The sequence below is a fragment of the Aotus nancymaae genome, unplaced genomic scaffold, assembly GCF_030222135.1.
Source record: "Aotus nancymaae isolate 86718 unplaced genomic scaffold, 86718_ANA_hifiasm-v0.15.2.pri h1tg000046l, whole genome shotgun sequence".
Classification (NCBI taxonomy): Eukaryota; Metazoa; Chordata; class Mammalia; order Primates; family Aotidae; genus Aotus; species Aotus nancymaae.
The window spans coordinates 15821261-15893349 of NW_026988460.1; positions in this window are offsets into that span (position 1 = coordinate 15821261).

Here is a 72089-nt window from a genome sequence, read left to right on the forward strand (position 1 = left end):
AGGCTTTCTAGGATTATGAATTAAAGAAGTGACTCCTGAGGGATAGATCCTAAAAGGTACCTCCATACCAGTTTACTCAGTAAGTACAAATTCAAATTGAGAGAGTATGACTGATACACACAGACTATAACATAGTGGTTTGGAGGATAAACTTTAAATTCAGATAGACCTGGGTTCATATCAAGCTATGAACCAACTCAGAATGTATTTGACATGTGTGAACAAATAAATATTTTCTTATCTATAAAAGGGGAACATTAATTTTGCATCCTCCCTCATAGGAGTTTTGAGCAAATTAAATGTGATTTGTCACATAAAGCACTTAACACTATGCCTGGCATGAAATAAACTTTAATATATATAAATTATTTATGATTATCATTAACATTTCATTTTTGATCTTAATATTTTAATAAGATGGATCTTCATTAAACCATGGATCATTATTACAGTGATTAGTTATACTTTGGTAGAAATTTAAAGTTCATTGATTAATGGTTAGATTTATTGACAAATACACATTTAACACTTGTTATAGTCGAAAACTTTACTCAGGAATGTTTCTTAAGGACAACTTGAATCTTTTCTCCCAGGTGACCATCCTCAGGCATTGGGCTCAAATAAACTCTATACTTAGTCATTAAAAAAATAAACTTTTCTCATGTAAAATACAAGGTTAAAGTCTTTAAAAGTATTTTTCAGTTTTAAACATTCTGTGCTTTATTCTGTGATTTTCATTTTTACATAAATCTCCACCTTTGCATTTCTATTGGATTACAAAAAGTACAAGAATTTAAAATAGTTTAATTTTCTTCAAAGATGAAGAAGACCTTATAAAGATTTTATTTCTAATGTTCTATAGATGAATCTATTGAAGGTAGTATGCCACCTTTCCATATTGTAAATGTTTCCATTATGATAATAGAACTATGATACAGGTGCTAAAATCAGTTTATGCCTACCCACATCTTAGGCATACAGCCAAGCCATAACTTCGTCTCAAAGGCAGGTTTCTGCCTGTCAGGGAAGCTCTGTTGATGCCTTCAAATCACTCTCATTTTCCTCTGCCAGCCACATGCAGCTTGGAGGTGGAGTTTAGGTGGAGGAGGTGGAGTTTATTTAGGTGGAGGAGGTGGAAATTCATGGGGAAATGTCTTGCGCTAATGAAGCCTATGGGTCCCTCTTATGAAAAATGCAGGGCTGTCTTCTGCTCCTGCTCCTAAAATAGTAGAACCACAATGGTGGACAGGAAAAAACAGAATGCCTGGAGTTTTCCAGTGATTTGTAACATGCATTTATGTGGGGAATTACTTTTCTTAGAACAACTGTGCACCTAGAGCAAACAATCCCTAAAAGGAACTGGATTCAGGTTATCTACTGAGTAGAAAAAATCAAGACACCTGAGAAACAGAATGAGACAATATACTACATGGAAAGCATTCCATATAGCCTGATATAAATTTCTCTCTCTCTCTTTCTCTGTTCTTGTGTGTGTGTGTGCGTGTGTGTGTGTTTCTATGAATATATAGGAATACTTCCTTGTGTACCAGTCCATTCATTTGTACTGGAATTCTAGTATTTAAGAAAGCCATTTGTTTGATTCAAAATCTGCCATCCTATAAAGTTCACCCACGGATTCTTGTTTTGACTTCTTAAGCAGCCTAGAGTGTCTATTCACCCTTAATTATGATAGTTTGTAAACTTTTAGAAGAAAATTCTTGTATGTTTTCCGAATTCGCTTTTATTGCAAGTTTCTCAAAACCTTCCACTGTTAAAAATTTATATTTTATATAATTTTGAGTAAATGCACAGTTATATTATTCCTTTTCTGAGTATAACCCATATTCTCCTGAGGGGTGGTTACAGACACGGCTCCTAATAGAGTAATAGTAATAGTAGTAGTAGAAATCGTAATAACTGACTCAGTCACTGGGAAGAGCACTTTCGTGTATTAGCTGCTTCTTTCTTCATAGTGACCTTCTGAGAGAGGTGTACATTATCCTCATTTTTCTCTTTATGTGTTAGGAAACTGAAGCTCAGGATGGTTATAAAATTCTTCCAAAAATTACACAAAGTAGCCTAAGCCAGTTATGAAACCAGTTTGGTCTGGCGCCAAAGCTTAGACTTTTAAACACTCTGCTATCTTTTCCTGTCTGATCATCCTCCCTGAAGAAGGGGGTGCTAGCAATGCCAGAAACGGAAGAGCATTACCTCAAGATCTGAAGAATGCATTTTCTTGGTGAAAGTCACAGGAACAGGATGAACTGTGAAAGAAAAAACTAATCCCATAACTGGACAACACTAGCTTTCCAAACAGGCTGGATTTTAGTCTCCTGAGTGGGTATAGGTGGCTCTGCATTTTTGTTGGTTTGAGGATGGTTCTGTTCTCTCTCTATCCTTAGTAAAGGTGGTTTGCAAATTAAATGTAAAGGTCGTTTCTGCTAAGGTAATAGATTAATGGTATTTTAGTTCATTTGGTTGTTTAGATTTTCCATGACTTAGATCTAAGGATGAATAAAAGTACTCCAGGGAGCACTGAGAAACAACGGCCCCTCAAATTTCCATGTGTGTGAGTACACACGTTCACGCGTGCACACACACCCACACACCCACACACATCCCCCAAGGGAAACAATTCTTTCTGTTTTTCTGATTTTTAGAGTACTCCTTATCAATCTGTTCAAAAACTCTTTATTAATCTTTTTAAATTTTCAACCTGTTGCAGACAGATGCCCCTGTAAAATATAATAAACATAACATAATAGAACAATGAAATTAAAGATGATACGTAAAATACAAGCCTACGCTTTGTATTGTTATGACAAGGGACATAAAATTACTCTGTCAAATTGCTACGGAAGTTTCTAAACACGCCCGGTTTCTGTCCTTAACTTGTCATGAAGCAGCACTGCTTCGCGGTGCACACTTGCTGTGGCGCCTCCTCAGAAGATTTTATTCCAGAAAATAACATGTGAACACATTTGTGTATAAGATAAGGTTATAAAAATAGCTTGGTTTTAAATATGTTGCATATTTCTAAGTCCTGTGAAAAAGGACCTGGGGAAAATGGAAAAAGGATGCAAGAAAGGGGAGAAATTGAGCCCCAACTAGGGAGTAGTGAGTGAGACTTTGTTCCCTGCTACCGTATCTTTTTGTTCTTGTTCTCTTTTATTTCTTTTTCTTTTCCACCCCTCACACCCCTGGATCTATTTGTTGTTATTGTTGTTGTTGTTGTTGAGACAGGGTCTCATTCTGTCACCCAGGCTGGAGTGCAGTGGCACAATCTCGGCCCACTGCAGCGTCAGCTTCCTGTGCTCAACGAATCCTCCCACCTCAGCCTCTCAAGTAGCTGGGATTATAAGCATGCACCACCACACTCGGCTAATCTTTGCATTTTTTATAGAGATGGGGTCTCATTATATTGCCCAGGTTGGTCTCAAACTCCAGAGCTCAAAGGACCCGCCCACCTCAGCCTCCCAAAGTGCTGGGATTACAGATGTGAGCCACCGTGCCCAGCTTTTCTTTTTCTTTTTCTTTTTTCTCATCTCTATTCCTTCTTTCCTAGTCATAATCTTTCTCTTGACTACTCACTTTCTCTCACACTATAACACTCTTTTTTTTCTCTCAGTTTTCTTTCCCCTTTTCTTCTAAGTATGAATTATTTCAAGTATTTCATTTGGAAAATATCAGGATAAATACAAGGAAACACTTATAAACTTACCTTGGTTTTACAAATATTGGTTTGGTATAAATCTTTCATATTTTTGGAGGAAACAGAATATTTTGAATACAGAGAAAAGTAGTTAAGTCCTATTCATACACCTCCTGGGAATTACTGTGCTGAAGTTGCGTTGCTTCCTCCTTGCCTAGGTTTTGCTTTTATTCCACAAGAGCCTCTCAAAGACCTATATGTACTACTGGTTTATTATGTTTGAAAATTATTCAAAATAGTGCATGGTTTATATACCATCATTAAGTTTTTAAATTTAGTAAACTGTTTATGAATCATCCAAGTTGATGCAGATAGACAGTTCTTTATGGTAGTTGCTGTATGGTCTTCTATTGGGTAACATGACACAATTTGGGTATTCGGATAGTCTTTCTTCTTAGATGGTAATTTGGGTTTCAAAATGTTTACTGCTATAAATATTGTTCCAACAGTATATTTGCATATATCTTTACATGTATTTTTAGAAGAGTGCTTCTGACATAGCAAAGAATGAAAATGAATTTTGCCAAGATATTCTCTAAAGTGTTTGTTTTTGTACAAACTATATGATCGCTACTCCTTCATCTTACCCAACCCTTGATGTTGTCAGTTTCCTTAAAGTTTTTCTAATCTAGTGGGAGAGAAATAATACCTTTTAAAATCTGTGTGTCGCAAATGACTACTGTTATTAATATTCTGCATGTATTTGTTGGCCAAACAAGATTCTTCCTCTGGGAATTGCTCATTCATTGTTTGCTCACATCTCTATTGGATTTCTAGTCTTTTAAAAATAATTTGGAGAAGTTCTTTAACCTCAGCAAAGATTAATCAGTTCCCTTTGATATGGGTGGCAAATATATTCTCTAAGGCAGTTCTTTTTTGAGGGCTTGGTAAAGACTGTCCTTTGTTCCACAGAGAAATATTTAATTTCTGTAGTTAAACTTACTATCTTTTCCTTTATATTTGTGCTTTCTATGGCTGCTTTAGAAAATTTTTCCTTATGGTAATACCATAAGCATATTTTTCAATATTTTGTCTTAAAAACATTTCAATGTCTAATCCACCTGGAATTACTTTTTGCATCTTTCCTTCTCCATCTATTGTCTTGTCATCCATTACTGTTCTGTAACACTGCATTTTATTTCTTCTCTCTTATTTGTTAGTGAATAGCCTTCAAAACCTTCTATTAACATATTAAGACATTTGTTAAATAATCAGGTTGTGCCATGTTTGCATATATTTTTAAGAACTTCCTAAAATCATGGGTTTTTTTTTGTTCCTACTTCAAATATGTTAGTGTTCTTTTTTATATTTATAGTGCTGGCTTCTTCTTGGCATTGCCAGGCCTGGCCTTCCCTGCACAGAGTAGAAATATGAGAAATAGAATGCAAAGTTTTTATTGAAGCAATTTCTCCTTGCTTTTCTGACATTAGATGAGAATATATAGATAGTATTTCTCTATGGGCAGATGAAGAAATGAATGCCTAATTTTACACTTATTGCTCTCTTTCTAATTACTGTGAACTTTAAGATAACTTGCCTGGTTTGATTCTCCAACAATCCCTTGACACAATTATCACTAATCTTATTGTTTCACACAGATACTTCAAGTCCCAATTCCATGCACTAGTTGTTAACTCTTCCTTTTTGTCCCACTCAAGAAAGCAAAGCCATTAAATGAGAAAAGTACAAAACACAATGCATTTAACTGAAAATGAATTAGAAAAGACATATCTGCCCTACTTACCATTGATAAAATCTTTAACATATGGGACAATGCACAGTACTTAAAATCTAAATTCAAAAGAAGCTCATTCCCCTCAACTTGTACATGAATATTCCAAAGACTGATTTTAGAATATGTAAGCAACACAAATTGCTCTAATCTTTAGAAGTTGGTTAATAGAAACAAATTTCTGATGAACCAATAATCTGGTAAATGATTACTCAGTACACTTATTATGTGAGATAATCTTTGGAGAATTGTCATTCTATTAATTGGTATTTTCACAACTGACCTTGGCTAATTACTTCCAATACATTGATTATTTGATGTATTGCTCATGTTTCCTCTCCATGAGAATAGTATACTCCAGTTTATCCCAATCTCCACAAAATCGACTGTACTCAATTGTCTTACCTCCCTCTTCCCCACCAGCACTTGAGCTTGCAATCCTTGATGCACACTATTTTAGATACAGTTGACCAATTTTGATTTTTAAAATGTACTTTGTTATTTTTCAAGAACTTAATGCATCATTATAATTTCAAAGAGTTTTACAGGTCAAAAACAGAGATCCTACCTACTCTGTTAATCCCATTTTACAGTATAACTAGTTCAGAACTTAATGACACTATTTCTCTCTATATGGAAGTTACTTTACTCTTTCATTAAATGACCCTAAGGTACTCTTGTTTTTTTAAAGAAAACATATTTTATTGTTGAATAACATTGACTTTGTGGTCAAATAAACCCAGGGATTTTGTTTATCTGTTTTCTTAACATAATTTGTTCCCAAACTATGATATATCCTTTATCCTGCACTTATTAGTGATTTTGATGTTCTAAGATAAACTTTGTTTTATTCTACTTCCCTCTAACTTAAATCACTTAAGATTACATCAGTTTACTTAAACTTATGTGTGATTCAGGAGAACACAGTATTTACAATCCATAATGAATAAAATATTTTATTCATGTGTTGAAAAAATATTAAAACATTAGAATTTTAAAGAATCTCTTTGTAGCAATTGTTAATGAGAGTTAGCTCATGATTTGGCCTCTGTCTGTTATTGGTGTATAGAAATGCTTGTGATTTTTGCTCATTGTTTTTGTATCCTGAGACTTTGCTGAAGTTGCTTATCATCTTAAGGATATTTTGGGCTAAGACAATGGGGTCTTCTAAATATACAGTCATGTCATCTGCAAGTAGAGACAATTTGACTTCCTCTTTTCCTAATTGAATACCCTTTATTTCTTTTTCTTGCCTGACTTCTCTGGCTGGAACTTCTGATACTATGTTGAATAGGAATGCTGAGAGAGGGCACCCTTGTCTGGTGCCAGTTTTCAAAGGGAATGCTTCCAGTTTTGCCCATTCAGTATGATATTGACTTTGGGTTTGTCATAAATAGCTTTTATTATTTTGAGATACATTCCATTGATATGTAGTTTACTGAGAGTTTTTAGCATAAAAGGCTGTTGAATTTTGTTGAAGGCAAATTCTCTGCATCTATTGAGATGATCATGTAGTTTTTGTTTTTGGTTCTGTTTATGCGATGGATTACATTTGTAGATTTGCATATGTTGAACCAGCCTTGCATTCCCAGGATGAAGCCTACTTGATCATGATGGATAAGCTTTCTGATGTGCTGTTGCATTTGGTTTGTCAGTATTTTGTTGAAGATTTTTGCATTGATGTTCATCATGGATATTGGCCTGAGGTTTTCTTTTCCAGTTGTGTCTCTGCCAGGTGTTGGTATCAGGATGATGTTGGTCTCATAAGATGAGTTAGGGAGGATTCCCTCTTTTTGTGTTTTTGAAAGAGTTTCAGAAGGAATGATACCAGCTCCTGTTTGTATGTCTGGTAGAATTTGGCTGTGAACCCATCTGGACCTGGACATTTTTTGATTGGTAGGCTATTAATTGCTGCCTCAACTTCAGACCTTGTTACTGTCTATTCAAGGTTTCAACCTCTTCCTGGGTTAGACTTTGGAGGGTGTAAGTGTCCAGGAATTTTCCCATTTCTTCTAGATTTACTGGTTTATGTGCATAGAGTTGTTTTTAGTAATCTCTGATGGTAGTTTGTTTTTCTGTGGAATCGGTGGTGATATCCCCTTTATCGTTTTTTATTGCATCTATTTGATTCTTCTCTCTTTTCTTTTTTATTAGTCTGGCTAGCGGTCTGTCTATTTTGTTGATCTTTTCAAAAAACCAGCTCCTGGATTTACTGATTTTTCGAAGGTTTTTTTGTATCTCTATCTCCTTGAGTTCTGCTCTGGTCTTAGTTTCTTTTTTCTGCGAGCTTTTGAATTTGTTTGATCTTGGTCCTCTAGCTCTTTCAATTTTGAAGATAGGGTGTCGATTTTAGACCTTTCCTCACTTCTCATATGGGCCTTTCTATGCTTGATGTGTTAAGAAGGTAAATTCCATAGGCATTTTCAAATTGTAAAAATGATCATATTGTTTTTTGAACCATTTCTAAGGAGGCTTATCAGCTGAAGCATTCTCCACTATGTATTGCTTCTCAGGCCTTCAACAGTGAGTCAATTACCTTGGAAATGAAGCTGGCAAGAGGAGTCTGCAAATGGCAGGACACCAGTACTAGACTACACATTAGTGCACAAACTTGAGTATCTTGTTCCTTAGAGTGTGGTCCATGGACCACCAGCATGTCATCACCTGGGAGATTTGAGAAGGGCATCATCTCATACCCCATCCCAGGCCTCCTGGGTCCAAATCTGTGTTTCTAACAAGATCCCTAGTTGAGTCACGTACATGTAAAACACTGAGAAGCTTTGTACCTTGTCCCTGCCTCCTGAGATTCTGCACCAACCATTCTGTCATAGGGCTCAGGAATCAACAGTTTTAATAAAGCGCATTGTCTTCAAATCACGCTTTGAAGGGGTCTGTTCTTAATTCATTCTTTCTACTTTTGCACTGTGGACATTTCCTCTGGGAAAAGCTGGAAGACTAGAAACTTAAAGTGTTTATGTTCTCTGCTCAGCTCCTCTCTAAGCCTAGACTACTTCAGTAGTACCTCTGTGTGCATTATCCATGCACTTTAATATCTGGCCTTGAAAACAACAGTGACTTAGACTTGCTTATGTTTGTGTGTGCATACACATACATTCACTTTGGCTTTAGTTTGTAAATTTTCTGGGTACCTAGAAAGAATATACTAGAGTAATTGAAGCAGGATTTTTTTTTTTTTTTTGGAGAAAACTCTGTCAAATAAATAGACACATTTCTTTAAATGTTGAAACCTCCCCCCAGAGTCTGTGAGTGCCAGTAGAAGCAAAGCCTGTCTCTGCAAAGTAAATTGAATGTGTTTAATCAAATTACTCCAGGGAGATTCACCAGCAGTAGAATGCAGTGGGAGGTGACCTTATGTCAGGGTTCCAGTTTGCTTGCTAATGTTTTCTTTCTGTGTTATTTTTTTAAGATGAGTGGTAAAAGCCAATTGATTTTGGACTATCTATGCCAATCTTCATCCCATCTATGGAGAGCCCTGCCAAGTTTGAAAGGCTAAAAGGAGTAGATTCAGAATTAAAGGAGAAGAAGAAAATGTGCAGAAGGATAAGTTTACTTGTTGAGATAAATGTTTTATTTAATCCTTTAGAGAGATAGATGTACATGAAGGAACATGCTCCAAAAAATATGCATATGAACCAAGTGCTTACAGAAATGCAATTATAATAGTAAAATACCAAAGGTGGTAGGATGCTTGGATGTCATATGGTTCATATTCTGTTCATAGATGTGATAACTGAGTCCCAGAGGGAAGCGATCTCACTAAAAATATCTAGGAATTAAGAAAGAGCACTAGAAATTGAATCCTTATTTTGTGAGTTTCTTTTAAAACCTCGGGGATCATCCTGTCTCCTTTCTCTCCCCCATGACTGTTTTAATCTATTGATAAGTTCTGCCATTTGTATTTTCAAACCTCCTCATGGCTCCCACAGTCTACCTTGAGATCACCTAAGTTCAAGCCACTGTCCTTGATTCTCTTCCCTCCACTATCCAGTCACACTGGCTGCCTTTCAGTTTCTCTAACCTGCCAGACTGTTTCTCACAACAGGGCCTTTGCACAGGCGATTTCCTCTGTTTCATTTTCCATTGGCAACAACATATCTGCCGGTTCCCTCTTATGGTTCAGTTTAAATGTCTTCTCCACAGAACTAGTCTTAAACATTTTACATGTGTCTTTATTATTAATCCTAGCAAAACATGCTTAATATTATCACTGCATTTATTACAATCTATTATCCAGAATTTTCAGTGTTCCCTGCTACAATAGATCGTAATATATCAATTAGGATGACCATTTAATTTCCCGTGTAAACTCAGATACTTTTGGGAATGAAGGGAGTGCTATTAATAAACTATGCCAGCACAGTGGACTTGAGGCGAAACAAGGTAGAGGTTAGGAAAGAAGTGTTTGTTCATTTGTGAATTTTTTGAGGCAAGAAGAGACACAATAACTGCAGCAGAGTTTAAAACTTTACCAAGAAGAAAAAATGCTCCAAGCCTGACTGCTACACAGAAATGTTTTAGTTTTACTTTAGGACTGAAGGGCATTAAAGAAGAAAAGGACACTTAACAATAATATGTTGGTGTATATTTTCGAACAAGATAGGAGAAGGATTTTAAATGTCCACAAAATAAAGAAATGATAAATGATGGATGTGCTAATAACACAGATTTGATCCCTACACATTGTATACATGCATTGGAATATCACTGTATATCACATAAATATGGACAATTATGTGTCAGCTACAAATAAAAGGCATTTATTTATAAAATAATAAATATAAAATAAAAATAAATGGTTATGCTTAGTCTCCTTCTCCACAGAGGTGTGAACTCTAGCCTGTATGATTCTCTGCTAAAGAAATGTTTCACTTCCTCCTCTGTTCACGTCTGCTAATTCAGAGCTCTATTTCTATCTGCTTTTATTCAATATCTGCAAGCCAGCTCTCTAAGCCTATTCTTTTATGTGAACTTTTATAATTTGCCAAAGTAGCTTGAACTTTTATAATTTGCCAAACTTTTATAATTTGCAAAAGTCTAGGATATCCAGGTTATCAAGTGGTGTATGAATCATGTTTTTGTTATTGCTTTGGTCGAAAAATTGTATTGATTTTGAGTGATCTTCTCTGATTTTTATTGGTCATATAAGCTCTGCTATTTTCATGTTCAATTTTGTACAAAAAATAATTTTCAGAAAGACATATTGGTCTGTAGCAGAAACATCTAAATCATTTATAAATACATAATACCTGTCAAGTGATTTTGACCACGTTTGCTTGTTTACTGTTTCTTTCCCCGATGAGAGACACCTGGGAAAAGGTGCCTTCTCAAAGGCCCTACCCTGGGAAAATATGCCTTCTCATCAGAAAGAAAACAGTAAACAAGCATATCACCAGCAATCCCAGCACTTAGCACAGCAGAATACATGGTAGACTTGCTATAAATTTTGCTATCTTAATTGAATTCTTGGGAGTTTAAGGTATGTTAACATATCATATTTTTAAGTTCTTAGAATTTGGAGCTCATATACTCCATTGGCTTTCAAATATTTTTGGTCACAGCTCATAGGAGAAAATATATTTTGTTCATCATATATAAACAAATATTTTTGGTCACAGCTCATAGTAGAAAATATATTTTATTCATATATAAACACACAACACACACACACACACACACACACATGAACACACACACATACGTTCATATACATGTACATAACTGACATTCTTTATGTGAAATTCTTTAAGCCAGAAATTTACCTTCACTATATATGAGTGGTCTCAAGGTGAGAGGAGATGAACTTTCATTAGCTATGTTGAGTACAAAGTTACAGTTGGATGTCCTAATTGACATTTCTAGCAGGCAACTGATGAAGCATTTGAATTGGGACAATATGCATTATAGTCTAATCTGTAAGAATTGATGAGATCTCAGCGGGTGAGAGCAGAGAAAGGAAAGAGCAAAGGCATGAGAAGTGAAACTTGAGAAATACTTGTGTCTAGGAGTGGAGGTAGAAAGAGGAGCCACCAAGGATCCCCAGAGGCATCATCAAGAGGTAGAAGAAAGCAAGGCAATGTGGCCTGCAGAGAAACATTTTAGAGAAAAGGAGAAATTGGCAATATCAAGTATTTATTAATTCAACACTTCAAAGCAGGGCATCTTTTTTGTTCATGGTTCAATCACTGGAAGGATATGTCCAGCACATAGTACATACACTCTCTCTTGTCTCTGCCAGACTGTCTCTTTCTCATATATACACTTTAATATTTCTATATTTTTTAATGAAAGAAAAAATTGAATGCCTCTTTGAATTTGACACCAGACTAGATACATAGGAAGTAGAAGTGAATAAGAAATGTTGCTGCCTTTAAGGTCTTCTCAATCAAGTGGAAAATGAAAATGTCAAGGAGGGTGTGCATATATTAAGCTATGGTCTCTCAGCTCCAAATTCACGCTTCTGTCCTCTGCTTTATGATGCCTGGGCTGGAAGTTTGAAAACCACTTTTCTGCCTTTCCATCTGGCTCCCTGTTAGGCCATGACTATTGGGGGTTCCAGAGGAAGAGACAAGGCTGGAAGAGAAGAAAGGACATTCTCCTTTTCTGCTTCTTGTTGCCTTCCAGCAGGATTCATATCTGCTCCCTGCTCCTAACATGCTGTTATCAGCATTGCCCCAGCCTTGCTTCTCCACCCAGCAGGGGTAAATAAGTTCATTCCTACAGTAGCTCAGGGATCGAGCTCATACCGTTTTTAATAATTGCAGACTCACCCTTATTGTGCATCTTTCAGAGATATCAGCATTAGTCAGTGTCCCATCCTCAGGGATTTGGAACATCCCCATAGACTCAAACTCTGAGCTCAGCTCAGAGAACCAGCACAAGCTGAATGGTGTTGTCCCCTGAGAAGTCTGAGTTTCAACTCGAGTTTCAGAACTCTGCTCCAAGCTACTAACTTTTAAAATTTCCAACCTCTTTTTTTGTTGTTTCCTCAGCTCTATAGGTCATAGCCATTTCCTATAGTTGCAGCCTTCACAATATTTTAATGCTCTCTTTTTGCCTTTTCAGTTACCTAAACAAATGCATCCTTAAATTATCTCCACTAACTGCAGTGCTGTCTGTGTTTTGATTGGGCCTTGACAAACGAAAAAAATTGGTAACAGGAGCGATCCTGCAAAATAGATACTTGCAGATGGGTCAAAAGACAGGTTCCTGGAAAGACAGGAAGTAAGATGTTTCCAAATTCAAATCAAATTTATCCAAAAAAAATGTGCAGTGAGTTTTGAATTTCTTGATATGTCTCTTTAAATTATGTGTCTGCAAGTAAACCGACAGCCCACAGAGTGAGAGAAAGTCTTTGCCATCTATAGATCTGACAAAAGACTAATATCCAGAATCTACAGAGACTCAAATAAATTAGCAAGAAAAAAGCAAAATATCCCATCAAAAAGTAGGCTAAGGACATGAATAGACAATTCGCAAAAGATGACATAAAAACAACAAACATATGAATACATCTCAGTATCACTAGTGATCAGAGAAATGCAAATCAAAACCACAATGCAATACCACCTTACTCCCGCAAGAATGGTCATAATCAAAAAAACAAATAAAAATAGATGTTGATGGGATGCAGTGAATAGGGAACATTTTTACACTGCTGGTGGGAATATAAACTAGTACTACCTCTATTGGAAACCAGTGTGGAGATTTCTTAAAGAACTAAAAGTAGAACTATTATTTGATACTACTGAATATTTACCCAGAGGGAAAGAAGTCATTATATGAACAAGATATGTGCACACACATGTTTATAACAGCACAATTAACAATTGCAAAAATATAGAACCAGATCAAATGTCCATCAATCAAAGTGGATTAAAAAAATGTGGCATATATGTATACATAGGCGTGTGTGAGTGTGTGTGTGTGTGTGTGTATAGGAGTGTATATATACACTTAGGAGATCTAAACTGATGTGTGTGTGTGCTTATGTGTGTGTGTATATACAGCAGGAAAGCATTGTCTATGAGCCTGAAAGGAGTTCCTCATCAGACTCTGAGTCCGCCTTGATCTTGGACTTTTCAGTCTCCAGAACTCTAAGAAATACATTTTTGTTGATTTTAGGAATATGTATATATATACATATGTATGCATATATATATGTATGTATATATGTGCGTGCACACACACACGCGTGCGCGCGCACACACGCGTGCGCGCGCGCACACACACACACACACCATGGAATACTGCTCAGCCATAAAAATAAACAAAATAATGGCTCCCAGTGACCTAGATGGAATTGGAGACCATTATTCTAAGTGAAGTAACTCAGGAATGGTAAACCAAACATCAGATGTTCTCACTTATAAGTGGGAGATAAACCATGAGGATGCAAAGGCATAAGAATGATACAATGGACTGTGGGGACTTGTAGGGAAGAGTTGGGAAGGCAGTGAGGGATAAAAGACTACAAATTGGGTACAATGTATATGACTTGAGTGATGGGTGCACCAAAATCTCAGAAATCACCACTAACGAACATATTCATGTAACCAAATACCAGCTATTCCCCAAAAACCTATGGAAATAAAAAATTTGAGAAAATTACAACTTAGAATGATAAAGAAAATAGCCACCCATAAAAAGTAAACTTTAAAAAATTAAAAATAAATCAAGTGTTTGCAACAGTAGTGTTAACATTGAGTGTTGGAGAGGCTATCCTGAAGAACAAATTAATTCTAAAGCAATCAAAGTGACATGAGTGTATTATTAGCAATAAGTAAAACCTATCAGGTGACCTTTGACTAATTAATACATGATACCATTTTCACTGCCTAAGCAGAATGTAATTATTGAGTTTAATTAGAATGTAACAATTTTTCTATGTAATATTATTTATAGTACTATTTTCAGCATCATTATTTGCAGAATCATTATTTTAGAGCAAGAATTGTGTAATTATTTACACTATTGCACTAGTGTGTGACATGAAATAATCTGACATAGGTAGTAATTAGTGATTGCCCTAAGAAGGTGAAATTGAAATGTATTCCTTTGTCTAAATATCCAGTGAACCCAAATCTCTTCTTACCATGTCTCTCAGTGAAAATTTCCGACTCCTCAATTATACATAAATGGAATGTCTTATTGTGTGAATTTTGCCCATATGTTTTCAGCTATTCATCAAATTTTTGCTCTATCTGTGCATGACATTCTATTCTGGCTTTAATTATACATACCCAGTAAACATGATTGGCGTATTTAGCTGCTTTTGTATTTTGTCTATGAGAAAGAAAATAGTAATATTTCATTGGTATTAGATTACACAGGCAAATATTAGAGAATGGATTTTATAGTCAGAATTTGCTTTCTGTCTTGCTCATACCATGAATGACTATATGACCTTGGGTATATAATTTAACCTCCCGTTCTCAGTGTTACTATTATTATTATTATTTTGAGACAGAGTCTCCCTCTGTTGCCTAGTTATGTTTTGTCTACAAAAAAAGACACCGATCAATTAAAATAAAATAATGAGAAAAATATATAGCATTAGAACACCCATCAAAGGAAAATTGAAGTGGCTATGTTAATATCAGACTAAGCAGACTTAGGATTTAAAATGTTTCCAGGAATTAAGAAGAATAATGATAAAGTGTCATTTCCTAAAGAAAATATAGCAAACTCAAGTGAGCATGCACTTAAAAGCAGAGCTTCAGCATACATGAAGCAGAAATTAATAAAACCTAAAAAGAAAAATAGATAAATCTATAGTTATTATTGAAGAGTTCAAGACTGTTTTTTAAGAAGTTAATAGAGGCCGGGCGCGGTGGCTCAAGCCTGTAATCCCAGCACTTTGGGAGGCCGAGGCGGGTGGATCACGAGGTCAAGAGATCGAGACCATCCTGGTCAACATGGTGAAACCCCGTCTCTACTAATACAAAAAACTAGCTGGGCATGGTGGCGCGTGCCTGTAATCCCAGCTACTCAGGAGGCTGAGGCAGGAGAATTGCCTGAACCCAGGAGGCGGAGGTTGCGGTGAGCCGAGATCGCGCCATTGCACTCCAGCATGGGTAACGAGCGAAACTCCGTCTCAAAAAAAAAAAAAAGAAGTTAATAGAACAAGTTGACTTTTAAAACATTTTGTACTTCATTTTGGATAGTTAATATTCTTGTGCTTTCTGAAAACTGAGAATGGTACCTAATTAAATTTAAGATATCTTGTATAGCAAAAGCAACTATCAGTGGCATAAACACACAACCTACTGAGGGATAGAAAATATTTGTAAACTGCACATCTGATAGAAGCCTAGTATTCAGAATCTACAAGGAAGTTAAACAAGTCATCAAGCAAAACCCCTAAGTAATCCCATTAAGAAATGGGCAAAGAATGTGAAAAGACGCTTCTCAAAAGAAGACATACAAGTGGCCAACAAGCATATAAAAAAATGCTCATCATCACTAATCATCAGAGAAATGCAAATAAAAAACACAACGAGATACTGTCTTACAACATTCATAATGGCTTTTGTCTAAAAGTAAACAATAATGGGTGTTGGCAGGGCTATGGAGAAAAACAAATGCATATCACTGTTGCTGGGAATGCAAATTAGTTCATCCACTGTGGAGAGCAGTTTGGAGATATTTCAAAGAGCTGAGAGTTGACCTACCATTCAACCCAGCAATCTCATTACTGGCTACATACCCAAAGGAATATAAGTCATTCCATAAAAAGGACATATCCATGCTTATGTTCATCGCAGTACTATTCACAATAGCAACGACATGGAATTAACCCAGGTGTCCATCAGTGGTGGATTAGATGATAATGAAAATGTGGTTCAGATACACCATGGAATACTAGGCAGCCATAAAGATGAATGAAGTTATGTCCTTTGCAGCAACATAGATGCAGCTGCAGGCCACTATCCTAGGTGAAGTAACAGAAACACAAAACAAATACCATATGTCCTTACTTATAAATGAGAGCTAAACATTGGGTACAAATGATATAAAGACGCAAACAGTAGATACTGGGGAGGGAAGGAGTAGGGCAAAGGTTGAAAAACTGCCTATTGGGTTCTGTGCTCACTTCTTGGATGAGGGGTCAATCATACTCCCAACATCAGGCAATATGCCTTTATAACAAACCTGGACATGAATCCCTGCCACCAAGAAATGGGGGAATCCTTGGTCTTTAGTCATCTTGGAAAAAAGATTTCATCCAAGAGACAATTTAGCCAAAAAGAATTTATTGAAGGAAACGAGAGAGCAGAAAGCTTATTTAGAGAGACAGTACACTCTGAATGATGAGGCAGAACAGGCTACTGAAACAGAGTAAGTCAGCATTGGGTTTTCATGATGGCAGATTTTTCTTCAAGTTTACAACTCTTGTCTTAAGTCTTCAACTTCTTTTTATCTAGTTTTCCCACTTCTGCCTTAACTCCCCTCCGGTTTTCATTTAGTTCCCACCCCAAGCTTGTGGGACCCTCCCTTACTATTAGTTGGTACACATGCATGGTTCCGGCATTAGATATGAATTCTACCTAATGGCTGCATTGCTCATTACCACCACCCCAGGATGGTTGTATAGAGGTCAAATCTATACTTATTGCATCTGTGTATCTCTTAGGACTTTCTCCTTCATCCTCTTCCTTCTTTATTAGCATGCAGCTAGCTACATTCTGACAGGTTAACTGCAGAGTGAGTGATTACTGGGCATCTTAAGGGGTGTTCCTTCCTACACAGGTATTTCCTTCCTACATAGGTGTTTCCTCGGCTCTCTGCTCATATCTAGCATGCATGTTTCTGGTGATCTCTGCAGTGTGAGATTTTCCAGATCCCCTTTTCCTCGGTGGCTCATGTGTATCCATCCAGTCTGCCTACTCTAACACCCCCAGAATTTAAAACAAAAGTTGAAAAGGAAAAAAAGAATTAACTTACAAATTACAAAACAATTGTTTTTAGAAAATAAATGCTATCACCCTTGAAAATGTGAAACTAAAAATGACAAAAACTGAAGATGAAAGGAGAAAAGGAGAAACTGTGGGGCACTATCCAGCTGAATTTACCATTATCCCCTCATTTATGTCCCATGTTTCATTCATACTGAATTCTCTGAATGGCCTGTTTGCACATGCATTGATTGGAATGCACTCTCTCAATAGTCTTCATTCTCTTCAGAATCAAATAAAGACAGTGCCCATCCAAACACTAACAAATGAGAAAATATGTAGACAACAGATTTCAACTGTACCAGGACCGTTAATCATGATTAAATGCTTCATTGTGAGATAGAGAATCAAGGTATTTTAACCTAAAGCCATTCAATATTTACAAAACTTCCCTTGTTCAGATTCCTTGCCAAGTGCAGTACTTTTAAAGTTTTTCCCCAAGTTATTTGATACTTCTCACTTCAAATTTGAGTCTACTTCTTCTGCGAATGTGGGCTGGACCTCGTGGCTAGTCAATGAAGTATTTTGGAAGTGATGCTAAGTGACTGCCCAGGATAGGTCATAGGATGTGACTTCCAAAGTCGATTCTTCATGGAAAGACCCAGAGTCACAAAAGTCTTCAAAGTATATACCAACATACCTAGGTGTGATGGTTAATATTGAGTGTCAACTTCACTAGATTGAAGGATGTAAAGTATGGTTCCCGGCTGTGTCTGTGAGGGTGTTGCCAAAGGTGATTAACATTTCAGTCAGTGGACTGGCAAAAGTAGACCCACTCTCAATCTGGGTGGGCACAATCTTATCAGCTGCCAGTGTAGCCATAATAAAAGCAGGCAGAAGAACACGAAAAGTCTAGACTGGTTTAGTCTTACAGCTTACAACTCTCTCCCATGCTAGATGCTTTCTGCCCTCAAACATTGGAGTCCAAGTTCTTCAGCTCTGGGACTCAGATTGGCTTGCAGATGGCCTGTTGTGGGATCTCATCTTGTGATTGCATGAGTCAATACTCCTTAATAAACTCCCCTTTATATATACAACTATCCTATTCTGTGTCTCTAGAGAACCCTGACTAATACACTTGGTGATATTGTGGGTCTTGCTCCAGACTACTGCAATGAAATAAATTACTGTAATCAAGCGACTCATGAATTTTTTGGTTTCCCAGTGAATAAAGTTATATTTACACTATATCACAGTCTATTAAGAGTGCAATAGTAATGTGTCTAAAACAACAATGTACATACCCTAATTGAAAACACGTTATTGCCAAAAATGCTAACTATAATCTAAAAAATTACTGTTTTCAGTTTTACTTGAATTCTTACTACACAGTAAGAATATTGAAGACTTGAACAATACTATCAACTAGCTGTACCCAATTAATATTTATAGAATAGTTCACTTAACTACAAGATAATTCACGTTTTTAAAAATCAGCTTTTCTGAGTTTCACTTTGATGTTAGTAGAGTCATCCAGCTTTCTTAAGCTTACTATTCAAATGGTTTAACTTTTTTTATCCTTTGACTTTCAGCCATCTAGTTCTTTATATTTAAAGTACAATTATTTTAGACAGCACATAGCTCTCACTTTTGAATATAATCTTACGATATTCACCTCTTTGAAGGTGTGTGTATCTTATTTGTATTTAATATAATTAATATTATGTTTGGCATTTGCCTTTTTTTCTCTTTGTTTTCTGTTTGTCCCATTTGTTTTTAGTTCATCTTTCTCTTTTCCTTCTTTTTTTTGGGTTAACTATTTTTAAGTATTCATCCTTTTATCAGCATTTTAGCTCTAGATGTTTGTATATTGTTAGAAGTTTCTTCCATGATTACAATATAAATCTAACATTTTACAGTTCACTTAAATGTGATATATATAGTATACACTTAAATGTAATACACAGTATGAGTGACTACATAGGTTCTACCATTTTATATATATATATATGGAGATGGATCTTATGGGAGAACCGACATTGAGCTAACTTTTTTCACACCCAAGTTTTCTTTTGAGAAACCAGACTTAAATTTATTAAGCCATACAAATAATTTCTTGGCTTTCATAACTGAAGAGTTCTTTCAGTCATGGCTGGATTCAAGAGCTTGTATGATGTCATCAGATCCTGAACTTGGTCACTTCTTGTATGTCTTGGCTTTGATTTTCATTTGTCTGCTTCAGGCTTAGGCATATGTACAGCTGCATCACTATCTCGTGTGTGTGTGTGTGTATATATATATATATGTATATGTATATGTATGTATGTATGTGTGTATATATATATGTATATATGTATATTATATATAATAAAACCTAGATACTCACCCAATAGGTTCATCTTGGCTGCTACCCAGAAAAGCTGATGCACTGATAGCAGCAAGTTTTTTCAATAAGGAATTTTAAAAATGCAGAGCCAGCTAAGTAGAAGAACAGTTTTACTATTAATAGAATCAGCCTCCATGAAAATTCAGAGGCTACAGTTTTTGAAGGATAGTTTGGCAGGCAGGGGGCTAGGGAACGGGGAATGCTGATTGTGTTGGAGAAGAAATCATGGGGAGTCAGAGCTTGTTTTCTTGTGCTGAGTTAGTTCCTAGGTGGGGGCTACAAGACCAGATGAACCAGTTCAACTGTCTGGGTGTTGCCAGCTGGTCCATCAGAAAGTAGGGTCTGAAAAATACTTCAAACACTAGTCTTACATTTTACAATAGTGATGTTGTTTATAGGAGCAACTGGGGAGCTTAGAAATCTTGCGACCTCTGGCTACATGACTCCCCTGTGCCACTTACAATCTTGTGGCTAATTTGCTAGTTATACCAAGGTGGTCTGGTCCACAAGCAAGGAAGGGGTTTGTTTCAGAAAGGGGGTGTTATCATCTTTGTTTCTTTTTCTATTTTTAAGTAATGTAAACTTTTATTTAACATTCGGGGGTACATGTTCAGGTTTGTTACATAGGCATATTGTAGACGCTAAAGTTTGCGGTACAATTGCACCTGTCACCCAGGAAGTGAGCATAGTATCCAACAGTTAGCTTTTCACCCCTTTTCCTCTTCCTTTTTTAGTGTTCTTCAGTGTCTATTGTTGCCATCTTTATGTCCCCAGGTACCCAGGGTTTGGCTCCAACTTGTAAGTGAGAAGATACAGTATTTTGTTTTCTGTTCCTGTGCTAATTAACTTAGGATAATGGCCTCCAGCTGCTACATATTGCTGCTAAGGACATTATTTCTTTCTGTTTTATGGCTGTTTAGTATTCCATCATGTATATGTACAACATTTTGTTTTTTTCATCCACCATTGATGGGCACCTAGGTTGATTCCATGTCTTTGCTATTGTGAAAAGTGCTGTGATAAACATACAAGTGCTAGTGTCTTTTGGGTAGAGTGAGTAATTTTCTTTTGGATATGTGCTCAGCATTGCTGAGTCAAATGGTCGTTCTGTTTTAAGTTCTTTGAGCAATTTCCAAACCGCTCTCCACAGTGGCTGAACTAATTCATATTCCCACCAACAGTGTATAAGCATTCCTTTTTCTCTGCATCCTCATCAGCATCTGTTGTTTTTCTACTTTTTAATGATAGCCATTCTGACAGGTATGAGATGGTATTTCATTGTGGTTTTGATTTGCATTTCTCTGATGATTAGAGATGTTGAATTTTTTTTTATGTTTGTTGGCCACTTGTATGTCTTCTTTAGAGAAGTGTCTGTTCATGTTCTTTGCTCACTTTTTAATGGGGTTATGTGTTTTTTGCTTATTCAATTGATTAAGATTCTTATAGATTCTGGATATTATGCATTTATCAGATGCTTAGTTTGTGAATATTTTCTCTTTCTGTAGGTTGTCTATTTACTCTGTTGATCTTGTCTTTTGTTCTGCAGAAACTAATTAGTTCCCACTTGTCAATTTTTGTTTTTGTTGCAATTTTTTTTGAAGATTTAACCATAAATTCTATCCCAAGGCCGACATCCAGAATGGTGTTTTCTAGATTTTCTTCCTGGATTCCCACAGTTTGAGGTTTTACATTTAAATCTTTAATTCATCATGAGTTAATTTTAGCTAGGAAATATAGTCTTATGTAGATGAAATCTCATAAGTAGCAACCCCCAGAGAGAATGGATGATAAATGTTTCTTTCAGACCTTTAAAGGTGTCAGATTCTTACTTAATCTTTCCTAGATGTGGAAAAGAGAAGACCTGGCTGCATTAAAGCAAATTCTTTACAGATGCAAATCTCTACAGATGCAAATCTCCTTCATATAAGACAGCTTTGCAAGGCAACTTCTGTTTGCTGGACCTCTGATAGCTATCTCCAAATATGTCAAATAATTATATTTTGGGGTGAAATATGTTTATTTCCTTCACATCTACTTATGAATTTTGTGGTAATATTCTCTAAATTTCTCTTTTATTATTAGGAAGCAGGTTTTTCTCATTTTACAGGGAGGGGCAGGATTTATTCACCCTTAGATGCATGAGTAAAACACGATACAATCCTGTTTGGTCAGTATGTTCTATCTCTATTGTTTTTGGTTCAGGGGTGGTCATGTGACACAAGGCAGGCAAAGCGGAGGTCGTCTCAGTACATTTTTTGACATGCCTGTGAAAGAAAAGCTCTTCCATGGCTGGCAATGCAGCTGTACATATGCCTGAGCCTGAAGCAGACAAATGAAAATCAAACCCAGTACATAGAAGGAGTGACCACATTCAGGTCCTGATGACATCATACAAGGTCTTGAATCCAGCCACGACTGAATGAACTTTTCATTTATGAAAGCCAAGAAATTAGTTGTATAGCTTAATAATTTTATGTTCGGTTTCTCAAAGAAAACTTGGGTGAGAAAGAGCTAGCACAATGCCTTTTCTCCCGTACCACCTGTCCCCAACCCTGCTATTCCTAGTTCATGATGGATTGCAGAGCTTGGCCCTTTGAGAGTTTAGCATGGCCACTGCTGAATGATGGTTCAGTCAGCAGCAGGAGAGACAGTCCTCCAAATAGTACTTGGCCCGTGGGCAACAGATTAAAATAAAAAAAAAAAAATTGTGATGTGAACACTTCTCATGAGAACTCTTCAGAAATATGAAGAAAGATGTTGAGAAGGGGCTGATACCTAATGGTCACATAGGCAGAGCTAAGTCCTCTAGTAGTCTGGGCATTGGTGTTATATGATCTCATTTGTATTGAATAACAGGTCAGCTGGAATATTTTAGTTACCTAAATCATACGGTGCAGTCAGCAAGAGCAAAGTTAGAATTGCCATTCTAAAGAGAATAGTATTGACAGACAAAGGCATGAGTAAACATGGTGCATGTGGGTAATAGTGTACAGTTGGGTATGAACAGAGCAATGGGATTATACTTTTAGGGGAAGAGGGTGTGACATTAGAGATAGGTGGAGCTAGCTCATTTTCTGTTTATTACGTATTAATGCCTACACTGCACTCTTTAGCCTGGCATCCAAGATCATTTTCATATCAAGTCTCCCCTTCAAATTTTTCTGCATCCAAACTCTTCTCCTTTCTCCACTGAGCTGGTGTATTGCTTCCTTCCTGTTTTTGCTCAAAACTATTCTCCCCACCTGGACTATCCTCCTCTGGCAGTTGCATCCAATCCATTCGCCAGATGCTAATGATGAATTGCTTTGCATAATGATTTATCTATTTAAAGTGCATTCACATTATCTTACCAAAATAAGCTGTAAGTTCACTCAGGGGCAAAGGAGAGAACATTAGGCTCCTCACTTTCTACCTCCCAACGGGGCTGATATAGTCCAGAGCTTGTAGTTTCCAATGAGCAAAAGTTTGAGGGTTTGTGGATAAGATCTGAGAAAATTTGCTTGTAGCTTTCTCAGCTGTTTATGTGCCTGGGGAATCCTGGGATCAGGCTGTACACCTGGATATCATGCCTTCTTAAAAGGGATTTGGAAGGTTTCACTGTGATCACCCTCCAGAAACAGACATCTTTGCTTTCAGCACCTTCATAGGTCCTGGAAAGATCTCAAAGCCTCCCTGTCTCTGTTAAGTGGCACCAGCTGCAGGGCTTTCCGAAATTAGCAGCTGTGGAAAGAGAGGTCCCGTGGTAGGAAGTTTGTGGCACCTGCTACTGATTGTATTGGGTCAGAGAGTTTCCCAGGAGTCGTTGTTTTATTTTCTTCCGCAACCTGTAAAAGTGTTATGTTCCTCCTAGAAGCTTCGCATGTGACTCAGCTGTGTGACCCGATAACGATCCACAGAGCTATCTTCCCCTGGGGAAGCTGCACCTTAGCACATAACTGTACACACAGGGAAAGGGCAGTTAGTGAGATGAAGTGTCGCTGCCTGGATACTCATAAGCTCTCATCACAAAGAGCAGGGGTCTTGCTTTTCCAGCTTCTGAAATTTATAGACCCATTTAGGAATTGCATTTTTCGTTCTGTGAAAGAGTTTACCTCCTCATATTTAAATACTAGAAAGACTATCTAATAGCCTAATCACATAAAGTATCAAAAGGGAACTGACTGGCACCTTGATGGATAAGAATGATGTAGAAGTTGTTTCCCAAATTATGTACTTTGGATAACTAGCTCTGCAGAAGGCTAATGGGTGTTACAGGAGAATGGGCTTCTGTGATCCAACAGGTCAGAGAATTCCTGAGTTTTCCTTTTTTTTTTAACCATAATATTTCTCAGAGCCTGTAATTTACTTATGTGTCTAGCAAATCTCCAAAAGATGGCTACAGAGTATAGCATTTGACTTATTTGACCACACAATATTTTCCATAAAGAAATACAAATTCTCACCTTCCTGGAATTGACATTTAAGGGAAAAGCTATTTTAGATCTTCTCAGGTGCAGGAGAAGGGGAGATGAATTATAGTTCCCTTGCTAATGAAGTCATCCTAAGTCTTCTGAGGTTAGTTCCACAGGCTTTAAACAAACTGACCATTTCTGTTTCTATATATGTATCTACATATGCATTCACTTATTCATTCAATAAAAATTCATGATGGTAGATGCTTACTATATTGGGCTTCACCTTTCTTCTAGGCCCATTATAGGTCCTCTATATGATATACACTGTGACTCTTTTCTCTCTACTTACATAGTTCTCCTTCATGTCTAAGAGGAAGATCTGTAGCAGAGCCTTATAACTTTCTTTAAACGACAAATTTCACAGATCCCTCTACATGACACTTTTATTTTTATGATCTGTTAGCTGAGTACTATATAACAAGATTTTATGCATTTATTAAAATACTACATTTATATTTATTTACATTGATGTAGCAGCACGCTAAAATTCTGCTTCATGTCTGTATGAAACATACAGCACTTCAGTTTGCAGACGCAGTTTCCGCACATGTAAATTAAACAACCTGTTGTAATCACTTCAGTGTCCCTAAAAACTCTTCAGCATAACTAATGAAAAACATTGCTCTAGAGAAGCATTTTCTAAATGAGAGAGAACTGGGTTTGAATCTGAACTCGGCCACTGACAAGCTGTGTGACTCTAAATAAGTTAATTTCTCTAAGCCTCATTTATGAAGATGATTTGAGGATTAGATAAGTTCACATAAACAGGGCACTGCCTGATAGGTGGTAGATTCCCTAGCCTTCCCTTTCATTGAACTCAGACATAAAGGTGTAGTTGGAAAACACATTTTGAGGCAAAAATGCCATTATTGTGTAGTTGTCTTTTCATGTTATAGTTCCAAAGCAAGTGTAAGAAGGGGTAATTCTCATAATTCATATTCTGAGTTTTAAAATGATATGAAGTTAGACAAATAATATTAAGGACTGTGTGCCAGAAATTGTTCTAAATGTTGTACATAGCTTAATTCATTTGATCCTCACATGCATCTTATAAAAAACTAAGGCAAATGGCTTGCAAAATTTGCCCAAGATTGTATATCTGGAAGTTGGTGGACTTAACTTCACAGAACCATGTGAAGGGTTTCTGTGCTTTCAGGCCCCATGGCAGTTGAACATTAAAAAGCCCTGTTATTTGCTTAAGAACAGTTATCCTATCATTAGGAAATTAATAGATGCATTTAATTTTGCCAACCCTTTGCTATACCCATATGCTATACAACCCAAAGCATATGAAAACTGCTGAGTCATGCTGTGAAATGGTCATTTTTCAGCTATATTCAATTGACTAATGAACTTTCTTAAACATCTGAATGTATTACTCCAGTAAGACATTTCAGTGTTTTAAATAGCTGTTAGGAGCAGTAAGTTTTCTATGAAGACCTATGTTAAGAAATAACGAAGTTGGGAGATCCTCAAAGGTTTATTCTTCTGTTCAAGTAGCAAAATTTATTCAGCAACCATTCTTTCATTGCATTTAAGACTCTACAACTATGCTTTCAAGACTGTGACAGTTACTGGAGACACAAGAAGAAGAAAATGTTCTTTGTCCTTGCAGAGCTCAAGATTGAGAAGGAACAGGTCACCGGGCCTTGCTAATGGAAACATGTGTAAGGAGCCTATCAAGATTGGGGAAGACACATGTATCATAAGGTAGTTCAAAATAGAATAGACTTCACAATTTCATTTGACAACTGATAAAAGCCTAAGATGACTGTACAGGCTAAGCATCCCTAATCCAAATCTGAAACCTGAAATACTCCAAAATCTGAAACTTTTTGAATCCTGGCATGATGCCACAAGTGGAAAATTCTGCCCCTGACCTCATGTGGTGGGTCACAGTCTAAATGCAGGCAACAACACAGTTTATTCAGTATCTCCAAGGGAAAAAGACCCCTTTATCTGTGATATATCTTTTCCATATCAGCCCAGATTTCCCCATGGAAATACATCCACAGAGTGTATTAAAATGGCATGTGTGCAGGCCAGACACAACAATGGTAGGCTCCCCACGATGCCCTACATGGGGCCAAGACCTGTGTGCATTGCTCACTGTGTTTTGCTTGTTCTCTGTGGTAAAAGATATTACTGAAAATGTCAACAGGCCTGCAAATACCCCTATGAGTAACAGTGATTCTGAAAAGGGGAAGCATTTATGTCTATAGAACAGAAAGTCAAGCTGTTGGAGAACAACTGGACAGCAGTGTCAATGTGAAACACCTTACAGGAGAGTATGGTGTTGGAGTGGCTACTGTACATGACCTTAGGAAAGAGAAGGGTAAACTGTTGAAGTTTTATGCTTTAAGTGATGAACATAAGTTAAAAAACATGTTTTAAAACACTGCATGTAGCTAAAAATGAAGATCCCAAGTGTGTATTGAAATGTGGATCTGTCAGAGTCACAGTGAACACATGCCACTTAAGAGTATGCCGATCATGAAACAAGCAAAGATATATTACAATGAACTGAAAATTTAGAGAAACTAAATATTCAATAGACTGATTGCAGAAATTTAGGAAAATACATGGCATTATTTTTTTAAAGATTTGTGCTGATAAAGTATCTGCTGATCATGCATCAGTAAATAAATTCATTGACAAGTTTACCAAAGTCATTGCTGATAAAATTTGATGCCAGAACAAGTCCATAATGCTGATGAAACATCACTGTTTTGGTGTTATTGGTCCAGAAAGACACCAATTTTAGCTGATGATACAGCCCCAATAAGGGGAGGAGAGAACAACTGTGCTGGGATGTGCTAATACAGCAGACTGGCATAAACATACATTTGCTGTGATAGACAAAAGCTTGCATCCTCACTGTTTTCAAGTAGTGAGTATTTTGCCAGTCCATTGTTATGCTAACAAACAGACAAATATTATCAGGGATATCTTTCCTGATTGGTCTCACAAATATTTTGTATTAGTGGGTCACGTTCACTGCAGGGAAGCTTGACTGAATCATGACTATAAGATTTTGTTCTCCCTTGATTTTGTTCTGCTCCTCTTCCAGCTGAAATTCTCATTAAAGGATATGTTTATGTCGTATGCTTTTCCTCAGACGTGGCTATTCAGTCATGTGACCACGATCTCCTTAGGTCAATGAAAAGTAAATATAAAAGTACTTTCTTGAATACCATGCTAGCAGCAGTGAACAGAGAGGCATGGATCTGGAAGGTATTAAAAAGGATTTTAGCATGAAGTATGCCACATATACCGTTACCAATGCTTGGAACACAGTGACTGAAGACGCAGATGTGCATGTCTGGCACAACCTCTGTCTTGTGACTATGTTCAGTGATGATGATGAACAAAGTAGTACCTTTGAAGAATTCCGTACATCAAATGAGAAAAAAAAATGTCTAACCTCCTTCCAAAAGCAGAAAATATACCTTCAGAGTCCATTAGTAAGCTGGAAGAAGTGAATATTGAAGAACTTGTTTAATATTGATAATGAGACTCCAGTTGTTCCTTTACTGACTGATGGTGAAATAGCTGAAATGCTTTTGAATCTAAATGCTATGATCATAATAATAGCAATGATAAAAATGTCTTTACTAACGCTGCAGAAGAAGTGCCTATAGACAACAGAGGAAAAATGTGTGACGGACCTGTTGAAGGATTACAGCAGCATACAGTTAGAACAAGAAGTCACATCAGTTTATAAAATCAGAGAGTCTTCTAAGACAAAACTATTGTTACTGAAGCAGATGACTCTGGGAGAAGCATTTTAAAAAGCCGTCTAGCAGAATGCCTCCTCATCCCTATGGGATACACTTGCTGGTCCCTCAGCTGCTTCTCATGTTTCTTCTCAGCTAAAAATAAAGTAAAATGATAAAGTCTACAGTAGCCTTTTAAATTAAAAAAAAAAAAAAAGCACTGCAAGTAGAGACCAAAAGCCTGCCATCATTTGTCGTTGTCATTGTTTAAGCTGATACAGATATTCTGGTGATGCTAATGTGCACCTTAGTTATCTTGATCACATTTTTTTTACCATAATAACAGTATGTCATATCTTTACTGTTAAGTACTTATATGTGAATAAGTGTAAGAAAATGATTGCTCATCAGTAGCATACAAATTGAAAGTCGGGAATGATGGTGATGCTAAACAACCAATTGTCCATGTTGGTGGCTTAGTGACACCTTTGCTTTCTGATGATTTAATGTACACAAACTTTGTTTCATACACAAAATTATTTAAAATATTATATAAATTACCCTCATGCTGTGTCTATAAGGTATATATGAAACATAAATGAATTCATGTTTGAGTTTCATCCCCAAGATATCTCATTAGGTACATGATAATATTCCAAAACCAGAAAACATCCAAAATCTAAAACACTTCTAGTCCCAAGCTTTTTGGATAATGAATGCTTAACCTGTATTTATTTAATATAAATTAATGAAATGTATTCCTGAGCATAGTCGTAGTCTTTCTTGACATTATTATTGGTGTTTCAGATTGCTATTCTCATGAACATGCTATACAGCAGATACTCACACTTGCTGTGGAGTTGGATGACATGAGCTTGAATTTAGTTCCATCAGCCAGTATCTCTCTAACGTTGTACAAAGTTACTTAGCCCCTCTGAGCTTTGGCACCATCTTCTATAAAATTAGGGTAACGGGAGATAAATCATATAAACATTCAATACATATTACTTGTAGCTACTAGTATTACTGTTGTTGAGAATGAAATAATGAAGTGTGAAATTGACAAAAACATATTTTTACATTCAAATTTAAGCTTTAAAAAATGCTGTAATAATGGAAGTAGAGATTTTTGATGATCAATTCAAGCATGCATTTGAGAATATCTGGACACTTCTCTCACTGATACTGGTCAGATCAATGTGGTTAATACTTCATGTAATTGCAAATATGCATTGTTCAGTGTTCACTAGTCAGAATCACTGTGAAATATGCCACAGAATGGGCAGAGACAGAGGCTCATTTTTCTGATGTATTGTGTGAGCTGGCGTGGGATTAAAGTAATCATGAATCAAGCCTGTTGCCTAGGTTGCTCTCCCTCCCCTTATCATGGTCCAGTCCATCTGCTTTGAGAGATCGCAACAGAGTCAACAATTTTTAGCATGTTTTCTTGACCTTATTGGCATTGTTTTAGTTTGAAGTACACAAATTTGGGGTACCATTTCTATTTAGACAATTAAACTTGAATATTTATGCTGGTTGCTAAGTCTATCAAACATTCTCACCAAAAGAGGAAAAGGAATAATTCAAGCCATTTAGGAATTTGGAGCTGTAATGATGCAAGTGTGGCTATCAGTTTTCTTTCTTTAAAATAAAATTGGCAGCTTAAATAATGGAGTCAAATTGACCAGATGTTTTGCACTTGATTAAATGCATTCTAATTAACCAATCAGTAAGAACAACTGATTAGATCTTTTGCTAAAGAATTTCCACTAAACAAATAACAACAATGGCAACAACAATAACAAAACAGTTCAAAGAAGTTTCTTTTGCCTTCTACTTGCTGAAATGAGAGAATCTGCAAATGGAGAAACCATGTTAGATGAATCTCTACCCTAAGTTTTTATGTAGCTTCCAGCTGACCTAAACAATATCCTAAAATAAGTTTGAAGTTTTTGTTTAAAAAAAGTTTCAAATGGATGAACACAGTATTCGCATAGCTTTGGTAATGACGACATATGCAGTTTTTTACATTGTGGACTATAGATATGAAAATTACAGACACTACATCTTAAACATAAGTAGAATGTTTTACTTTTTCTACAAATCCTTATTTATAAAAGGTGTTTATTAGGAAGAATTGGCTCACCTGATTACAAGGCAAAGTCCTGAGATAAGCCATCTGCAAGCTGGGGAAAGAGGAAAGCTGGTAGCATAGCTCAGTCCAAGTCCCAAAAGTCTCAAAACTGGGGAAGCTGACATTGCAGTCCTTACTCTGAGGCTGAAGGCCTGAGAGCCCCTGGGAGGTCACCGATGCTAGTTCCAGAGTCCAAAAGCCAAAGAACTTGGAGTCTGATGTCCAAGGGCAAGAGGAAAGGAAGCCAAGCATGTGGCATGGCACAGCAAGAGATAAAGCAAGCAGACTCAGCAGGCAGTTTATTCCCCTTCTTCTGCCTGCTTCATTCCAGCCACACGGGAAGCTGGTTAGATGGTGCCCACCCACACTGAGGGTGGGTCTCCCTCTTCGAGTCCATTGACTCAAAAGTCAATGTCCACTGGAAACATCCTCAGAGACACATCCGGAAACAGTATTTCACCAGCCATCCAGGCATCCCTCAATCCAGTCAAGTTGGACACCTAATATTAATCATCACATATAGTTATGACTTTTGCATAAGGTAAGAGTTTAATATGAACAAAAATAAAATTAAATCAGAATTGAAAAATACTGCCGTGACTGTACGATACAAGTGGGTAGACCACTTCCAGAATTCCAGAATTACTGGCTAAGTTCATCATAATCATAAACACCAAACTTGGAATCTGGTTAATGGGAGTTTTCCTCTTAGATAATAATATATAATATGGCCAGGCATGGTGGCTCATGCCTGTAATCCCAGCACTTTGGGAGGCCAAGGGGGATGGATCGGTTGAGCCCAGGAGTTCAAGACCGGCCTGGACAACATTTGAGACCAGGCTGGGCAACATGGTGAGAACCCATATCTACAAAAAATAAAAATAAAAAATTAGCCAGACTTGGTGGTGCATGCCTGTAGTCCCAGCTACTCAGGAGGCCAAAGAAGGAAGAGACCTTAGGGCTTAAGCCATGATCGAACTACTGCACTCTATAGCATGGGCAACAGAACAAGACCCTGTCTCAAAAAAAAAAAAAAAAAAAAAGAGAGAATAAATTTAGCAAAGTATTCTCATCACAGTATATAAATAAAAATGCACACATTACATGTCCATAGAAAATAATAACTTACCTTTTGGTGGTGGTAATATATATGGTTTTTGTTTAACTACTTTCTATTGGCTTGCATTGTCCATGTTTCTATAACAATTGTTTGCTTTATGAATATATATTCAATGAAGCTTAGTTTTTTAGAAGGAGACTTGTAGTGGATAATCTATTATTTGGTCATAAATGTACACACCTGTACATTTAGTATCTATTTATTCCTGCCTGGAAATCTTCGTACCAGGACTGACGATTCCCTTTGCCAGGAATAATACTTCCCAGTACCTTCTTACTTCCCTCCTGATCACTTAGGCCTCACTTGTCATTAGAATTCATCCTTATGAGCCTTCACTGAACCACTCTATGGTAGTTCTCCAATAAATCACATCACCATTTTATGTACATTAAAATTACAAAAGCTATTTAACATTTTCTTCCTGTTAGTATATTAGATGTTTGTCTAATAGAATTTAAACTCCATAATAATGGTGACTCACTATAAAGTCTTATTTATTACCACACCCCCATTATATGATTACAAGGGAAAGTCCCACGATAAACTGCCTGCAAGCTGGTGAAAGAAAGAAGCCAGTAGCATGGCTTAGCCCAAGTCCAAAAGCCTCAAAACCAGGGAATTGTTTTCTGGTATTGTGTGTGCGTGGGGCGGGGGGCATTGGATGGAGGGAATAGGAATGCTATAGGAATTTTTGGTTTCTATAGTGTATTAGGCTTTCAGAGGAATGGAAGATATATATAATATATATCCTATTAATACTACAAATCCTTATATGGTGGATTAGTACATAGTAGATGCACAATAAATTTTAGTTAGAGAATTGAGTTGAAATGAATTCAGTAAGTGAATAAATCAATTGTGCTCAAATGGCAGTCTTGTAAACTCTTGGGCTGTGTCTCTTGTCCATGGGCTAAAATGGTGTTTAGAGATAATGAAGTTATTTCAATGAATAACTTCATACCACATATTGATAGAAGATGTTGTTTTGTATAATTTGACTCTTCCTGTGATAGTGAGGGCTTTACTTACATGATTTTTTCAAGGGAGACCCTGACCGTCCCAAGTAGATGCATGATCAATAATCCATTTTTCCTGGGGAAAAATGGAACATTTTATAGCTTAGAAATATGTCGGATTAGACATAGTGAATGAGAATTAAAAGGCTGCAAACTACTCTGTAAGCCAAGTCAACCCAATAGACCATATTCAGTGTAACCATAAGGGATTTCTCTCAAACTCAACTCACAAGAAGGAAAATATGCAAGGCAGTCAATTTTCCACTTGAGGTCCCATAACAAAAGCTTTCAGAACTGACAGCTTATACTTTATTAAACAGAATATAAATTAATAAATATGCACAAACAACCTTGTGACTAATTGTATTTACCAGCATTTCAGGGTCAGACAAGAAAGAATGTCTTTTTGAGAAAACCGTCTTATTCTTCTCTCTCCTCCATCACTTTTTATGCCTGCTGACTTTTGCAGTCTTTAAAGAATGTTAATGCATTTTTTAAATTTAGGAACTATGACATGAAAGCTTTCTACAAGCCAGAGACTATTCCAAGTGCAGAAGATAATGCACTGAAAAAAAAAGACAAAAACAAAATGTTAAAATTCTTATTTTATATATTTATATTTTTATTGTACTTTAGATTCTGGGGTACATGTGCAGATCATGCAAGATTGTTGCATAGGTACATTCATGGCAAGGTGGTTTGCTGCCTCCATCCCCCCATCACCTATACCTGACATTTCTCCCCACATTACCCCTCCCCATCCTCCGTCCCACTGTCCCTCCCCTCCCCTAGCCCCCACCAACAGACCCTGGTGTGTGATGCTCCCCTCTCTGTGTCTACATGTTCTCATTGTTCAACACCTGCCTATGAGTGAGAACATGCGGTGTTTGATTTCCTGTTCTTGTAGATGGAGGGAGAAAAATATATTATTTAACAAAATACACCAGAATGTGTTAAATACTAAGGAGAAAAATAAACAGAAATGCCAGCCATGAAGTGTCGGGAGGAGATAGGAAGGAGAACTAAGTACGATGGCCCTGAGGTCAAAATATTCCTAGGAGTTCAAATCAAGATCTATAGAGTTGGGACAAATAGAGCATGGGCAAAAGTAGTTAGAGGTAAGTTACAGAGGTGATGAGAGCCAAATCCGAGAGCCTTGCAGCCCACGTAACTTAGCTTCTGCCATAAGAAAGAACAAGAAATAAAAGGCCCCAGATGAATAAAGTCTTTTTGGCCATAGAGACCAGGTGAGAGGAAATTCCACTGTCCAGGATGGGTGAGATTCTTGGCAAAATCATATTTTGGTGGGAGATGGGTGTCAGTTGTTTGATTTTGGACATCAACATTTAAAGAAACCTGTAAATAGTTGGTTGTCTCTGTCTGGACCTCAGTTGAGAGGTCTGGGAGTTATCAGGTAGAGATGGTACCAAAAGCTATGAGAGTGGATGAGGTGACCAAAAGAGAGTATGGAGCCCTTTGAAGTAAACTGAGTCACATTGAAGTGGAGCAGTTAGGGAGAGGAAGAGAAGTGCCTGGTCAAGTAGGAAGAAAATCACCAAAGAGTGTGGTGTCCTGGAAGCCTGCTCAGGAAAGAGTTTGCAGAAAAATGGAGGGACTCACTCTGTTATATTCTACTAGTAGGTCAGGTATAAGAAAAACTTAAAATTGACCACTGGATTTAGCAGATGGAGGTCCCGAGGAATCCTGACAAGAACATTTTCATTTTCCATTCTCACTCACTTGAGTTCCCACTTAGTGAGAATGGGAAAAGCCTGAGTTAAATGAGCTCAAGGAGAGAATGTAGAGATGGTGACAGCTTTTAGAGAAGGTTTTCAGTAAAGGAGGACTAGAAAGCAGGTTACTAGCTGAAAGCCAAATGAAGAAATTTTGAACGTGAAATAAGTTGCAGCATGTTTGCATGCTAAAGAGAATGACCAAGTAAAGATGGAAAAATGGATAATTCATTAGAGTAGGTAATTTGCTAGAGTGGCAATCTTGAGTAGACTAGAGGGAAGTGGGTCTAGAGCAAATGCCAGCATGCATGTTTCTCTGTAATGAGCAGAAAATTTTCAATTGAAACAAAAATCTCAATTAAACTAACATACACAGTAGTAGGCAGAAAAACAAATGGTAGTAATGTAGAGCTTCCATGTTTACTGCTTCTTTTTCACGACATAAAATATGAACCAAAAGCATCAGCTGAAAGTGACAACTCAGGCAGTATTGTTGGAAAGTTAAGAAGATAAACAAGGCTAAAAATTGTCCTCCAGGAGAATGGGAGAGTAAATATATAAGAAGAGATATCAGCAAACTGTCTATGAAGGACCAGATAATAAATATAAATATTTTATGGTTTGTGGTCTATCTGGGTTTTTTCACAACTACTAAGCCCTGCATAACAGCCAAAGCAGCCATAGATACATATACGAGTGGGTGTTGCTATGTTTCAACAAAACTTAAAAAAATCAGACAATGGATTAGATTTGGCTCTTCAGGCCATAGGGTGCTTACTTTGGGAAAGCACTAAGGGGTATCTGAGAATATTTGTTGATATGGTCTAAATGCTTATGTCCCCCCAAACATATGTTGCAATCCTAACCCCCAAGGTGATGGTATTGAGATAGGGCAGTAATTAGGTTATGAGGGTGGCGTCTTCACAAATAGAATGAGTGATTGAGGCAAAAGATACCCCAGAGAGCTAGCTAGATCCATCCATCATTTGAGGACATAGCAAGAAAGCATTGTCTATGATCCAGAAAGGAGTTCCTCATCAGATTCTGAGTCCACCTTGATCTTGGACTTTCCAGTCTCTAGAACTCTAAGAAATACATCTTTGTTAATTTTAAGCCACCCAGTAGTATTTTGTTAAAACAGCTTAACCAGACTAAGATAGTGGTCACGAAAATGTAAGACCATGTAATACATTGCATGTTCTTTTTAAATCAAGTTCTCTATGCCAAATAAGTAGAAAATCTGATTTAATCAGAATTGAGGGTGTACAAGGTAAGAGTAACAAGTAGAGTGAAGTAGAAGGAAATTGAGCATGTATACAAAGGAAATATTGTAATAGATAATCATAGAATGTAATTAAGCCCATTAAAGAAGGGAGGAGGACATGAGGAAAATGAAAAAGTAAAAAGTTGGTAGGCTCAAAAGATTGCAGTTGTAGTTAAGGAATGCTGTATTCAGCATATTAAAAAGACAGATGTTACTTGTTGAATGAGGTAGCTAAATTATATTATGGAGGGATACAATTATTAGTATTAAGACCTAGAAAAACATCAACGATAGTGAATTGCTATGTATTGGAACAAGATCTCTGGAGCAAAGGAAGTAAAAGAATTGAGAAGCCAAGGAATTAGAAGAGTCATTCACAGATATATTTAATTTACCAAGAATTTTGAGAAGTAGTTTTACAGAGCAATATATTTGATTGACCAAAAATTTAGAGAGTCATTTTAGAGAATTTGGAAGTAATTTTAAATCAGGTGATAAAATCTCCAGGGAGTTAAAATATGAAATAACCCAGAAAAGGATGGGTAATAGTTAATGTAGTCTAATGGTTAAAACTTCCAATCTGGGGAATTGTTTAGGAAAAAAAAAAAGAAGAAGATGTCTGAAAACAATCATAAAGATAAGGGAGAACCCTAGCACAGCTTCAGGTAGGAAGTGTGTTCCATTTCCTGGGAATATGGAAAAAAAGGCACCAACTGAGAGAACTGTAAGGAAGCAGCATCCTCAAAGGAGAATCGGGTGTCAGAGAAAGAAGGTAAAATTAACACTCAGCAGAGAGATGGAGAATGTAGGAGGTTTGCTCATACATGACCCTCAGGTCCAGCACAATCTGATAAAGCTTTTGGGAGTTGGACATTGGCAGTAGAAGGACATAGAAAAGAAAATGCATAGAAACAGAAAATAAAACTGAAGGATTATATGGGATTCCCAGTGCTTGAAGAAAACAAGAATAAAAGGCGTAAGATTAGTCTTGATGGGCACAAGGCAGGTGGTGATGAGATATTGCTCGTTGGAGAGAAAGGAGGAATGGTAGTCTTGCCCACATGTTCCTAAGCAAGAACAGGACCATGCTCCTTCATCTTTTTCAACATTTAGCTCCCAGTTCTGACTTGCAGGTTTATGTCATATGATTTTTGCCTTCCACCCAAAATCTTCAAGAAATGTTTAAAGTGCTGGGTTACTTCAATTCTCAAAGCAATCTAATACTTAAAAGTCCCATCCTTTTCCCAGACCATGACTGGTCTCATTTCTTGCTCTTGCTGTTTAACTCTGGGCTAGGATCTTGCTGTACCCATGGAGTCACTGGATTTTCTTAATTTTTAATAGGCAAGTAATCTTCAAGTTGAAACTCACTGCAATTCTGAGATGACAATATAACTCTGAAAGCCATGTTTTTCAAGTAAAAAGATTGTTCTGAGCTTCTTTATTGTTCTGTCTTTATGGTCAAAGGCTTTGTAGAGTTTGTCTGGATTCGCTTTCAAAACATAAAAAGGCATCACTCTCTGCCCTTCAGGGTGTTCACATACGAGAATGCTTTTTGTAACAAATAGCATAGTCAAATAATAATGCTTATGGGGCAAAATATTTCTCGAGGTTGGAGAATGAGTGCATGATATAAAAATAACCACTTGTGTGTTTAGAGCTATAGTGATTATATCATTTGTTGTCTAATCCAGGATACTTTCAAGCATGAAATAGGGAACTGATAATAATTAATCTGGGACAGCAGGTATTGTGTTAGTGTATTGCTAGTCTTCTTTAACAAAGATATTTCCAAATACAGAGACTTAAATAAGATAGAATTTTATTTGTCTCACAAGATACAGAGGTGAGAGGTTGGTGGATGCCAAGTGGCCCTGAATCTTGTTATCTTTTTAGGTCTAAGGACTGCTCCATCTATAACGACTTTGCAAAAAGCAGGAAAAGAGAGAGTGGGTTCGAGGCAAGCAGCAGGATTTTAAGAACTTAATGCAAAAATTGCTCAGATGTCACTCATGTGCCACTGGACAAAGCATAGCCACCTGGCACACCTAGCTGCAGGGAAGCTGGTCTTTAACTGGTTGGCACAGGCCCTGGCAAAATCCGGGAAGTAGATACTCAGGAATAATTAGCAATATCTGCCTAAGGAATGTTAATGGTATAATAAATGTGCAAGATTAATAAATCCCAGAATTAGAAATACTTTGAATTTCCTGAACATCTCACTTCCCAATTTTCTTACATTTGTTCTTTTATTGCTTTGTATTTTTATTGCCCTTTCACCATTTAATCTATTATGTATTTTAAAAATTTATTGTATTTCCTCTTTCTTGAGGCTGAAGTCTCCATGAAGGTAGTGAATCTTGCCTATTTGGTTTAGTGACAAAACTTTGGTTTCTAGAAAAGATCTAGTATTGAGTTGATGCTCAAAATATATTTTTGGTGCCAATGAAATAATGAACGAAAGCATATTTTCAGTGGTCTATGTGTTTCTAGAGACACATATGTTAGGGTTTTCACCCATGGTAATGCATACTTATGTAAAACATAAGATAAAAATAAATCCTCTTCCAGTGACATTGCTATGATCATTAGTTGTTTATATGACATTAAAAGTCAAATTATACTCTTCCCTTGGAATTCACAAATGTGATTGGAAAATGCATTAATACATCAATTATTTATTTTGCCCTGTATTTTTCCTTCTTTCTTCCACAAAGACAGTCATACCTTCTTGACTCTTGAAACCTCAGAAATTTAAATGACAGGCCAGATTCAGGACAAGATGGCTGACTAGATGCAGCCAGGAAGCACCTCTTCCACTAAGAGAGACAAAAATATTGAGTAAACTAACATACTGTGAACAGATGTTTTAAGAAAAGACACTGAAAGGCAATAGAGAAGTGACACAGACTCTGAGGCTGAAGAGGGAGGAAGCTTGGATCCCTGCACAGGGTTGCTGAGCACCAGAACTGGCTCCTCATCCTGAACAGCTCCTAAGGAAGGGTGAGTGAAGCGATGGCAGGGCAACTCACACTCTTCTTAGACTTCTGGGATCTTCACTACGGGAGATCCCATGACCTCCATAGACATTTGAATTGGCATCAGGATCTTCCCAGAGGGTAGGCAGAAATAGAGCTGGAGCCTGCAGGTAGCCCAGGGGTTTTTGCACCTGGGTCTGCTGTAGCAAAATGTGGCCATGAGTGCCCATCTCCTAAGGCTGTCCATCTTCCTTGGACTGATTCTAACCACTACCAACTTCTGGGCCAGGAGAGAGCAGGGCTGTCGTCTTTCCTGCAGGACTGGGACACATTGGCTCTGTGTACCCACCTGCCTATCAGCCCCTCCCAAGGCTCCTACCTGAACACTCCTTCAAGAATGTACATACAGCACAGCATCTAGTGCCCAGCCTAAGCACTTTGCTGGTATCCTGGGAGCATATCAGCTTCTATAGCACAGATTGACTCTGAGGGGCCAGGAAACAAAAGCTGACAGCCCAGTCCTAACACCAAGGGTTAGAGCTCAGGAAGGCTGAGCTGAGATCTGTATCTGGCACTTGAGAGGAAGAAGAGTCCCTACTCTCAGAACACGAAGAAGAATGAGATGCAAGTTTATGGACTGATGTGGGAGCTGGGCTTGCCTCCCTCTTCAAGGCCAGTCTGGGAAGGATGTGACCTGTCTGCTAGCCACAATCTCTGCCTAAGGGAGCACCACAGCCTGGAACACCTAATAACCTAGCAATGTGGGTGCAGAAGGTATGAAAAAACACCAGCAGATCAGGCCAGATTCTGGTGGCTCCCCAGAGTGAGCTAAGGGAGAGTGAGCTAAGCAGTCCCACAGCTGTCTGCTCAGCAAAAAACCATGGGCTGTGGGTGCCACACCAGCTACACACCCAAGGCAATACCACCCCTCCTGGAGATTATCACCCCTTAAATTACTGCATCAACAGATGGCCTGCAGATATACCCTACAATCCACTCTGACTCTGCTAAGCACAGAGGACCAGCAGGCCTCTAGAATGCTATGGGTTTCCTGGCAACCTACTTTTCAGCTTGGGTTGGTCTCAGGGAGGGGAGCACGGCTGGCTAGGGCACGCTTGGGGCTAAGGAAATACAGATGTAGTGCCAGCAATTGGAGGGGAATCCCATAAGGCCTGGGAATGGACCTGGCAAGCAGGTCATTGCACCCTATTGTCTCCCTCACCACAGAGCACTGCTGTGTATGCCCTGAATTGCAGAAGTTTGGAGCTGAGTGAGAATCTATCTGCCATCCATTACTTTTAAGCACTATCTACTGGATCACAGCCTGAATTATACCAACAACAAAATCCTTTTTGTATGCATTACTTGTGAAACCTAATGCAGGAATCTAGCCACAAATAGATTCCAAACATAGCCTTAACTCACTGAAAAAACTCAAAAATGAACACAATCAACTATACTCAACTTAATATAAAAACAAAAATCCCTATCCAAATAACAGCAAATTTGAAAAGATAAAGAAATACCAGCCCTGTCAGATAAGAAAGAATCTTGCAAGAACTCTGGCAATTAAAAAACCAGGGTGTATCCTTACCTTCCAATGATCACACTAGCTCCCCAGCAATGGTTCTTAAATAGATTGAAACAGCTAAAATGACAGACATAGAACATAGAATCTGGATGGCAAGGAAGCTCAACAAGATCCCGGAGACAGTTGAAATCCAATTTAAGGAAGCCTGTAAAACAACCCAAGAGTTGAAAGACGACACAGCCACGTGAAGAAAGAACTGAACTGAACTTCTTTTTTTTTTTTTTTTTTTTTTTTTTGAGACGGAGTTTCGCTCTTGTTACCCAGGCTGGAGTGCAATAGCGCGATCTCGGCTCACCGCAACCTCCGCCTCCAGGGTTCAGGCAATTCTCCTGCCTCAGCCTCCTGAGTAGCTGGGATTACAGGCACGCGCCACCGTGCCCAGCTAATTTTTTGTATTTTTAGTAGAGACGGGGTTTCGCCTTGTTGACCAGGATGGTCTTGATCTCTTGACCTCGTGATCCACCCGCCTCGGCCTCCCAAAGTGCTGGGATTACAGGCGTGAGCCACGGCGCCCGGCCTGAACTGAACTTCTTAAATTGAGACAAAAATAAAAAAATGTTTTAAATGAACAAAGCCTCTGAGAGATACAGGATTGTGTAGAGACCAAACCTATGACTCATTGGCATGCCTGAGAGAGAAGAGAGTAAACAATTTGCAAAACATATTTGAGGATATAGTCCACAAAAAATTTTCCAATCTCACTAGAGAGGTAGATATGTAAATTTAATAGATTCAGAGAACCCGTACTAGATACTATACAATACATTCATTCCCAAGATTTGTAGTCATCAAGTTTCCCCAAGATCAACATGAAAAAAATAAATAAATGCAAGTAAAGAGAAGGGTGAGGTCACTTACAATGGGAATCCCATCAGTCTAGCAATAGACCTCTCAGCAGAAGCTTTACAAGCTAGAACAGAGTAGGGACCTATTTTTAGTATACTTTAAAAAATTCCAACCGGGAATTTCATATCTGGCCAACATTTCTCATATGTTTCATAAGCAAAGAAGAAATAAAATCCTTTTTGGAGAAGGAAAGGCTAAGGGAACTCATTACCATTAGAACATCATTGCAACAAGTCCTTAAGGGAGTGTTTCAACATGGAAATGAAAGAACAATACCTGCAACCACAAAAACATACTTAAGTACATAGCAAACAGACACTATAAAGCAGCTACACAATCAAATCTACAAGACAACCAGATAACAACATGATGACAGGATCAAAATTTCACATATCGATATTAATCTTCAATGTAAATGGTCTAAGTGACCCCCTAAAAAGGCATAGAGTGGCAAGTTGGATGAAAATTCAGACCCAACTGTCAGCTGTCTTAAAGAGACCATCTCACATGTAACAACACACACAGGCTCAAAGTTAAGGGGTAAAGAAAGATCCATCATGCAAATAGAAAACCAAAAAGAGAAGGAGTGGCTATTCTTATATAAGATAAAATAGTCATTAAAGCAATAAAAGTAAAAAAAGGACAAAGAAGAACATTACATACTGATAATGGGTTCAATTCAACAGGACAATTTAATTAAATATATACACACCCAACCATGGAACACCTAGATTCAAAAACGAGTTCTTCTAGACCTACAAAAAGACCTACAATAATAAGGGGAGACCTGAGACCTCAATACTCCACTGTCTCATGGGTATTTTTTATTAGTTTCTGCCTGAATGATCTGTCTAATGCATTGCAAAGATCATTAAGGCAGAAAACTAACAAAAAAATTCTGAACTTAAACTTGATACTTGACCAGTTGGACCTAATAAACATCTATAGAATAGTTCAATTAACAACCACAGAATATATATTCTTCTTATCTGCACATAGAACATAATCTAAATTGACCACATGCTTGTACATAAAGAAGTCACAATAAATTAAAAAAAAAATCAAAATCATACCAAGCACCTTCTTAGACCACAGTTCAATAAAATAGAAATTAATGCCAGGAAGATCTCCAAAGTTTGCATAGTTACATGGAAATTAAACAACATGCTTCTGAATGACTTTGGGTAAATAAAATTAATGCAAAAACTTAAAAATTCTTTGAAATTAATAAAAATTGAGGCACAACATACCAAAATATTTAGAATGCAGCTAAAGCAATGTTAAAAGGAAAATTTATAGCACCAAACATTTCCATCAATAAGTTAGATCTGAAATTAACAATCTTATGCACCTGGAGGAACTATAAAAACAAGAACAGGGGACTTCTGCCAAGATAGCCAAGTACGAACAGCTCCGGAGCACAGTTCCCAGTGAGAGCAATGCAGAAGGTGAGTGATCTCCACACTAACAACTAAGGTACCAGGTTCATCTCAATGGGACTGGTTGGACAGGAGGTGTAGTCCAAGAAGGTCAAACCGAGGCAGGGCAGAGTGCTGCCTCACCCAGGAAGTGCAACTGACCGGAGGACTCCCCTCCTACTAAACAGAGGCCATTGGAGACTTTTCCCCACCAGCATTCCGGTTCAGATACTGCACTTCTCCCAAGGCCTTGACAACCTACAGACCAGGAGATCCCTGCCGGTCTCACAAGTGCTGTGAGTTACCTGCACAGATCTGAGTGGCTGCTCTGGCCAGCATCATGAGCTATCAGGACAAATCTGGGTGGGCGTTTTGGCTGGCGCCTGGAGCACTTGCAAGACAGAGCTTCTCTCTCCCGAGAAGGAGGGGGAACTGAAAACAGGGAGCCAAGTGATACAGCTTGGTGGGTCCCACCCCTACAAAACCAGCAAACTGAAACCCTCATCAAGTAGAACTGCAAACAACTGCTCAAGGAAATAAGAGAGGACACGAACAGATGGAAAAACATTCCATGCTCATAGTTAGGAAGAATCAGTATCATGGAAATGGCCATACTGTTCACAGTAATTTATAGATTCAATGATATCCCCATCAAGCTACCATTGATCTTCACAGAACTGGAAAAAACCACCTTAAACTTCATATGGAACCAAAAAAGAGCCCATATAGACAAGACAATCCTAAGCAAAAAGAGCAAAGCTGGAGGCATCATGCTACCTGACTTCAAAGTATACTGCAAGTCTACAGTAATCAAAACAGCGTGGTACTGGTACCAAAACAGAGATATAGACAAACGGAAGAGAACAGAGGCCTTGGAAGTAATACCACACAACTATAGCCATCTGATCTTTGACAAACCTGACAAAAACAAGCAATGGGAAAAAGATTCCCTGTTTAATTAATGGTGTTCGGAAAACTGGCTAGCCATGTGCAGAAAGCTGAAACTGGACCCTTTCCTTTCACCTTACAGAAAAATTAACACCAGATGAATTAAATATTTAAACATAGGACCTAGCACCATAAAAACCCTAAAAGACAACCTAGACAATATCATTCAGGACATGGGCATGGGCAAGGACTTCATGACTAAAACACTAAAAGAAATGGCAACAAAAACCAAAATAGACAAATGGGATCTAATTAAACTCCAGAGCTTCTGCATAGCAAAAGAAACAATCATTGGAGTGAAACAGCAACCAACAGAATGGGAAAAAAATTTTGCAATCTACCCATCTGACAAAGGGCTAATATCCAGAGTCTACAAAGAGCTAAAACAGATTTACAAGAAAAGAACAAACAACCCTATTCAAAAGTGGGTGAAGGATGTTATCAGACACTTTTCAAAAGAAGACATTTATGTGGCCAATAAACATATGAAAAAATGCTCATCATCACTGGTCATTAGAAAAATGCAAATCAAGACCACATTGAGATACCATCTCATGCCAGTTAGAATGATGATAATTAAAAAATATGGAGACAAGAGATGGTGGAGAGGATCTGGAGAAGTAGGAATGCTTTTACACAGTTGGTGGGAGTGTAAATTAGTTCAACTATTGTGGAAGACACTGTGGTGATTCCTCAAGGATCTAGAAATAGAAATACCATTTGACCCAGAAATTCCATTACTGGGTATATACCAAAAGGATTATAAATTGTTCTGTTATAAAGACAGAAGCACATGTATGCTCATTGCAACAGTGTTTGCAATAGCAAAGACCTGGAACCAAACCAAATTCCCATCAATGATAGATTGGATAAAGAAAATGTGGCACATATACACCATGAAATACTATGCAGCCATAAAAAAAGATGAGTCCATCTCCTTTGTAGGGACATGGATGAATCTGGAAACCATAATTCTCAGCAAACTGACCCAAGAACAGAAAACCAAACACTGTGTGTTCTCACTCACAGGTGAGTGCTGAACAATGAGAACACAAGGACACAGGAAGGGGTACATCCCACACTGGGGTGTGTTGCAAGGTGGCGGGGGGTGCAGGGGAAGGATAGTAGGGGGTAGGGAGGTTGGGGAGGGATAACATTGAAAGAAATGCCTGATGTAAGTGATGGGGGGATGGAGGCAGCAGACCACCCTGGCATGTGTATAACTATGTGGCAATCCTGCAGGATCTGCACATGTACTCCAGAACTTAAAGTGTAATAAAAATTAGTAAGTACCTAAAAATAAATACCACTAAAATGAAAACAAAACAAAACAAGAACAAACTAACCATCCCAAAGCTAGCAGAAGAAAAGAAATAACGAAAATCAGGATAGAAGTGAACAAAACTGAGACTTGAAAATCTGTACAAAATATCATAAATGAAAAGTTGGTTCCTTGTAACTATGAATAAGGTTGATAGGCTTCTAGCTAGATTAACAAAAAAAGAGAAAAGATCCAAATAAGCACAATCTGACATGAATACTATGACACTACATGTAATTCCACATAGATATAAAAGATCCTCAGAGACTATTATGAACATCTCTATACACACAGATTAGGAAATCTAGAGGAAATAGATAAATTCCTGGAACCAGGTAACCTCCTAAGATTTAACCAGGAAAAAAAATTGAAAACCAAAACAGACCAATAACAAGTTCAGAAACTGAATCAATAATAAAAACCTACCAATTATACAATGCCCCAGACTACATGAATTCACAGACAAGTTTACCAGATATTTTAAAAAGAGCTGGTTCTAACCCTGCTGAAACTATTCCAAAAAATTGAGGAGGAGGAACTCTTCCCTGACTCATTCTATGAAGCAAGCATTATCTTCATTCTAAAATCTGGTACACAATGAAAATGAAAACTTTAGGCTAATATCCTTGATAAGACTAGATACAAAAATTCTTAACAAAATACTAGTAAACCAAATTCAGGAGCCCATCAATAGCTATTTTCCCATGATCAATTCTGCTTTCTTCCTAGAGTACAATGTTGGCTCAACATGTGCAAATCAATAAACGTGATTCACAACATAAATAGGATGAAAAACAAATCCACATCATCATCTTAATAGATGCAGAAAAGGATTCTATAAAATTCAACATTTCTTCATGATAAAAGCCCTCAAGAAACTCTCAAGACGTTGAAGGCACACATCTCAAAATAACAAGCGCCATCTATGTCTAACCCACAGCCAACATCATATTGAATGGGTAAAAGTTCAAACCATTCCATTTGAGAACTGGAGAAAGACAAGAATGTCTACTCACCACTCCTATTTAACGCAGTACAAGTAATCAGGCAAGAGAAATAAAAAAAAAGTCACCCAAATAGAAAAATATATCTAAGAATCTCTCTTTTCTGAAAATATGATTCTATATAAAGAAAACTCTAAAAACTGCTAAAAGGTTTCTATTGATAGAACTGATAACCAAGTTCAGTAAAGTTTGAGGATACAAAAATTAATGCACAAAAATCAGTAGCATTTTAATACACCAGTATGTTCAATCTGAGAGCCAAATGAAGAATGCAATCCCATTAACTATAGCCAGAAAAAGAATAAAATACCAAGAAGTACCTGTAACCATGGAGGTGAAAGATTTCTAAAAGGACTACTATAAAACATTTCTGAATGCAATCATAGATGACACAAAGAAATAGAAAAACATTTATTTTATGATTAAACATTTTATGATAATGGATTGGAAGAATCCATATTATTAAAATGACCATACTGCCAAGGCAATCTACAGATTCAATCCCATTTCCAATGTCAATTTTCACAGAACTGGGAAAAAACTATCAAAAAAATTCACAGGGAATCAAAAAAGAGCCCAAATAGCCAAAGCAAGCCTAAGCAAAAAGAACAAAGCTAGAGACATCACATTAGCTGACTCCAAACTATACTATAAGGCTACAAAAACCAAAGCAGCATGGTACTGGTACACAAACAGACATGTAGGCCAATACCACAGAATAGGAAACCCAGAAACAAAGCCACACACCTCCAATTATCTGAACTTTGACAAAGTTTATGAAAATAGGCAATGTGGAAAAAACTGGCTATTCAATAAATGATGCAGGGCAACTGTGTAGCCATATGCCAAAGATTAAAACTGGACTTCTTCTTTACACCATATACAAAAATTAAGATGAATTAAAGACTTAAATGTAAGACCTTAGGCTGTAACAATTCTAGAAGAAAACCTAGAAAATACCCTTCTCAATATCAACCATGGGAAAGAATTCATGGCTAAGTTCTCAAAAACAATGGCAGCAAAAACAAAAATTGACAAGTGGGAACAAATTAAAGGGGTTTTTTCACAGCAAGAGAAACTTTCAAGAACATAGACAACCTACAGAAGGAAGAAAATATTCACAAACTGCATCCAACAAAGGTCTAATGTCCAGAATCTATAAGGAACTTCAGCAAATCAACAAACAAAAAGACAAATAACCCCATTAAAAATAGGTAAAGGACATGAACAGATATTTCTCAAAAGAAGACATACAGAGGCCAAAAAACATGAAAAATGTTCATTATCACTAATCATCAGAGAAATGCAAATCAAAACTATAATGCCATATCATACCAGTCAAAATGGCTTTGGCTAAAAAGTTAAAAAATTACAGACGTTGACAAGGCTGTGGAGAAAAAGAACACTTATACCCCGCTGGTTGAAATGTAAATTAGTTTAGCCACTGTGGATAGTAGTTCAGATGTTTCTCAAAGAGAAACTACCATTCCACCCAGCCGTTCTATTACTGGTTAGATACTGAAATTAAAATAAATCGTTCTACCAAAAGGACACATGTACGCTTATGTTCATCACAGTGTTACTCACAAGAGCAAAGATGTGGAATCAACCTAGGTTTCCATCAACAGAGGACTGGATCAAGAGAATGTGGTACATAAATATCATTGAATACTATGCAGCCATAAAAAGAAGGAAATCATGTTCCTTTGCAGCAACATGAGTGCTGCTGGAAACCATTATACCAAGCAAACTGAAATAGAAACAGTAAACCAAATATTGCATTTTTTTGCTGTACATTGGGTACACATGGACATAAATATGGGAAAAAATAGAAATGGGAATACAAGAGCAGGAGGAGAAAGGGCAATAAGAGTTGAAAAATTATCTCTTCGGTGCTATGCTTACTACATGGGTGACAGATCTATTCGTACATCAAATTTCTGCATCACGTAATAGACCTTTATAATAAACTTGCACATGTACTTCCTGAATCTAAAATACAAGTTGAAAAAATAAATAAATTATAGGCCAAATGGAGACATTCAGAGCAAGAAGCTGTCTCCTTTTTGTTTTATATTTCCTGAAGCGTGAACTATTAAAATATAGTTGTAGGTAGACAATGGGGTTTTACATAAATATTTGTTCTTTCTCTCTCTGGAAACATTGGTGAGATTGTATTTCTCTATTGCATTGAATTCAGTTGTACTGTTATGATTTCTCTGGCAATGAAATGTGAGCACTATAGATGGTTTTTATTTGCAGGTGGAAAGTGGGAATTTTAAAAGTCAGTGCTTATTTTCCACATTTTCTTCTTTTTTTCCCTTCCATTGTTACTTCCAATGTTCCAGAGAGTTTCTGTGTTGATATCCTATGTCCCAAAATGAGAATAATAAGAATGCAGAATAGTGCCCAGCCTCCCAAAATAGACATAGTGTGAGCAAAAAATAAACCACTGAGCTTTAGGGTTTTGTAATACCACAGCACAACTTTGTCTCTCTCTCAAGGGAGACAATTAACCAGCTGGGAACATGGAGAGAGGAATTCCCTTAAGATTCATCAAGATCAATAAGTAATAGTATCTTGATTAAGGTGAAGGTTCAATGGGTTTATACATATGTCAAAACTTATTAAGTTGTATACTTTAAATATGCAGTTTATTGTATTTCATTAATAGGTTACTAGAACTGTTTTTTTTTTTTGAAAAAGAATTAATAAAGAAACATGCCCTGAGACTGGAGAAGGGGCAGACTATTGTAGTTTTATCAAATTCAGCCTTACATTTGCTCCACAGCAATGCCCAGGTTAATAACATGATCTTCGATGATGGTAAGCATATAGGCTGACTGCAACCCAAGCTTGGCATTAAACTTGAGTCTGAAAGACCTACAAGAGTTGAGACAGTGGGATTTTTATAGATAACTAATCTAAACTGAACAAATTACCTCTAACTCAAGAAACTGATCAATGCCTTGGAATAACAAAGTAGCACAGATGATAAGACCTAAGCAAATTAAATATAACACTAGGTAAAGAGTTTTCTGTAATGCAGTAAGGTATATGTCAGAAGTTAGAATAACAAACACACACACACACACAATAAACACATATACTTCCTTAATACTTTAATACTTTATCCTATTACATTATGTAAGTAGTGTATTAATCCATTTTTACACTGTTGATAGACATACCTGAAACTGAGAAGAAAAATAGGTTTCATGAACTCACAGTTCCATGTGGCTGGAACAACCTCACAATCATGGTGGAAGGTGAAAGGTACTTCTTACATGATGGGGACAATAGGGAACAAGAAAGAAGTGTTAAGTGGAAACCTCTTATGAAACAATCAGATCTTGTTAGACTTATTCACTACTACAAGAACAGTAGGGGGGAAACCATCCCATGATTCAATTATCTCTCACTGGGTTCCTCCCACAACATGTGGGAATTATGAGAGTACCCTTCAAGATGGGATCTGGGTGGGGACACACAGCTAAACCATACCATTCCATCCCTGGTCCTTCCAAATATCGTGCTCTCACATTTCAGAATCAATCATGCCTTCCCAACAGTCCCCCAAAGTCTTGACTCATTTCAGCATTAACACAGAACTCCACAGTTCAAAGTCTTATCTGAGACAAGCAAATCCCATCCACCTATGAGTCCATAATATAAAAAAGCAAGTTAGTTACTTCCTTGCTACAAAGAGGGTATGGGCATTGGATAAATACAGCCATTCCAAATGGGAGAAATTGGCCAAAACAAAGGAGCTACAGGCTCCATGCAAGTCTGAAATCCAGTGGAGCAGTCAAATCTTAAAGCTTTAAAATGATCCCCTTTGACTCCATGTCTCACATCCAGGTCATGCTGATGCAAGAGGTGTGTTCCTATGGCCTTGAGCAGCTCCACCCCCGTGGCTTTGCAGGGTATATCCGCCTTTCTGATTGCTTTCAGAGACTGGTGTCAAGTGTCTGTGGCTTTTCCAGTCACATGGTGCAAGCTCAGTGGAGCTACCATTCTGGAGTCTGGGGGATGGTGGCCCTCTTCTCATAGCTACAGAATGTGGTGTCCCAGTAGGGATTCTGTGTGGGGGCTCTGACCCCACATTTCCCTTCCACACTGCCCTTGCAGAAGTTCTCCATGAGGGCCTCATCCCTGCAGCAAACTTCTACCTTGGCATACAGGCATTTCCATACATCCTCTGAAATCTAGGCAGTTGTTCCCAAACCCCAATTCTTGACTTCTGTGTACCCGCAGGCTCAACACCTATGGAAGCTACCAACGCTGGGGCTGCCACCTCTGAAGCAACAGCCTGAGCTGTCCCTTGGCCCCTTTTAGTCACAGCTGGAGCAGCTGGGACACAGGGCACCAAATTCCTAGACTGCATACAGCAGAGGGACCATTTTTTCCTCCTAAATGTCTGGGCCTGTGATAGGAGTGACTGCTGCAAAAGTCTCTGGCATCCCCTGGAGACATTTTCCCCATTGTCTTGATGATTCACATTTGGCTCCTCATTACTTATGCAAATTTCTGCAGCAGGCTTGAATTTCCCCTCAGAAAATGGGATTTTTCTTTTCTATTGCATTTCCAGGCTGCAAATTTTCCAAACTTTTATGCTCTGTTTCTTTTTAAAATGGAATGCATTTAATAGTACCCAAGTCACATCTTGAATGCATTTGTGCTTAGAAATTTCTTCAGCCAGGTACCTTAAATCATTGCTCTCAAGTTCAAAGTTCCACAAATCTTTAGGGCAGGGGCAAAATGTTGCCAGTCTCTTTGCTAAAACATAACAAAAGTCATCCTTGCTCCAGTTCCCAATAAGTTCCTTATTTCTTTTTTTTTTTTTTTTAGACAGAGTCTTGCTCTGTTGCCAGGCGCCAGGGTGGAGTGCAGTGGCACTACCTCAGCTCACTGCAACCTCCGCCTTCCGGGTTCAAGCAATTCTCCTGCCTCAGCCTCCCGAGTAGTTGGGACTACAGGTGCGTGCCACCACGCCCAGCTGATTTTTGTATTTTTAGTAGAGATGGGGTTTCACCGTGTTGGCAGGGATGGTCTCGATCTCTTGACCTTGTGATCCGCCTGCCTCGACCTCCCAAAGTGCTGGGATTACAGGTGTGAGCCACTGTGCCTGGCCTAAGTTCCTTATTTCTATCTGAGACCATCTCAGCCTGGATTTCATTGTTCATATCACTATCAGCATTTTTATTAAAGCCATTCAACAAATTTCTAGGGAGTTCCAAACTTCCTACATTTTCCTGTCTTCTTCTGAGTCTTCCAAACTCTTCCAACCTCTGCCTTTTACCCAGTTCCAAAGCTGCTTCCACAGTTTTGGGTACTTCTTCAGCAGCACCCACTATACGGGTACCAATTTACTGTATTAGTCCATTTTCACAATGCTGATAAAGACACACCCAAGATTTGGGAAGAAAAACAGGTTTAATGAGCTGACAGTTCCACATGGCAGGGGAAGCCTCACGATCATGGTGGAAGGTGAAAGGTACTTCTTACATGACAGCAGCAAGAGAGAATGAAAAAGAGGCAAAGTGGAAACCTCTATGAAAACCATCAGATCTCATGAGACTTATCACTACCATAAGAGGAGCATGGGGGAAAAAAATGCCCTCATGATATAATTATCTCCCATGGGGTCCCTCTTACAACATGTAGAAATTATGGGAGTACAATCCAAGATGAGATATGGGTAGGAACACAGAAAATTGTAAAAATACTCTGAGGTTGGTAGGACCCATGAAATGATTACCTCATATCCCATAAAACCTCCTCATTTTTTCTAGCTGAAATTAAAGTTTATAATAATCAATCACTTGTCTGCTTTGTTTCCTGGATAATAGGAACTAAAACACAGATTCATAGCGTTCTAAGGCTGAAAGAGAATTTGAAGATCACTTGATCAGTTTCACTCATATAATAGGAGAAGCTGAGGTACAGTAATGTTGAAACTCAACCATATTTTTCACCTGATTAGTACTAGAACCAGGGCAGAAATTGTTCCAAGTTCCCTAATCCTTTGCTTATTTAATTCATTCTGAGGTGATAACACTGAATGAAAATCCAACAGTGACTTCCAAGTGGCTGGCTTTAACTGTTGTTCTGCTTTTCACCCATGGCTTCTCAATTTGGCTTCATCAAAGAGACCAAAAGACATTTGTAGGATTACAAATGAATTTTCATTCATTTTCATTTTTATTTCATTTATTTTATTTTCATTCATACCTTTTAAAATGCTTTGCAAACCTAAATTGCATAATTTTTTTCAACACTTTAAAAACTGAATTAACCTATACTGCCTCTTCTTAACTTGAGATTTCTACCATGAAATTTCCAGTGAAAGAAAAATCACTTAATATGTAATTTACCTGTGTTAAAGTAAACACATACACATGTTAATGGCCTTTATGAGACTCTGGAATAAATGTCTTTGTGTTTCTTTATGTTTTTGAACACTATATAAACTTTATGTCTGATTTTGTGTTATTTCTTTGCAACATGGGTTATAAAACACGATTTAAACTTTTGAATGGTACAAACTAATCAATAACATAGTGTTTTGAGCCAGGGAATGCATGCAGGGAACCAGCATGGGTCTTTTAAGGAAAAATGCTGTTCAGGGACTGAAAAATAGCACTACCACTTGCCAGGGTAATGCTAAGTTTAATCTCAGGGAGGAGTGAAAATCACTTAATGTGTGTGGCAGTGAGAAGTCTTTGTTCTCCAGTGGAGGCCAGGTTTCTATAATCAAAGCCCAGTTGAATGTTGAGAGTGAAATGAGTCTCTACTTCAAGTTCCAAGAAAATCATTTCTGTTCCAAGTGGAGCATATACAGAATGGCTTCATAGAAAATTGACTGGAGTTGGTTTTGAGACAAACTTCCTCTGCTTATTGTGGGAAACAGGCTCAGAAAAGTGAAAGATTTTCAGCCTTTCAGGAAGAGTGAAAAATGTACATTGCCTTTTGAAGACCAGCTCAAGGACATAAGAGCAGGAGGATTAAAGAAACAGAGTTGAGTGACAAAAATTACATTGTCAGATAAAAGACAAGTAGAAAGGAGCCAACATCAACTGCAGGGACAGTGGGAAATAAATAGAAGGTCAAAATTAAGTGTTTAAGAGTTTAAGGAAACTGAACCAAGATTAAAATTCACTATGGATGGTGACATTATAACTGATAATTATTCTCCTTTTTTTTCAGGAGATTATCTGTATTTTCTAAATTTCTGTAAAGCAAATGAAGGTTTCCATAATATGAAAAATACAATAAAATGTATTATAGAAAAAGAAACAAAATATATGCTACAGGAATGTAAGAATTGAAATTGAAACGGAAATCTTGCTAACGTGAGAGGTTCTTGCAGTGATTATAGATTGTAAACCAAAAATTATGATGTGTAGGTTAAAATACATGCATATGCACACACATTTTTCCCTAAATTTGTCAGGTATTTATTTAAAAGAGCTTCAAATGTTAAAAAATTAAATCCATTTTAGTTTTATATTCAGTGCATTGCAGATAATTATGTGAAATCATGGCATTGTCCTGGAAAATTTAGTACAAGGGGTAGCTATATAAACTGTCTTCATTTAGCTCGCAGATATCAATGAATGTAAAGTTTATAGTTCAATAATGCCGAAGATATGTGGCAGACATTAAGAAATATTGCAGTAGAATGGTAATATTCAGAAGACCAGAGGAAGCTTATGACTTTGCTGAAAAGAGAATACTGTGGACAGTTAAAAATGTTGTTAATAAATACCTTAATAGTTTTAAAAAATATATTGCCATTGTTTCTTCAAAGATACTGATTTTTTTTTAAGCTAAAAAGAATCTTTAGAGGAAATTTTATAGAAATTTCATATTTTAGGATAATTTTTAAATGACTTATATGACTAAAATGTATAGAAAGTTCAGTTGGAATTTATACATTCAAAATGATTACACAAATTAAATAGGACAGAGGTAAGACTTCTCATTTCAAACATTTCCATTCATGGAATTCAACTTTTTCCAGACAGAAGCAACTACCACCCATAATTTCTTTGAATAAAAAAATTTCATCATGATTTTAAATACATGAGTATGCCTTTGCTTTTCTAAGATCACAATTACCACCCTACCTTTCAAAAAACATTATTAAGTCATCACAATGTATTTTGATCCAATACCTTATGGGAATTGAATATTTTATTCACTAATTCAAATACAAGAACTGAATGCATCTGCTTTTATTGAATACTAACATTATGTTGTTCACTGTGTTTTTGTAAGAAAGTATGCTTACTGCCGGGCGCGGTGGTTCACGCCTGTAATCCCAGCACTTTGGGAGGCTGAGGCGGGTGGATCACGAGGTCAAGAGATCGAGACCATCCTGGTCAACATGGTGAAACCCCGTCTCTACTAAAAATACAAGAAATTAGCTGGGCATGGTGGCGTGTGCCTTAATCCCAGCTACTCAGGAGGCTGAGGCAGGAGAATTGCCTGAACCCAGGAGGCGGAGGTTGCGGTGAGCCGAGATCGCGCCATTGCACTCCAGCCTGGGTAACAAGAGTGAAACTCCATCTCAAAGGGAAAAAAAAAAAAAGAAAGAAAGTATGCTTACTTTTGCCTTTTTTTCCTCTGTCTACTCACAATTTCAGTTTTTTAATTTTTAAATTATTTGTATAAGTGTATAGGATGCCAGTGTAATTTTATTATACACATAAATTGTGAAGTTAGACTTTAGGACATCCATCACTCAAATAGTGTATATTGTACCTGTTAAGTAATTTTTTATCATCCTCGCCCAAATTTTGTAATTGTGCAAATACTTAAGTAATTACTAAAGCCATTCAAACAATATTTGACTGTGTTTTAAATCTCTTGGGCCCTTCTCCCCACCTCTTCCCTCAATGTGGCATATGACACAGGTAGATGAAAAGTGTTATTGTGAATATCATTAGCTAGAAAATGGAATTCTTTCTGTTTATGTGGTTGCAATAGATTTTATTTGAAGCTTTTGAAATATAATTATCTAGGAATTATATTTCTTAATATTGTAGTTCATGAAATACATAGTTTTAAGAGTTAATATAAAGGAGACACACATATTCCTATTTATGGGTAATAATGATAATACACAAATACTTTGTCCATAATAAAACTGACATCTCAATAAAGAATTAAAATCAGGAATCTATATTACATTGTGAAACTCAGAGAGGGACATTTAATTGGTTGAGAATATTGCATTTTTTCATTGAAAACGAGTTAGAGATATTTGGCATGGAGAACTTTTAGTGAATTTGTAGGATTTGGTCTTGAAATCTGACTAGAAAACAACTGAAAAAATCAGTTGTAAATAAATGTTTAACAGCTATGTTAAGTTATAGTTGATATACAAAGAATTGCACGTATTTAGTGTGTACAGTTTTGATGAATATAGACATATGCAAATACCTACGATTCCATCACCACAATCAATGCAATTGACATATTCAGCACCTTCAGAAGTTTTCTTGTGTCCCTTTGTTGTTTTTTTTTGTTTGTTTTGCTGTTTATGATAAGAACACTTAACAGAAGTTTAACTTTATGCTTATTAAACAAAAATTTATCATTTCTTACACTCCCAACTGTTGGTAACCATAATGGTATTCTCTGACTGTATAAATTTAACTATTTTAGATACCTCATATAAATGGAATTATGTAGCATTTGTGACTGGATTATTTCTGGACATTAGAATGTCCCCCAGATTAATCCATGTTGTCTCAAACATCAGAATTTTCTTCTTTTCTGAGGCTGAATCATATTCCATTGTATGTATTTATCACACTTTTTAATCCATATATCTGTTAATGAACATATGTTGTTTCCATATCTTGGCTATTATGAATAACACTGCAATGAACATGAGGGTGCAGATATATCTCTTCAAGATTCTGATTTCAATTATTTTAGATGTATACCAAGAATTGGAATAGCTGCATCATATGGTGGTTCTATTTTTAATTTGGGGGGGAAATTCTATATTGTTTTCCATGGCTGCTGCACTACTTTACATTCCCACCAATGGTGCTTAAGATTTCTAAATTCTCCATATTTTCACCAACATTTGCCTTTTGTTTTTTTGACAATAGACATCCTAACAAGTAGGAAGCAAATTCTCACAGTTTTTCATCTGAATTTCCCTCATCATGAATGATACTGAGCATCTTTTCATGTACCTGATGGCCACTTGTGTGTCTTCTTTAACTAAATGTCTCAGTGCCTCTTTATTAATCAGTTGATTTGGGTTTTGCAATTGAGTTTTGTAAGTTCCTTATGTATTTTAAAAATCAATCCCTTATCATATATGTGGCTTGCAAGTTTTATCTTTTATTTCATAGGTTGTCTTTTCCGATTGTGTTGTTTCCCTTGGTGTGCAGAATTTTAAAATTTGATGTAGTTTCTCTTATCTATTTTGCTTCTTTTTCCTGTGCCTGGTACCAAATCCAGGAAACCTTTGCCGAGACCAAGAAACTTTTCTCCTATGTTTTCTTCTAGGAGATTTAGTTTCAGGTCTTATGGTTAAGACTTTGATCCATCTTAAGTTTACTTTTCTGTATAGTGTAGTTAAGAATCCAATGTTATTCCTTTGTGTGAGAATATCCAGTTTTTCCCAACTCCAGTTGCTGAGGAGACTATTGTATCCCTGTTGTGTATTCTCAGCGACCACTTCAAAGATCAGTTGACTGTATTCTGGGCTCCCTATTCTGTTCCAATAGTTTGTATCTGTTTCTATGCCAGCACTATACTGTTTAATTACTGTAGCTTTGTAATACACCTTGAAATCAGGAAGTATGATGACTCCAGCTTTGCTCTTCTTTTTCAAGATTGCTTTTGATAGTTTGTATCTTTTCTAGTTTCATATAAATTTCAGGATTTTTTTCTATTTCTGTTATAAATGCCATTGGGATTTAATGAGGGTATCATTAAATCTGTAGAAAGCTTTGGGTAGTATGAATATTTTAACAGTATTAAGTCTTCCAATATATAAACAAGAGATGTCTTCTGTTTGTATGTGTCTCCTATAATTTCTTTCATCAGTAATTTGTAGTTTTCAGTGTATGAGACTTTCACCTTCTTGGTTACAATTATTTCTAACTAATTATTTTAGATACTTATCTACATGTTCTCATTGTTCAACACCCACCTATGAGTGGGAACGTGGTGTTTGATTTTCTGCTCCTGTGTCAGTTTGCTGAGAATGATGGTTTCCAGATTCATTCATGTCCCTACAAAGAACACAAACTCATCATTTTTTATGGCTGCATAGTATTCCATGGTGTATATGTGCCACATTTTCTTTGTCCATTCTATTGTTGATGGGTATTTGGGTTGGCTCCAAGTCTTTGCTATTGTAAACAGTGCCACAATGAACATACGTGTGCATGTGTCTTTATAACAGAACAATTTATAATCCTTTGGGTACATACCCAGTAATGGGATTGCTGAGTCAAATGGAATTTCTATTTCTAGATACTTGAGGAATTGCCATACTGTCTTCCACAATGGTTGAACTAATTTACACTCCCATCAACAGTGTAAAAGTGTTCCTATTTCTCCACATCCTCTCCAGCATCTGTTGTCTCCAGATTTTTTCATGACCTCCATTCTAACTGACATGAGATGATATCTCAATGTGGTTTTGATTTGCATTTCTCTAATGACTAGTGATGATGAGCATTTTTTCATGTTTGTTGGCCTCATATATGTTCATAACCTTTGCTCACTTTTGAATGGGTTTGTTTGCTTTTTTCTTGTAAATCTGTTTTAGTTCTTTGTAGATTTTGTATATTAGCCCTTTGTCAGATGAGTAGAATGTAAAAATTTTTTCCCATTCTGTTGGTTGCTGGTTTGCTCTAATGATTGTTTATTTTGCTGTACAGAAGCTCTGAAGACTAATTAGATCCCATTTGTCTATTTTGGCTTTTGTTGCCATTGCTTTTAGTGCTTTAGTCATGAAGTCCTTGCCTGTGCCTGTATCCTGAATGGTTTTGCCTAGGTTTTCTTCTAGGGTTTTTATTACGATAGGTCTTATGTTTTAGATACTTTTAAAAATGGAATTGTTTCTTAACTTTCATTGTTAATTTACAGAAACACAATCTAACTTTTAAGCTTATATATTCTGGTTAATTTCTTTCCATAAGGTTAACTGATAGTATAAATTATACGTGTCCTTGGGATCATTTTATTTAAACGGAAATATCTTCTCAGGCATGAAATAGGCAAAATTTTCAAGTAGGTAATTGGTATCTGCCTTCCTCCACCTCTCCTGATAGACTGACAGAGAGGGAAAGAAAGAAAGAGAGAAACACACACATACACACACACTCAGTCTGGAAATACAAAGAAAGTGAAAGGTTAGCACTAAAATGTGAGTATTGCTTTTTTGTTATTCTATATCCTTATCTATCAACATCATTGTCATGATGTACAAAAGATATTTCATTGAGCATAAACAATTAAAAGCTCTGTTTTAATAGGTCTCTTTAAAATATGGCTCAAGCCTGTAATTTCAGCACTTCAGGAGGCCAAGGTGGGTGGATCAACTGAGGTCCAGAGTTCAAGAGACCTACCTGACTAACATGGAGAAACACCATCTCTTAAAAATACAAAATTAGCCCAGCATGGTGGTGCATGCCTGTAACCCCAGCTACTCAGGAGGCTGACGCAGGAGAATCGCTTGAACCCAGGGCGTGGAGGTTGCAGTGAGCCAAGATCACGCCATTGCACTCCAGCCTGGGCAACAAGAGCAAAACTCCATCTCAAAAAGACAAAATTTAAAAGAGCACATTTTCATTTTTAAAAAGTCAGCAATTGCTTCAAGTTTCAATCAGCTAATTATTGTTTACTTATATCTATCACTTATTTAATTCAGCAGAGTAAAACTAGAATATATATTCAAAGAAAGTCTTTATTACTTTCTTCATCTCATTTCTCCTCTGCAATGTCAAGTATAAGTTCAACAAAAGACAGACCTCTATTACACTAGAGATGTAAAAGTTTCCATAAACTTTAAAACAAATTACACTACAGTTTATTATTAGTATAGAGTATACTACAGTATATTTTTAGTACATGATATACTATAATATCTGATTAGTGTGTGGTCAGCTACATTAAACATATTGTATGTATTTCCCTTGAATAATATACAATTGTAGAAAAATAAGATAATTTGTCAAATATTTTTTTAAAAAGTAAAACTTTATAGCCTATTTTATACTTATATGTTGAATTCTTTATTTCTCTACCTCTATTTATAACCCACGGGAATCAGCTCTTCACCTAAAAATGTTCTGTTTAAATGGTTAGCATTTTTTGCATATATCAAATTATTTTTGTATACCACCAAACAGTCAATACAGCTGGTTTACAAAAGTTAAAACAGTAAATGATTACAAGTAATAATTACATTGTTGCCTGAAATGTTAGTATAATATGGGCCATATCAATGGCACATACTGTTTGAAATCATTAACCAATTGAGCTATTATGCAGTTGCCATGCATGGGTTTATAGAGTGTCTACCTACCATACACCTATGAGTTGGGCACTAAGCACCCAGAGACAGACCACAGCGGGAAAGAGGTTGGGAAATTAAGTGATGCTTTACAAAAGACAAAGACCACAAGAAGCAGGTTTTATTTTATTTAGTATTTACCTTATGTAGAATGCCCAAATGCACCTGGCATAAATTTTTTACACCTTATTGGCATAAGTATGAGATTAATATTCTCATTGACATAAGATTAAATATGGCTATTATCAAAGGAAACATTTTGGCTTCCTTTTCATTCTTTACTGCATTGTTCCCTAGCACATCTTCTGTTGTCAAAATTGTTGCTTGCTTTGACATTTTCACATGATGTACGTTATCTGACTATTGTGTATTTAGATATTACAGAATAAACTTTAAAATAGTCCTAAATATCTATTTGTTAATTATCTAGTTTCTAATATTCTGCAATTTTTTTTATGTATGTCAGGTAATGGGTAATGACCATTTTATCAACGTAAATAAACATGTTCAGCAATTCACAGCCTTAGTTCATGGCTGCATTTCAAGAGACTTACAAAGGCATTTAATATTGTTTCTTTTCATTTGCCCAACACTAAATGGTGTTGAACTTAATTGATGAGATCTTTCTTCTATTTAGTTTTTGTAATGGCCATAGTTTCATATTAAAACCAGAACTGACTTCTCTCTGGCTTTTTATGTAACATCATACAACATGCTTTATTGCTTGAACTTTTTGTGCCAGCCCCAAATCTATTGTTATATTTCATACTTTTAATTTGAATTAAATTAGAAAATTCTAGAGCTCAGTTTTGTTTTTAATGTTTTTAAATCTTTTTCACGTTTTTAGGTGAAATAATACTTAAATATAGTTTTTAATTTCTCTTTATCTGACTTTTCATTTAATCCTTTATTTATATTCCCAGGTTTCATAATGATGATTTTTTTCTAGAGAAAGAGCTATCCTTGGTAAAGTGACATGAAACCCCTCCTCATTTTTGTGAAAGAGCTGAAACATATGTTCCTTCTCCTATGTTAAGATTTTTGAACAAGGGAAAGTTATAAGTGTCTTTGACATTCCCCTGTATTTAAAGCCATATTGAAATTTTTTGCAGGTAGACTGACAGTTACAATTTTTTTTTCTCCTATTACCTTTTAAAACCACAGCTTGGTCTCTAGAAAGAGTAATAATAGGGGAGTTAGAAAGCTAATTTACCGTACTTGATAATGTAAGACAAGAGACTTTGTCAGGTAAAATACGGTGCTTTATTTTGTAAGAGTATTATTTTTTTAAAGACTATTAAGCAAGATTTAGTTTTTATTTTCCACCAACACTTTCCAATTGTTGTATGCTTATCTGTGGATGATGTTAAAGTTCATTTTTCTAATAAAATTCAAGAAATTTTCTCGACCATGCTCCTTTATAGGTACCCTTGTATGGCAGTGCTGACCATCTACATACAAGATAGCTATGGGCAGCACACGCCTTTAGTCTTCATCTTGGCTATGTTTTAGTACTGTGGTTTGTTGAAGAAATTTTGTTTTTAAAGTGTTTTCTTTTCTTTTCTATTCTTTTTTGAGACGGAGTTTTGTTCTTGTTACCCAGGCTGGAGTGCAATGGTGCGATCTCGGCTCACCGCAACCTCCGCCTCCTGGGTTCAGGCAATTCTCCTGCCTCAGCCTCCTGAGTAGCGGGGATTACAGGCACGCGCCACCATGCCCAGCTAATTTTTTGTATTTTTAGTAGAGATGGGGTTTCACCATGTTGACCAGGATGGTCTCGATCTCTTGACCTCGTGATCCACCCGCCTCGGCCTCCCAAAGTGCTGGGATTACAGGTGTGAGCCACCGCGCCGGGCTAAAGCTGTTTTCTTATATAATAAAATTGCACAGAATTACCATGTCTGAAAAATAACTAAAAATTTTCTTAACTGAGCACAAAAACACCTCTGCACATGTCTTTGATGTTTTTATTCAGTTATTTGAAGAATAATTAGTGCTTATGACTTCTAGTATTTTAGTATCCAATAGCTTCTGTGGTTTTTGGGGTAGTCACATTTTAAAATATTTGGTTTTGTTTTATGGTTTTGTTTTTCCCCATGTTGTTGTTTCTACTTCTTACACGTTGAACTGATTTTTTCCCATTTAATTTGTAAGGCTGCAGATGTTGCATACCATTTGGCATAGTGGCTGGAAAAACTCTCAGCAGCCCTAGAGATGTTCAGTTAACCTATGACAATTTTAACAACATACTTTCTTTCCTCCCCGCCTGATCTCTTAATTAATATTTATTCATTAGTGAAAATTAGGTACTGTGTATCATGAAAGAGATGCAGATTGTCCATTTCCTTGAAGAAATGCATATTTCAGTTTAAAAGATAAGATACCATCTGATTTAGAGAATTTTTTTGACAAAACATCAGGGAAGATTCTCTTTTCTTTGTCTGACCTCAAGCCCAATAATATGTCCTTGAAGTGACTCATTGGGTGGTAGTTAAGAATACTCAAACATTAAGAAAGGCTTTTCAGCAAATGTTTGGAAAATCACTCAATGATCAGACATCGTCCTTGTTTTGGTGAGGTTGCACTGTCTCTCTATTCTTCAGATGTTTATATATCCTTCTCTCTCTCATCCTTGGTGAAAAAAAAAATCATGTATGAGCTAACTTTGTTTTATTTATATATAGATTATATAAAATATAAATTTTTATAATTTATATTAATTATATATAGTTTATTACTCAAAGTATTTACATAGGAAATATATAAACATTTTATTAGTATGTACAGTCTATAACATATGGTTATATATATTAATGTTGCATATTTATTGAATCATGAATATAATTTTTATTTATAGAATACAGAAAATATAATTTGTTTATAGACTATGCATATAAATTATATATAGACTATAAAATAGGTATATATACATATATGATATATATAATATATATTACATATACATTCATAAATATATATGTATATATGTTATATATACATATCTCCTATATATTTGTGTGTATATATATAATACATATCTATTTGAAACCTAATGTTTTTAACATTTTTCTGAAGATAAAAATCTTCAAAATACTTTTGCAAAACACATTCCTGGGCTCTAATCCAGACTTAAAAAAATCACAATTGATAGGAATAAATTCTGTTTATCTACATACTCAATATTTACCCCAGATGATTTTTATCAGGAATTATAACAGTACTGTACTCTAGTCAACACAGATTGGTGTGCCATACAAAGGATTTACAAGATGGTCATCACCCAGTTTTACAAGTTTTTCTCCTGTGACTACCCTCATCTATGTTCTAGCCACAAAGCATGAGATTCTTATGATATTCATGCTTTTAAGCTTTACACTTGGTATTTCCTCTTCTTAGAATACCTTTCCTCTCCCTTTATTCACTAGTTGAATTCCTTGCAATTTTCTAGACTTAGCTAAAATATAAACCCCTCTAGAAAACCTAAAATACAAAGTTTATATTCATAATAATCACTAATAACTTTTTAAGTTGTTTTTATGGACTATGGTAACTTGCTAAGTACTTTATTCACATTTTCTCATTAAGCTGTATATCATCATCCTCTATGCCTAGGTATTGTTGATGTCCCCATTTTATAAAGGAGGTAGAAAATTTTAAACATATACAAAATTAAAGGGAAATGTTGTGGTCCGTGAGAACGGCACATCTGCCGGGGGTCTCTTGACCAGCAAGAGGGTCCCAATACCTGGAAGAGAGAGTGTGCGGAAGAAAAGAGAGATAGACAAATGGGGTCTGGAGGACTGACTAAGGAATCCTCAAGTCAGCAATTTATTTTGTGCACAGGGTCTCATTATGTACTCTTTAGCCTGCAGTGGCTGACATCAAGTCTCTTAGTGAGGTTACTACAACAAAGGAGAAGGGAAAGTTACAACATTGCAAGCCTGGGGTTCAAGATAAAACTAGTAAAAGGAGAAGCATACAATCAACTGTCATAAAGATTGATCAAGAAGTCATAAAACAAACAGGTGACCTTTTCTACTTATCCGATAATCAAAAACACAGAAACAAGATCACATTTTACAACAGTCAAACCAAGGTATAAATCTTAAAGGTAACAATTTCAAATGTCATATGAATAGTCACAAGCTTCAGTGAGTACCTGGTAACAGAGTCATAAAACTAGCCCAGAACAGGAACTTCAAGACACAATGCCTAGTAAAACCACACAGCCTTCACCCAGCCATAGTGTTAGGTCAATGAACCAGAACTAGACCTCTGCAAAATCAGGCTTCTTTCAGTTCCTTCTTTCCCTCAACTTGACTGCCTCCAGCGAGGTAGAAATGTGTCTGAGCTCAAACTCCATTATGGCAGAGACACTTAGGGGTCTCTATGTTGGAGTGATCCCCACAGGGAAAGGCCTAATATAACTACACCTGTTTATTACCTAGTTCAAACAGTTGCGTGAATTAGATTAAATACTTCTATTGATTATTTTTTCCAAGATGGTAAATTAGAGACATTTAACATGACTTAGTCACTTGGGAATAGCAAGATAGTACATAAATATCACCTCTGTGAGCTTTAATTCAAGTAGCAAAATGGAAATCCCTTGGAATAACTCAGGACTCTCCAGATCCCAGAGAGTAGAGTATGGGCAAACAGCCCCTGTGTTGGTGTCTGACTGATAAAAGTGAGTTAAGCCCTAGTACCGGAGAGAGGCAGAGAGCCTCCTTCTGTGACTCACCTTTCCACTGGGGATCCAAGCAACCCAGGATAAAAGAGAGCACATTGTTTCTCCCAAAACCTTGAGCTAACTTGGGGAGAGGCTTGGAGATGCTGAGAGGGGAAGACACCATCCAGACATTTTCCCAGACCTGGAACCAGGAAAAGGACATTTTTAATCTGGGTGCATACAAAATCAGCAATTCTTTGGCAACCCAGAAACATGGCCACATAGGCATTTTAGTTTTGGGACAGAGATTAGAGGACCTTCTCTGGAAGCACTGAGTACAATTTCAGTGCCTACTCCTGAGGCACTTTGCACAGTTTTGGCTGTGGAAGCACCAATGTCACAGGCCTGGTCAGAAGGAGAGCTGCTATCGCTGCAGTTTCTCCTGGGTGATGAGACTTACAGACAGAGCCAGCTTGGTGACCTGGAACTGGTCTGCATGTATCACTTCTGGGTGCCTCAGACTCCTCCTCTGAGATCTTGGTGCAGTAGGGCCCTCTCCAGTCCATGCCCAGGCAGGTCTCTAGACATTCCAAGCACCTCCCTGCTTGGATCAGCCAACTGAGCTGCCCCACCTTTCCTGTGCATAGATCATGGTGCAGTGGAAACTTTTTTGCTCCACCATGCAGGCAGATGTTCAGGCATTTGGAGCGCTTTCTTCCATGGACTTGCAGCATGAGTTGCCCACCCTTCTTGTGCATAGATCATTGTGGAGCAGGGCCCTCTCCACTCCATGCCCAGGCATATCTTCAGGCATTGAGAGAAACTACTTGCCCTGATTGGCAGTCTGAGCCACCCCACCTTTCTTGTGCAGAGATTTTGGTGAAGCAGAGCCATCTCCACTCCATGCCAAAGCAGATACCCAGGCATTCAGAGCACCTACTTCCCTGGATTGGCAGCCTAAGCTAAACTGTCCTTCCTGCACAGAGATTATGATGAAGCAGGATCCTCTCTACTTCATGTCCAGGCAGATCTCTAGGCATTTAGTGTGGCCACTTGCTCGAATCAGCAGCCTGAGCTTGTCCATCCTTCCTTTGCATAGTGTGGTAAAGTGGGGCCTTCCCTGCCCAGGTTTAGGTGTATTTACATGCATTCAAAGCACTCATTTGCATGGATTTGCAGAGGTGACAATCTCACCCTCCCTGGATAGAGATTGTGGGTCATCAGGGCCCTCTACATTCCACACCCAGACAGATCACCAGGTATCTGGATCACCCCCTTTCCCGAGTGAGGAGTCTAGGCTGCCTACACTCCCCATGAAGAGAATTTGAGGCCTCTAGGTTGCCTCCACTCCCCATGCAGAGAACTGGAGGCCAAGAGATTCCTCAGCTCCATGGCTAGGCACACTACCAGGAACTTGGCCACTTGCTGGATTCTGCCTTGGTGCTGATACTTAGGAGATTAGGGGACCTCTAGGCAGGCCTGCTCAATATGGCCATACCCATCTTGCTTCCTGAACTGTCCTGCCCCGCAGCAGGGCTGAACAGGAAACTCAGATCACTGTATAATCTATGAATCAGCCTGTTACCTGAGGCACCAGAGAGCTTCTCCCAGTAGACTAGGATGTAGTATATACCCAGCCACGTTGGCTGAAGCCAGCTCTTACTCCTAAGTGTCAACTACTGGAATATAGGTTGAACCACACAGCCCAATATAAAACCTGCCAACAGAGGTGCATAGGGCTAGAGAAGGGAAGGCAAAAGACTCTACCCAACATTCTGTATGGTCACATACTCTAAGGAGTGGTAAAGGGAAAGAAAAATGAAATAAGTAATATTATAGTGAAAGAAAGAAAAATATCCTACCTGTATGAAAATAAGCACAAAAATTAGAAGTGCCATCATCTTTAGATGAGAAGAAACCAGTACAATAATTCTATCATCATAAAAATTCTGAATGTAGTGACACCACTAAAGGATCACACTAGTTCTCCAGGAGCATTCCCTAACCAAAATGGAAACTAAGAAATAACAGATAAAGAATTCAAAACATGGATTACAAGGAAGCTCAATGAGATCCAACCCAAGATGGAAAGTCAATACAAGTAAACTAAAGTAATAGAGAAAAGAAAGAATGAGATAAACATCTTTTAAAAATCAGAGTTTTTGGAATTGAAAAACTCACTTAAAAGTTTCAACATACAGTTGAAAGCTTTATCAATAAACTACACCAAGCAGAAGAATATCAGAACCTAAAGATGGTCTTTTGAACTAACTCAGTCAGAAAAATAATAAAACTTTTTAAAAATGAACAAAGCCTTTGAAAGATATGGGATTATGCAAAGTGACCAAAATTATGCATCACTGATGTTTCTGAGAGAGAAAGAAAAAATGTAAACAACATGAAAAATATATATGAGGGAATAAATAAAAAACATTCTCCTAATCCTGCCAGAGATGTAGAAATCTAGATATAAGGAATCCAGAGACCATCTGCCAGATACAATAGAAAATGAACATCACAAAGCATATAGTCTCTGGACTCTCCAAGATCAATGCTAAATTATAAAATCTTAAAGGAAACTGGAAAAAAAAAGGAAGCTGGAAAGAAAGGGGAGATCATGTACAAAAGGAACTTCATCAACCTCACAGCAGACTTCTCAACAGAAATGTTATAAGAGAGAAGAGATTAGAGGGTTATTTTCAGTATTCTTAAAGAAAAGAAATTCAAACCAAGAATTTTATGTTCTCCCAAACTAAAGCTCATAAGTGAAGAATAAATAAAAACCTTTTCAGACAAGCAAGCACAAAGGGAATTTGTTATCACTAGATCACCTTTACAAGAGATCCTTTAGGGAGCTCTAAATGTGGAAATGAAAGAACAGTATCTGCTATCACAAAAATACATTTAAGTACATTGCCCACAGATCTTATAAAATATCCACATGATAGAAACAACAAAGCAATCAGCTAAGAACTGTATAATAGGATCAAAATCTAATGTATCAATATTAACCTTGAATGTCAATGATCTAAACACTCCACTTAAAAGGCAGAGTGGCAAGTGGGATAAAATAGTTAAGACAAATCCATCTGCTATATTCCAGAGACTCAATTCACACATAACAACACCCATACGCTCAAAGTAAAGAGTTGGAGGGGAGAGTCTGTCACACAAATGGAAAACAAAAAATAGTAGGAGTTATTATTCTTCTAGCAGATAAAATAGACTTTAAACCAACAACAGTAGAAATTGACAAAGAAGGGCATTATATAGTGATAAAGAGTTCAATTCAAAAAGAAGACTTAACTATGCTAAATGCATACACACCTAACAATGGAGCACCAGATTCATAAAACAAGTAATTCTCAACCTACAAGAAGACATAGACAGCCACACAATAATAGTGAGGAACTTAAACACCCCATTGACAACATTAGACAGATCATTGAGGCAGAATACTAACGAAAGTGTTCTGGATGTAAATTTGACACTTGACCAATTGTATCTGATACATATCTACAGAATATACCTCAACCACAGAATGTGCATTCTTCTCATCTGCACATGGACCATAGTCCAAGATCAACCACATGCTCTGCCATAAAGCAGGTATCAGTAAGTTCAAAACTATCAAAATCTCACCAACCATAGTAACAGACCACAATAGGATAAAAATATCAAGAAATTAATTCAAGAAAATATCTCAAATCAACGAAATTACATGAAAATTATACAACTTACTCCTGAATGATTTTAGGTAAACAATGAGATTAAGGAGGAAATTTTTTAAAACTTTGAAATAAACAACAAGAACAGAGATGTAACATGACACAATTTTTAAGAAAAAAAAGGCGAGAAAATTCAAATAAGCACATTCAGAAGTAAAAAAGTTGAGATTATAGTGATCCTCTAGAAATACAAAAGACTCTCTGAGACTATTAGCAACACTGCTATGCACTCAAACTAGAAAATCTAGAGGAAATGGATAATTTCCTGAAAATGCACAATTTCCCAAGATTGTGTCAGGAAGAAATTGAAACCCTGAACAGGTCAAACATAGAGTTCTGAAATTGAATCAGTAATAAAAAACCTACCAGCCATAAAAAGCCCCAGACTAGAGAGAGTCACAGCTGAATTCTACCAGATGTAAAAGAAGAGCTTGTATCAATCCTATTGAAACTATCAAGGAGGATGGAATTCTCCCTAACTCATTCTCTGAAGCCAGCATCACCCTGAAACAAGAACTTGGCAAAGACACAATGAAAAAAGAAAGCTACAGGTCAGTATCCCTGATGAATATAGATGCAAACATCCTGAACAAAATACTAGCAAACTGAATTCAGCATGACATCAAAAATCCATCAGATTCTAAGTAAGCTTCATTCCTGGGATGCAAGATTGGTTCAACCATATGCAAGTGAATAAATGTGATTCACCACATAAAAAGAATTAAAAACAAAATAAAACCATGTGATCATCTCAAAAGATGCAGTAAAAGCTTTCAATAAAATCCAACATCCCATTGTGATAGAAACCCTCAAGAAACTAGGCATCAGAGGAATATAACACAAAAAAAATAACAATTTGTGTCAAACCCACAGTTAACATCATATGAATGGGCAAGTGTTGGAAGCATTCCCCTTGAAAACTGGTGGAAGACAAGGATACATTCTCTTACAACTCCTGTTGAACATAATATTGAAAGCCTGCACAATTAGGCAAGAGAAAGAAATAAAAGGCATCCAAATGGGAAAACAAGAAGTCAAACTCTCTCTCTTCACTGATAATGTCTTGTATACCTAGAAAACTCTAAACATTCTGTCAACAGTCTCCTGCAACTGATAATTGACTCCAAGACAGTTTCAGGGTACAGAATCAATGTACAAAATTCAGTAGCATTTCTATATACTAATAACATTCAAGCTGAGAGTCAAATCAAGAATGTACATAGCTATGTAACAAACCTGCACATGTACACCAGAACTGAAAGTATAATAAATACTTTTTTTTAAAAAAAGAATACATGTAACCAAGGAGGTGAAATATCTCTATGAGGAGAAACCATGAAATAATCCTGAGATAAATCAGAATAACACATATGCAAAAAAATTCCATGCTCATTAATTGGAAGAGTCAATACCATTAGAATGCCCATACTGCTTAAAGAAAACCACAGACTCAATGCTATTCCTATCAATCGACCAATGTCATTTTTTATAGAATTAGGGGAAAAACTGTTCTAAATTGTATATGGAACCAATAAAAGAGCCCGCATAGTCAAAGAAATCCTAAGCAAAATGAACAAAGCTGGAAGCATCACATTATCTGACTTCAAAGTATAAAGCTACAGTAAACAAAACAGCATGGTACTGATACACAAACAGACACATAAAGCAAGAGAACAGAATAGAGAACCTAGAAATAAAACCACATACTTGTAGCTATCTGATCTTCAACACAGTTGATAAAAATAAGCAATAGAATAAAGACTTTCTTTTCTATAAATGGTGCTGGGATAGCAGGTTAGATATATGCAGAAAACTAAAACTGGTAAAATTGCCTTTCACCATATATAAAAATTAACTCAAGATTGATTAAAGATTTAAGTGTAAGACTTCATACTGTAAGAATCCTAGAAGAAAACCCAGGAAACACCATTCTGGACATCAGCCTTGGGAAAAATTATATGACTAAGTCCTCAAAAGTAATTACAATAAAACAAAAACTGGCAAGCAGGACCTTATTAAACTAAAGAGCTTCTGCACAGCAAAAGAAATGATCAATAGAGTAAACAGAAAATCTACAGAAAAGGAAAAAATATTCACAAACTATGCATCCAGCAAAGGTCTAATATCCAGAATCTATAAGGAACTTAAATGATTTAACATGCAAACAACACGTAATCCTATTAAAATGTAGGCAAAAGACATGAACAGACAGTTCTCAAAAGAGGATATACAAGCAGTCAACAAACATGAAAAAAATGCTCAACATCACTAATCATCAGAGAAATGTAATTCAAAATCACAATGAGATGCCATCTTACACTAGTCAGAATGACTATTATTAAAAAGTCTAAAAATAACAGATGCTGGCAAGGTTGTGGAAAAAAGGAAACACATCCTGTTAGTGGGAATGTAAATTAGTTCAGTCACTGTTGAGAGCAGTTTGGAGATATCTCAAAGCACTTAAAACATAACTACCATTTGATCCAGCAATCCCATTACTGGATATATATCCAAAAGAAAACAAATCATTCTACCAAAAAGATGCATGTACTTATGTGTTCAGCACAGCAGTATTAACAATAACAAAGATATGTAATCAATCTAGGTGCCCATCAATGGTGGATTGCATTAAGAAAATGTAGTACATACATAACATGGAATACTATGCATCCATAAAAAAGAACAAAATAACGTCTTCTGTAGCAACTTGGATGCAGTTGGAGACCTTTATTCTAAGCAAATTCAAACAGGAACAGAAAACCTAATAGTGCACATTCTTACATCTAAGTGGGAACTAAACACTCTGTACTTATGGACATAAAAATGGCAGCAGTAGATACTGGGGACTATTAGAGGATAAAAGGAGGGAAGGGGACAGGGTTGAAAAACTATTGGATATTATGCTCACTACCTTGGTCATGGCATCCATTGTACATACTCCAAACCTCAGCATCACACAGTACAGCTGTGTAACAAACATGTGCATGTACCTCCTGAATCCTAAATAAAAGTAGAAATTATTTAAAAAATAATTTTATTAAAGTTACTTAAGACAGTGCCTGGCATATGGTACATACTCAACAGTGAAATTAATTTTATTTTACCAGAATGAGCATTGAGTAGTATCTCATGGCCCCTTTTTCAAACCCATTTTCTGTTCCTAGTAAAAATATTTTAGTTTAAAAATAGAAGATAAAGGAAGTAGAAAGTAAATGTCTGTAGAGGCGTCTTCTAATTTTTTGCCTCCCTTTTAATCGGAGGCCAGAGTCTAAAGCAATTACAGGCGCCCCACATAAACCTGGCTCAAACTAATCAAAGGCAACCCATCAGAACCATAAGATTTTTCATATGTGTTTCCCATGTCTCTTCTTAACCTCTTTTCCTCATCTTTGCATTCAGTTTTCCTCCAAGACTCCTGGCTCTGCACACCCGGCTTTTGCCTCTTCCCTTCACAGCTCTGGCTCTGTGCACCTCTTGACCCCTAGTTCTTACCACTCTTCCTAAGACCTCGCTATGCTGTCGGCTTTGATAATTTTTCGGCACTTAAATTGTGCTCTGGATGATAATACCTTTTCACAACCCATTGTATTTTTTATCTTCTTATTATAATTCAGTTCAATTTTCCAACAAAACCTCTCTCTCCATTTTTCATTTCTTCATGTTTTTCTAGAAACCAGTACAGAGAATCATACATGAGAAACGTTGTCCCTTTTTTTTAAAGAAAAATTTTCTTGTTGTGGCCCAAACATACTGTTCATGCTCATAATATACCACATGTTATAAGGAACCAAATCAATAGAAGAAGGCTATTTTATGAATGGATGCCATAATCATTTTCCTTGTATATGCTAATAGATGTCCAAAGAGCAGGCTAGAAGTCACTGAATTGGGACATGTGAGTTCTAAAAGGAAAAAAAGTAAGTTGACTGCGCTTAATCTTTTCCCCTGAATTATTGTTTTGCTCTAGTTCGTAAAGCTGTCATATACATTGTGTAGATCCACTCTGAGTATTGCAAAAGTCTCAAAGCAGTGCCTTGCACAATAGCATGAGGATGTTCGGTCTTTTCTGCCCTCGCTTTTCCTATGTAACGGTGTCCATTTTAACTGTTTATATAGAGATCATGAATTGAACCTCTAGCAAAATTTTATAATAGACTATTGCAAATTTTATTATCAGCCTCTGACCACTCCAAATAACTCTACATCCCCTGATTTCACCCCATTTGAGACACTGAGCATTCATAGGAACCTCAGTAAGTTTGAGTTCTTTACCTCCTTATCCTCAAACCCATTAAAACCTGAAAGCCAGAATAGAGATGGAATCACAGCTTTTGTTTTGGAGTAAGACACTTCTGATTTCAATGCCAAGCCCTGAGAACTGGTTCAATATAACCCATAGCAACTTATTTAATCAATTTAACATCCCTTATAAATTGAGTTTCCTCCCTTATAAATGAGGATAGTAACAGTCCTTAGTTCTCATAAACTGTTGTGAGGATTGTATGAAATTGCTAGATACTGCTGAGGTTTGGTAGGAGTATTAATTCTAAGCTGGGATCTTTCTTCTTTCTCTCTCTAAAAAAAAAAAAAAAAAAAAAAGAATTAAAGTAAAAATATGAGTGCGGTGGCTCACGCCTGTAATCCCAGCACTTTGGGAGACTGAGGCAGATGGATCACGAGGCCAAGGGATCGAGACCATCCTGACCAACATGGTGAAATCCTGTCTTTACTCAAAATACAAAAAATTAGCCAGGCGTGGTGGTGCACACTTGTAATCCCAGCTATTAAGGAGGCTGAGGCAGGAGAATCACTTGAACCGGGAGGCAGAGATTGCAGTAAACCA